This window comes from Bos grunniens, chromosome 11 (assembly GCF_055505025.1).
Source record: "Bos grunniens cultivar Pamir isolate PY7600 chromosome 11, Bosgru_T2T1.0, whole genome shotgun sequence".
In the NCBI taxonomy this organism is placed as follows: Eukaryota; Metazoa; Chordata; class Mammalia; order Artiodactyla; family Bovidae; genus Bos; species Bos grunniens.
The window spans coordinates 42,642,909-42,714,997 of record NC_141175.1 but is presented as its reverse complement, the minus strand read 5'-3'; positions in this window follow the sequence as shown (position 1 = coordinate 42,714,997).

Genomic DNA, 72,089 nt, shown 5'->3' with positions numbered 1-72,089 from the left:
CCTATGCTAACTTTGCGTAGAGTACATTTCTGTGAATCCTTCTGATGTGAAATTAGTTTTCTTGAACTTTTATAAAGAGGCTTGATCTAGACAGCTTTCTAACTTCATAGATCTTCTATCTTCTGTTGTTTTTGTCGGCTGTTAAAGTACTCTGGCTTGTCTTCAGAGATTCCTGACTCTGCCTCCCTTCCCACTTTTATCTGGACCTTCTTTTCTTCATCCCTATCATTCCTGACATGTTCAAATTTGATTCCATTCCTAGTACTTTATCCTCAGTATGGGGCTGTATATGACACTTGTGGGAATGTTTTGTTCTAAATATTGTTCATGTTTCTGATTTTGCTATCTAATCAGTCTGCCAATTTTTAAGTAAGGATTCTAAAAGTTCTAACAATTATTCTTCCACAATTGCCATATTTTCAGACTCACTTGGAATACCTTTTTAATGGCATAAATATGAAAATCTTACAGAGTAGTCATCTGCAAAGCCTTGGTTTGATAAACGCTTTTTGAATCTATCAGGCACATTAATATTGGCTTAGAGCTGTTCTATTTAGTGCTTGAAACAAAAACGTTATTATCTAGCTTGGTTAAAACCTGTAATGTCAATCATTATGGCAATTATGACCTCATAATATTGTAAACAGCTTTACAATTTATAGAACAGGTCATATAACCATTATCTTAGTTAATCCTACTAATAGTACTGTAAAGTGGGTAGAGCAAGTAATTATGCTTATTCTGGAGATGAGGATTCAGAAACTTTGGGAAGTTCACTCCATACTCCAAGGATGCATAGCTGGAAGATGATGAGGTTGAGAGTCCTCACAATCAGTTCATCGCACTGCGATGTCATTAACTAGATTAAGCAAACATGATGAGGTTTGCTTCCTTGGGTATAAACACATCTGTGGAACAGGAAACTTTAATGTTCCCCCTTAGCTCTCAGAGAAAAGGATAGACGTTCTGCTCAAGATAGACGTTTTGCAGAAGATGCTAGGCAAAACTCAGCATGTTGATATTATAGTAGAGTGCACATAGATGGGCTTCACGGGTGGTGCTGGTGGTAAAGAACCTGCCTGCCAGTGCAGATGATATAAGAGACATGAGCTCGATCCTTGGGTCAGGGAGATCCTCTGGCATAGAAAATGACAACCCACTCCAGTATTCTTGCCTGGAGAATCCCTTGAACAGAGGAACCTGGCAGGCTATGGTCCATAGGGTTGCAGAGTCGGACTCGACTGAAACAACTTAGCGTGCACACAAGTGGATATAAAAGAATATGAGAAGCCAGGCAGACTGATGGCCACATCAATGATTCAAGCACTAGTTTGTATTTCTTCTGGAGAGCAGGGATCAGCAAACACTCGCCCGTGGGCAGAATATGTTTCCAGTTTTTATAAATAAAGTTTTATTGAAACAGGACCATGCTTATTTGTGTATTGTTTATGGCTGTTTTCATACTATTACAGGCACACTTAATAGTTGCAACAGAGACTGCATAGCTTAAACAGACAAGCAAATCCACCACTTGGCTCTTTACAAAGTTCGCTGATGCCTGCCCTTGAGCAAGTGCACTTGCTTAGTATTAAAGCTGGACAGAATATTCATTTCTGGAGTTTATTTCTTTTCTCTCCGTGCTGCCTACTTTCAGTGATACTTCATGGGCCCCAGTGCTGTCCCTCCTTTCCTGGAAAATCAAGTATTCTGTTAAAGAAAGAAGGCAGGAGAGGAATCAGAAGCTCTATAGCAGAAGCTTCCCACTCCTTGAGAACTCATGTAGACTACTGTCTCTAATTGCATGGCAACTGGAATGTGAAGGTGATGATAAAATAATATATTAAATATATTTTACTTTTCTGGAGAAACAGGTTTTTAGGTATATCACTGTTCGTACCCATTGTACATATATCTCATTAAATGTTACGCTGCTTTAAAATGAGCTTTGGGTTGAGATAATAGTACTGGATCAAGATTTAGTTTATATTAAAATAGTTTGATTGGAATATCATAGTATGAGGAAGCAAGGAAAAGGCCAAATGTGCTTACATTAGATGTAATTTAGTAAAAATGGAAAGTTCAGACATTTCTGGCATATAGAGAACATTTATAGCATTTTGGCTTTTCACATTCATCTTTTAAAGTTCCCAGTTACAATATTTTCTTTTCTTAGCTCCTTAAAAATAATGAATAATTTTGCTTTGCACCAAAAGCTGGAAATATTTTGGTATATGTTAATTCAGAAGATAAAATTTCCTTTGGAAATGCTCACTTTTGTCTGTGTATGAGAAATGAAAGTCTACTAGCTAGAGTTCTAAAATTATCAGTATCATTGGGTTCATATCATTACATTGTTTTGAAAATTTATTCAGAGATCTGGAAGTAATAACCATCCTTTCACAATGTCAACCCCAGAGTTGGCTTCTGGTTTAATGAGTCTGTTCATCTGTCCCCCACTTTTTTCATCAGAATTAAACGTAGAGTTTAGTAAGCATTAAAAAGTAAACTGTTTCAAGACTCATGCCCACCCTCCATCTTGGGAGGATTACATTTCTGGGAACTGTTAAGATATATTTTAGTATCTATTGTTCACTAAACATTTCTCTGTTGCTACTTTAAGATAATTGGTAGAATATTCTTTTGCTTCCTTTATGTTAGATATGGCTTTTGCTCTGATCACTGAATATGAGAGGAAGTCTTGAGGATCACTTCTGGTTATAAGCTTTAAGAGCCCACATGTGAATCACTGCTATCACTTCCTTTTTTCTTCAATCAGCAACATTTCATATAGTGCAAGCTCTGCACATCTGGGGTCCAGAGTGGGGTGAAGTGGAGGTGAGCCCTCAGTCAACCTGAGCACGATACATAGAGCAAGAAGTACCCCTTGTGTCTTAAGCCACTGGGATCTGAGGTGTCTTTTGTTACTCTGTCATAACCTGGCCCTTCCTGATTGATTCAGTATGTCTGGGGTGGCATTAAGAAATGATTTGAATTCTCCACAGTGGGAGAAACAATCAATTATTTTCCAAAGAGACTTATATGAATGTTTGGCCTGGCCTTTTAGTCAATGATTTTATATTAGTATGCCTCTGGGATGCAATACACACTTTATTCTGTCTGCTCACTTTTGCTGTTGTTGTTGTTCCCTATTTATGTTATTCCCCAGAAAGAAGACATTTGAAAGAATACTTTAGAAATTGAATGTGTGACAGTCAGTCCAGCTCTCCATCAGTATCCCTTGGAGAAAGCAACCTTCAGAAAGAATTGAATGGTATTAGACCTGGGGGACATGCTGCTAGAAAGTAACAAGCTATTAGCAAATTGGGTTGCTTTCAGCATAATATAGCATAACAGGATAATATAAATATGGATTAGTGCTCCAGTCCAAGTTTTTATTACAAGAAGTACAGTTGATGTGAATGGAGGAGGAACTAAGACAAAGATTTAGCCAGAAAAACACATTTTTGTATATGCCAGTCCATTTAATCTATTTCTGCACTCGTTTTTAAGCCCAGGCATTATCATTGTTAACAATTTGTCGCCTTTTAAAATTCAGAGTGACTGAGGCTATTACCATACTTGGACAAATCGTGTACTTGGACATGTTTGGCTGTAGTGGGCTTAGGTAGCAATAGCTTTCTTTTCTCTTCTCTTTATGGGCAAGAGTCTCTTCCAAGGTCTCCAGTTAGGCCTAGGCACTTTCAGACCTTTGCAAAGGCAGCTGCCAAAGGAAAGAAGCCACTTAAACTGACTGTTAAGGTTTATGTTTTCATAGAACAAAGCGATACTCTGTCTCTAGCCACATGCACGTATTAGCAGCAATAATAAAATATTGCTGCATTATCCCCAAAGTATAGGTCTCTGATAAGATAAAAGCTTTTTTCCCAGAAGGATTGGTTGGTATCTGGAGAGTGGGAGATTGGTAAGGAAGGAATACATTAACCTTATAGTTCTGATAGAAACGGCCTCTTCCCTTATGAAGAAAATGCACACGTTAAACATATGTGACTCACAAAATCATGAGAGACTGGTTACCATCTCACTGTACTTACCTCAGGTTATAGGGTTAGTAAGTGGTTAAAATACTGCAGACTGTTCAAGGGGAAGTGGTCCATGAAAGGTATACAAAGAGTTAGAGCTAAACTATACCCTTCCCCCTAAAAATGAAAAAGAAAGCTCAGAGCAAGAGAGATTATTGAGTTATTAGTAAGTGGAAACTCAGATTTTGTCCAAGACATCTACAGTGTTACTTGTGAAATTTGTACATCAGTCTCTTTTCCTGTCCTTGGATGAAGCTGTTACTTCCTATTGGCTTATTTTTATTTATTCTTCAACGTGCGTTTGTATGTAACATACATGTAAGTGATGAAGCAGAATAATAAAATGAACAGTTGTGAACTTGTCACTCAATTTAAGATCACAAACATCATTGTAATTTTTTATACAATTCTCCCATGTCACAAACCTCTGCCTCCTCCCAACCTGATATTAAACTTTGTGCTGTGCATTGCTTGCTTTACTAAAAATTATTTTCATACATGTACATACACACATACATACACATATATCCATATAGCACGTTGCTTGGTTTTGATGGGTTTTTGAGCTTTATGAAAATTATATACATTATGTAGTTTACTGAGAATTTCTATTTTTGCTCAATATTCTAAGATACATCTATGTTGTTTGTGAAATTTAGTCTATTTGTTTTTCCTGCTCTATAATTTTTGATTATCTGATTAAACTACAGTTTGTTCATCTACTTCTCTTGTTGGGCATTTGAGCTGTTTCTCAGGGTTTTTTTGTTTTTTTTTTTTTTGCTTGATTTTTGGTAATTTATTTTGCTGCTGTGAACAGAAGTTCAATGAATATTTTTGTTCATATTTCCTGGGACACAAGGGCAGAAGTTTCACTGTGTATTACCCTGAATTGTGTTCTAGGTAAAATATTCAACTTTATATTCTTTAGAGCAAACTGCCACATTTTTTTCAAAGTAGTTGTGCAAATTTACTTTCCTTTCAACAATGTACATGAATAAAAGTTCCTATAGATTCACCTCTTTCAATTTTTGATATTAGAAAATGCCTTAATTTATGCAAATCAAGTGTATAAACGGTATTTCATTGTGGTCTGATTTGCAACTCCATGATTGCTAATGAATTTGAGCATCTTTGCAAATACTTATTAGCAATTTGTGTCACCCTTGGCTTTTTTTTTCAACTAGCAAGGTAACTATCTATTCAGTGCTCATTAGGAGGGAAAGAGAAACCAGTTGATTAAAGCCTTTAGTAATTAAGTCCACAATTGGTAGATGACAGATGACTAGAACTAGGATGAGTGCAATACTTCTCTGTGAAAGCAGAGCAGTGTGCAAGAGTATCCTTAGGGATTGCTTAAATCTGATACTTTTAAAAGAATTTGTACCCAATGATCTATACCTATAAACAATGGTGCATGATAATTGAGAACTTTCTGTATTCCTACATAGATCAGTTAGTATTTGGTAGTTGTAAGTAACAAAAATTCACTTTGACTAACTTAAGCTCAAATAAATTATTCATGGCTGTTCTGTTCACAATAGAAAAAGAATGGAAAACCTCAAAATCCATCCATAGGAGAATAGATGAGTCAATTGTTGGCATCATGGCATCTTGTATGATGGCCCCACTGAGACTGCATATGGTCCCCAAAAGAAATCTGGCTACTTTTACCAAAAGATAAGGGACATAGATCTGGGAGGAAACAACAGACTCCAAAATCTGACTCACTGGATTCTTTCTTAGGTAGAAAGACTAAAAGAAGTTGCTGGTTTCCAAAGAAGACAAGTGGAATTTGAGTGAAAAAAGTGTATTTTTAACATCATGAGAAAATATTACTGAATTATTTTTCTAACTACCCTGACCCTTTTTTTTTGACTGAGGTTTTCTAGGTTAAGCTAATAGCCTATAAAATAAGTGAATTTGTACTAAGATGTGAGGATGGTGATGAATTGGCTCAGAGAAGGAGTGTGCCCAACTCCAGTGCCAGATTGAACCTGTTGGTAGGGTTGGCTTCGGTGTTTATGAGCTCATGCATGTCCCCTTCTAGTAACTGTGAACCTTTGGGAGAGGAACTCACTCTCCACTCACTAAGGGAGAAGCTGGCTGCCAGGATTTCTTTGGGTCCTGTCACTGGCTGCAGATGTCTCCAAATCCTATCTCTGCCTCAGAATTTGATACTATTTAAGTAGGTAGTAAATTCATCATTTGAGCAAGTCAAATACAGGGTGCTTTGGTTCCAGAAAGGCTCCAAGAAAGCTGTGTGGAATAAGACTAAGGTTGTGAACTCCAGGTATTTATTCACATAACAATGGTGTGAAGGGTGGAGCAGTTTTGAAATTCAAAGGAGGGGTGATCCACAGCAAGGTGATATGTGGTTAAATCATTTTGCTTTAACTTTTTTGTTCAGAAGGAAACTTATCAAAGCATATGACAAAAATAAAGATGTATAAGCAATAACAGAATTTCAAGTATGAGCAGTTTCAATGATAATAGTAACTACCATTTATCAATTTTTCTCCCCTGTGTCTCATAAACTACCTTATGTGTCTTAATTTTGACTCTTATAACAACACTTTCAATAGTTTTCTTATTCCTACTTTATAGGTAAGAAAGCTTAAAATTCAGGTCAGTTAAGTAACTTATATAAAATAGCAAGTGATACTGCTGGCATGATGTCACATTTGGAATTAGAATTATGACCAGTTCTAATGAGTGCACACTTGACTTTTTCCTGCAAAGAGGTATATGGTGTTTGACAACTGTGCCTGATATTTCTGTATGGGATTATATAGATGGGGCCGTTAGTACTGGAACAGTGTGTTTTGAATTGGTTAAGAAAAATTACGGAACACTGGTAGGTTTCTCTCCATGGTAAATACCTTTTGACATCAACATTCTACTTGTGAAATGCCTTTAACAAATGCCCTCTTTCCTTTTCTTTAACCTGTATGGATAATTAGAAGGTGGCTCTGATGAGGCTCCCCCTTTAGACTGGATGAAAAAAAAATGGGAAATGTCAAATTCTTTGGTGGATGAGTCTTATGTTAGGATCTGTTATGATCTTTTATCTTGGGGCTATAGAAAATTTGACCCATTTAGATAAGAGCATTGTAACATTGTATTGCAACTCTTTTTCTCTTAAACAAAATACCTTGATTGAATAAACTTTCATTCTTTTATAAAGGAGATTATTATAATACTCAAGAGAGCTATGATTCTTCTTTTCTCCTTAATTTATTATTTGTTGGCCAACAACAATCCCATGTGAATCACCAGGTCTGGGCATGCTGCTCCTCTGGCCCGACCATCATGGACCAGAGCTCAGTATTTAGTGCAGCCATTATCTTTCCGCTCTCACTCGAGTCAGCAATCTCGCACAGCTTGATCCCCTCCTTTAATTTAGAGTTTGTCTTCTTGCTTGGCTGCTGGCTGCCTTCAGAAAGGGATGAGCATTCTCAGTGAGTAAATGTAACTAACTCCCCAGCCTTCACCCTCTTCCCACCCCAGCAATCATTAGTCAGAACATCTGTTCTCCCTGCGTTTGGAACATGATAGAGCTCACACTGGGATTTTTGGTTCAGATCTTTTCAACATCAATTATTTACTAGACTGAAAGCTCCTATAAAGAAAGAACTGTGTCCTAAACTCAACTGTAATTCTGAGTGTGAATACAAAGAAATGTTTGTTCAATTGCATTGAATATTGGAGAAGGAAATGGCAGCCCACTCCAGTGTTCTTACCTGGAGAATGCCAGGGACGGGGGAGCCTGGTGGGCTGCCGCCTATGGGGTCGCACAGAGTCGGACACAGCTGAAGTGACTTAGCATTGAATATTTATGTCTGAGACAGTAACTCAAGTTGGTTGATAGAAGAGGTGAACTAGAAAGCCATATTTTGTCACAGAGATTTACTTATTCTGCATTGGAACAGAACAGTGTTAATGATCTTATTCTTATGGCATCATTCTTCTCACACATTTGTCTTTTTAACTCTGAGAAGCATTAGTAAGAGTTAGGCTGTTGAACTAGAAAGATCTGTACAAGATCCCAACATTGCTGTTTCCTACCTTGGTACCCTTGGGCAAGTTATTTAAACATCCCAAGCCTGTGTTTTTATCTCTAAAATGGGAATAAATAATCACAAATACGTAAGTGTAGTATTTTGAGATGATATTTGTAAGGTCTATGTATTAAGTTCTCAGTGAACGGTAGCTATAATGGTTATTTTACAATTAAGAGCAAAACTGTGTACCACAGTGAAACTGCAGATGACTTTTCCATTCAGCTTCAAAGATGTAAAGTTTTGTACCATCTAAAGTTGTTATTCAGAAATTCATTGTTTTCTTTCTGTACATGTACTAACCTTAGATTTTCATTGCAATAGCATGCTCATCTTGTAGCATAAAATGAGTCTTTCATGCTAGCAACCCACTTCAAAAAAATTTTTAATTGGCTATAAGAAGTGACTTTTCAAACCAGTTTTTCTCTATGGGTTCTTTATTATTCAATACCATGCCTTGCAGTGTGTATCAGTCAGGTACTACTGTGTAACAAACCATTCTAAACACGCACTGGCTTAAAATAAAGTCTTTTATTCTCATCCACATAGCTGGTAAAGAATCCACCTGCAATGCGAGAGACCAAACCTAGTTTGATCCCTGGGTTGGGAAGACCCCCTGGAGAAGGGAAAGGCTACCCACTCCAGTGTTCTGGCCTGGAAAATTCCATGGACAGTCTATGGGGTCACAAAGGGTCAGACACGACTGAGCGACTTTCACTTTCTTTCTTTCTTTACACAGTTGTGGGTTGTGTGGGATTTGGGTAAGCGAGGTTGGGCTTGACTGAGTGATTATGTTTCAAGCTGTGGGTCTGGTCAGGCCCGTGCATGTGTGCTAAATCACTTCAATTGTTTCCGACTCCTTGTGACCCTATGGACTGTAACCCGCCAGGCTCTTCTGTCCATGGCGATTTTCCAGGCAAGAATACTGGAGTGGGTTGCCATGCCCTTCTCCAGAGGATCTTCCTGACCCAGGGATTAAACTTGTGTCTCTTATGTCTATCTGTATTGGCAAGCGGGCTCTTCACCACTAGCACCACCTGGAAAGCCTACAATGAGGAACTGGTCTTATAGGCTGGGTTCAGGACTTCTATCTATGTGTTCATTCATTCTAGGCACAAGCTCTTTTCATGTTTAGGAAAGACAGAGGCACAAGAGGAAAGCTCATCTGTATAGGCACATTTTAAGCCTTTGTTTATATCATATCTGCTAATATTCCATAGGCATAGCAAGTCACATGATTGAGATTGAAGTCAGGGAAATATATTCCTTCTATGGATCTAGGCAATTGGGAGTAAATATTTTTGAGCAATAATCAATGTACCATTAAATATAACAATACAATAAATTCTAAATTGAGGCAGGCCCCTTTGTGAATAATTTCTTCTCCAGTGTCTCACATAGCAATAGTGACTGATAAAGGGACCCGTTTTTCTAAGGGTACGTTTTCAACCAACCTTAGACCACTAAGTGTTCAGAATTTAGAATGTTCAGTTCAGCATGTGTAAGAGGCAGGTATGCAACAGAGCTTTAAAAATACAGCACTTAGGAAAATAGACTGAAGTGAGTCCTAGGGGATACAGCTAAAGAGATTGCTATTACTTCTAGCAATACAATTTATGCTTCCTGTAGGAATACTGTTTGGGGTCTTTTTTGGAGAAAGAAAAACTAAGTAGTGCTTGTGCTGTGTTTGATGACTTGGCTTCTGAAACATAAGATAAGGCTTTGTATATTTGGCTGAGGAGAAACTTTAATTTGTTATTTCAGTCTCAAAGTCATAAGGAAAACAAACACATCAACGCATCCTAGATTCTAGATTTCTAAGTGTGTATGGATATGGGGCAATGCTCTTAGTCATACTGAAGTATGATTTTGATGTCTGCTCTTGACCTTAGCATGGTTCAGTTCAGTTCGGTTCAGTTGCTCAGTTTTGTCTGACTCCTTGCAATCCCAAGGACTGCAGCACGCCAGGCCTCCCTGTCTATCACCAACTCCCGGAGTTTACTCAAACTCATGTCCATGGAGTTGGTGATGCCATCCAACCATCTCATCCTCTGTCGTTTCCTTCTCCTCCTGCCTTCAATCTTTCTCAGCATCAGGGTCTTTTCAAATGAGTCATTTCTTCGCATCAGGTGATCAAAGTATTGGAGTTTCAGCTTCAGCATCAGTCCTTCCAATGAATATTCAGGACTGATTTCCTTGAGGATGGACTGGTTGGATCTCCTTGCAGTCCAAGGGACTCTCAAGAATCTTCTCCAACAGCATAGTTCAAAAGTGTCAATTCTTCAGCTCTCAGCTTTCTTTGTAGTCCAAATCTCATATCCTTACATGACTACTGGAAAAACCATAGCCTTGACTAGATGGACCTTTGTTGGCAAAGTAATGTCTCTGCTTTTGAATATGCTATCTAGGTTGGTCATAATTTTTCTTACAAGGAGCAAGCGTCTTTTAATTTCATGGCTGCAGTCACCATCTGCAGTGATTTTGGAGCCCCCCAAAATGAAGTCTGTTACTGTTTCTGTGTTTCCCCATCTATTTGCCATGAAGTGATGGGACCAAATGCAATGATCTAAGTTTTCTGAATGTTGAGCTTTAAGCCAACTTTTTCACTCTCCTCTTTCACTTTCATCAAGAGGCTCTTCAATTTTCTTTGCTTTCTGCCATAAGGGTGTTATCACCTGCATATCTGAGGTTATTGATATTTCTCCCAGCAGTCTTGATTCCACCTTGTGCTTTCTCCAGCCCAGCGTTTCTCATGATATACTCTGCATATAAATTAAATAAGCAGGGTGACAATATACAGCCTTGACGTACTCCTTTTCCTATTTGGAACCAGTCTGTTGTTCCATGTCCAGTTCTAACTGTTGCTTCCTGACCTGCATACAGATTTCTCAGGAGGCAGGTCAGGTGGTCTGGTATTCCCATCTCTTGAAGAATTTTCCACAGTTTATTGTGATCCACACAGTCAAAAGCTTTGGCATAGTCAATAAAGCAGAAATAGATATTTTTCTGGAACTCTCTTGCTTTTTTGATGATCCAACAGATGTTGACATTTTGATCTCCAGCATGGTAGGTTTATTCAAAAAAATATAGTGACCAATGATGGATCTTTTGTGTGTTTACCACCTCCATGGAAAGGAATGTATTTGGATAACTGAGCTGCATTTTTTTTGAGAGTGCAATTGTATTAACCGAACACTTCTGGAGCCTATTTTTCTCTTCAGCCTCCCCACTTGCATCCAAGGTAAGGCAGCTGAGAGTTCCTCACTTTCCATACTTTGACAAAAATAGCTTTGTCTAAAGCAGTGGTTCCCAGCCTTTGTTGTACATTGAGATCTTCTGGGGGAGCTTCAGTGATACTGATGTCTAGGTGTCTTATAGAGGCTAGTTGAACTGATTTGTGCATAAGAATATTTAAAGCTCCTCCTATGGTGAATTAATTGTGCAGCCAGGGTTATGAATCTCTAATCTAGAGCCTTGCTAACTTTGTCCTCATCATTAGAATAGCTCACTGCATGTAGATCTGCATTTAGTACTATGCAAAATGAGAGGTGTACATTAATTAATGGAGGGTTATCAGTATGTCTGGAGCTTGGCATGTCATTGAACTTAATCTTTATGAAAATTACATAGGTGGTTATTACTGTCCTCCTTCTATAGATGAGGAAACAGAACCTCAGAAAAGGACATAGCTTGCCCTCAAACACAGAGTTTTTAATCACAAGGCTAGGATTCCAATGCCAATTATCAATTTCAAAACCCTGGGCCCTTTCTAACTCCAAAATAAAGCTGAGTAGGCACTTTGTTTTCCATCCTGTAATATGTAAAATTTTTAAGTTCGAGAACTGTTTTTCATAATGTAAGCAGCCTGGGTAGGAAATCCCCAGAGAAAGGGTATTAAGCATGGCTTTCTTGACACAAGGGAAGCCATTTTTGGCCTAAGCCACTCTGGGATCTGAGCCTGGTCACAATGCTTACTCTTGAATAGGTTTCAGTGATTTTAAGGAAAATAAAGGAATGCAGGAACAAAGGAAAAACAGTGAAGAAACAATAGTTCAGCAATAAAGCAGAATCTTGTTCCTCCTCAAGGGATATACATCATAATCTAAATGTCCATCATGGATGAATGAAGATGATATGGTGCATATATATAATGGAATATAACACAGCCATTAAAAAGAAAATGACACAATGCCATTTGCAGTAACATGGATGGGCCTAGACATTATCATACTGAGTGAAGTAAGCCAGACAGAGAAAGACAAATATTATATTATATCCTTTATATGAGGAATTTAAATAATAGTGCAAATGGTCTTGTTTACAAAATAGAAATAGAGTTACAGGTGTAGAAAAAAACTTACCGTTATAAAGGGGGAAAGTGGTGGCAGGTAGAGATTAATTGGGAGACTGGGATTAATTTATACACACTACTATATATAAAATAGGTAACTATTAAGAACCTACTGTGTAGCACAGGGAACTCTACTCAATACTCTGTAATGACCTATATGGGAAAAGACTCTAAAAAAGAGTGGATATACATGTATGTATAACTGATTTACTTTGCTCTATAGCAGAAACAAGCATAAAATTATAAATCAATTATGTTCCAATAAATTTTTTAAAAAATTAAGCATGTACCTCAAAAAATCAAAATCTGATACAGTCTTTGAGTTCTCCAGGAACTAAGGCTTCCACTCAGGTGGAGAATGGAATGAGGTTGTTGACTTTTTTGAAATTCCGTCAACTGAAGCTTAGACTCTGTCTACCTTTGCCCCAATTCTATTGAATTCAGCTCTGCTCAAGCCCCTTCTTAAATATTCATGTGCTTTTTGCTTAAAACTTTCCTCAATCTGGGGGGAGTTACTCTTTTGGGAAATGTTCCCAGTGTTCTTATTTGCTGCAAGTAATAAATCCTTTCTTCTCCCTGTCTTTGGCTGGGTTGTGTCTTTTGGTTTGACATCCATCCTTTTAAGTATTACCAAATCCTCCTGAAATAGAACAAATTATTTCCCCCTATTTTACAGATAGAGAAAATGAGGAGGTTTGGAGTGGTTGTGTGAATCATGCTCTTAAAACCTGTTCCCACTTGGAACCACATTTGGCTCACCCGAACCCAGAGTCAGGTGAGGCAGGTATTACTGCCAATTCCTGTATGAGGAAGCTGAGACCTGAGAAGAGAGTTCATTTTCTCTGTGTCTTTGGGCTACCCACAGCCAAGGTCACCAAGGCCTTTCAATATAACATTTGGATCCCTATATTTCATGATGATTAAACAATATTGGTGAAAAATCACTTCTTAAAATAAGAAGACAGAAGAAATAGGACTTATGACTCTGGGAATGAGATTTTCATATTCAGACTTCCATGATGCTAATAGAATGGGCAGAATGTATTAATTCTGATTTTTTTAGAATAAAATTCCCACTTCCCATTTAATAGAGGGTTAATATTATTATGTATTTATTTTTTAAATTGATGTATATTTTATTTATAATGCTATGTTAGTATCCAGTGTACAGCAGTGATTCAAATATACATATATATATGTATTCATCTTTCATGTTCTTTTCCATTATTGTTTATTTATTACAGGATATTGAATATAGTTCCCTGTGCTGTAGGGACAGGGACCCTGTTGTTTATCTATTTTACATATAGGAGTTTGTATCTGCTAATCCTAAACTCCTAATTTATCCCTCCCCTCTCCTTCCCCTTTTGTGTAAATAGGTTTTTTTTCTATGTCTCTGAGTGAGTATGTTTCTGTTTTGTAAATAAGTTCATTTTTATAATGCTTTAGATTCCACATATAAGTGATGTGATATTTGTCTTTCTTTTTCTGACTTCACTTAGTATGATAATCTTTAGGTCCATCTATTTTGTTTCAAATGGCATTATTTCATTCTTTTTTATGCTGAGTAATATTCCACTGTGCTACATCTTCATATTCATCTTCATATTCATTCATCTGTCAGAGAACACTTAGGTTACTTCCACGTCCAGGCTATTAATAATGCTGCTATGAACACTGTGGTACATGTATCTTTTTGCATTGGTTTTCTCCAGATATATGCCCAGCAGTAGTGGTAGGCTACTTTAAAGATGATGAAATTAAACTGTGCATTTAACCACAAAATCTTCAATTTTGTTTCAGTCCAGACCTTTCAAATTTGGTCACCCATTTTCTATTTCTTTAATGATTTATTTTCCTTTTTACTGCTTCATAGAGTTAATTTCACTTTCCCTTCCTTTTGAAAGTGATTTTCAGGAAAAGGGAAAACAAAGTGATCCACAGTGAGTGAGGAGGTTTGTACTATCACTTCTAATCACTTTTTTCCTCATAAGTTAAAAAAATTCTATTTTTGTGTTTGTTGTATAATATATATGACATATTAATAGGCCAGTCTATTACTTATGTATCCAAAAATATGGATATTTATGTATGTAACTATCACACAAACACATGCAGACCTATTGAAGTATGTGCACAAGATGTTTTCATTTCTAGGGACATAGGCCCATAACTTTGGAGACCCTCTATGTTATGGGTTGAATTGTGTGTGGGTTGATTTGTGTCTACCTCCCCACAAAAATGGCTTCCCTGGTGGTTCAGATGACAAAGAATCTGCCTATGATGCAGGAGATTCAGGTTCAATCCCTGGGTCATGAAGATCCCCTGGTGGAGGGAATGGCTACCCACTCCAATATTCTTGCCTGGAGAATTCCATGAACAGAGGAGACTGGCAGGCTATAGTCCATGGGTCGCAAAGAGTCAGACATGAATGAGCAACTAACACTTTCACTTTCCCCTCCCAAAAGATGTTGACCCTAGCCCCTAAAACCACAAATGTGATCTGATTTCAAAATAAGGCCATTGTAGGTATATTACGTTATAGATGAGGTCATACTGGGGTAGGAGGGGCCCCTAATCCAATCTGACAGGTGTCCCTATAAGACAGCCACATGAAGACAGATATATAGGAAAACTCCATGTGAAGATGGAGGAAGAGGTTGCAGCAATGCATCTATGGACCAAGAATTGCCAGTGTCACAAGAAGCTAGGAGAGAGGCACGGGACACAGGTTCTCTCAGTGCCCTTAGAAAGAACCAGTTCTGCTGATACCTTCTTTCAGACTAGTCTCCACAACTATTAGACAATACATTTCTTCCGTTTAAGCCACCCAGTTTGTGATACTTTGTAATGTCAACCCTCAGAAAGTAATTCACTTAGTATGTATTGACAAAAAAATTGTCTGAAATATTTTAAGAAAACTTAACAAATTTACACTATTTTCAAGTAGTACAATCTACCAGCATGATGCTTTTGTTAGGAAATCTAAGCAGACATTTGAAGTCTGAAGAGGGTGCTGAGAATCAGAGAGAGAAAAAACACCCAGTGCTTTTGGAAGACCGCTTGTCACCAGGTGGAAACCATGAATGTGTCTGCAGAAATAATAGGTCCAAGAATATGCTTGGGAGACTGGGAAAGGCCACCGGGCTTTTCAAGCCACAAGCTGAGTGGTTGAAGAAAGACACTGGCAGTTTAAGAGAAATCAGGGAGGCCTGGGGCTAATTTTTGCTGGTTTATTTTCTTTTTCCATTTGTTTATTCGCTACAAGTCAGATTTTGGAGCAATTAGCAAAATATCATGCAAATATTCCCAGTGTGACTACACACGAAGAACTTTAATTCTGCTGAACATTTGTCTTGTTGCTACAAAATACATCTGCTATTTGCATTAACTTAATCTGTTAAGATATTGTGAACTAAACCACAGACTTCCAGAGACATTTAGGAAGCAGCTTCCCATTTTTATTGGACACTTTTGACTAGCAAAATCTGCTTTTGTGATCACATGATCCCACCCCAGGAGCACCTTTTTTCCCAGGGCTGTTTCAGACAATAGAAAAAGATGCACACTGGAGCACTAGAGAAGGCAAGTGCTGGAGGAGCAGGAGGGATGTTTATCAGTAACAGAAGCAAGCAGTGAAATAAATAATGGAAGGAAATGTAACACATGGATATGCATTCTGTGTATTTGATAAATGGACAGAAATGCATTGAACTCTTGACATGTGCAAATTACTGTGTTATGTACTTCACATAGTTCGTATCATAGAAATCTCATGACCCCCCTAGAGGGTAGATTTTAGGGAGGCAAATCCTTTGTCCCACATTATACAAAGAATAGGAGCAGATGACTATTCCATTCATTCACCAATTGTTTATTGAGCACCTGCTTTGCGCCAGACACTGTTCTAGTCACTAGATGCATGTGTGCGTGCTAAGTCACTTCAGTCATATTTGATTCTTTGTGATCCCATGGACTTATTGCCTGCCAGACTCCTCTGTCCATGGGATTCTCCAGGCAAAAGTACTGAAGTGTGTTGCCATCCCCTCCTCCAGGGGATCTTCTCCACCCAGGATCGAACCTGTATCTCTTATGTCTCCTGCATTGACAGGATTATTCTTTACCATTAGTGCCATCTGGGAAGCCCAGTTATTCGATATAAAGAGATAAAACTACTAGAGAGTTTAGTTTCAGATGAAAGACTCAGACACTTGAAAATAAGCCAGTAAAGAAGACACATTCAGGTGGAGTTGAAAGTTATGCAGAAAGTAAGACTCTGTGATGTGATAGCAAGTATTTGGCAGGTGACTTCAGACAAAGTGGTCAAGGAAGGTTTCTCTAGGATGTGATGGTTGCTGAGACTTGACTGATGAGAAATTATTTGTGAAAAGAAGAACATTCCAGAGAGTGAGAAGACCAAATGCCCACTGGTCAGGACCAAGAGACATAAAAGATGCCACTGGATGCTTTTAAGCAAGGAATGATGGGGGTTATGACAATTTTTAGATTACTTTGGGTGCTGTGTCAAGAATAGATTGTACAGGGCAAGAAATGGGAATATATATTTGTAGATGATTGATGCTGTTCAGGTGAAAGCTGATGGTGCCTTAGTCCAGGGCAGAAACAAAGGAAATGGAGAGGAGTCAGTAGATAGAGATATATTTGGAGGCAGGGCTTGCTGGTGGTTGGGATGGGAGAGGGGTGGAGTTAAAAAAAATGAATGATGACTGTAATTACCCCAATGGAGGTCATTACCACACACTTTCTCCATGCTCAGACTTGTGCAGGTGACCCCACCAATAGAACCATGGGGAGGAGCCCTGTTTCTCAGCTTTGGGTTGAACCTTGAACTTCAGTGGGTACCTAGTCCATGAGCAGATGATCCACAGACCCATCCATAGTGCACAGGTTGGCCTCCCAAGGTGTTAAGAATTCAGTCATGGCCAAAAGGATACATTCATCTACTTCCTGTGTCCCCTTTCCTCACCCCAGATTCTGTCTCTACTGATCTAAGAAAGTAATAAACTTGACTTTGTCATCCAAAACAAAACAAAATAAAAACTTCTCATATCCTTATCAGTTCAGTTCAGTCACTCAGTTGTGTCTGACTCTCTGCGACCCCATGAATCGCAGCACGCCAGGACTCCCTGTCCATCACCAACTCCCAGAGTTCACTCAGACTCACATCCATCGAGTCAGTGATGCCATCCAGCTATCTCATCCTCTGTCGTCCCCTTTTCCACCTGCCCCCAATCCCTCCCAGCATCAGAGTCTTTTCCAATGAGTCAACTCTTCACATGAGGTGGCCAAAGTACTGGAGTTTCAGCTTTAGCATCATTCCTTGCAAAGAACACCCAGGGCTGATCTCCTTCAGAATGGACTGGTTGGATCTCCTTGCAGTCCAAGGGACTCTCAAGAGTCTTCTCCAACACCACAGTTCAAAAGCGTCAGTTCTTCGGTGCTCAGCTTTCTTCACAGTCCAACTCTCACATCCATACATGACTACTGGAAATTATAGTCATTATTTAATTCATTTATCTTATAGATGCCTGTTTGGTGCTAACATTGTGCTAAAAGTTGAGGCGATTAAATCCGATTAATCTCTCTATTGGTTCTGCTCTTGAGATGTTCTCAATTTAATGTCAAAGACATAGGTAAACAACACTATGTAATCCAACAGATTGTCACAGAAATATTGCAGATACAAGATGAGAAGTGCTCACAGGAGGAAGGGGCATAGGGTAAAGAAAATGGAGAGCCCACTTGCAGGATGAAAGCTGGAGTGGGATGAAGAAAGAACAAGGGTTTTCCAGCAGAGAAATCAGCCTTCACAGTGTAAGGGAGCCATGATGGTTATGGTGCATTTAGAATGGATTCATTCTCCTGTCTTCATATGAATCTCTCACCTAGTCATGTGACTTTTTCTTCCCTTACTGCCACTCCTCCAACCCCCCTGCAACACAAAGTCTCCTGGGTTCACAGAGGGGTAATGATTGGAAGCATGTACTTTGGAGCTGGGTTAAAATGTGATCTGATCATGGCCCCACACAATTAATATTTGCTTGACTTTGTGTGAGTTTCTTTATCCTCTCCAAGACTTTGTTTCCTCATCTGTAAAATGGGAATGATGAAAGAACTTACTTTATAGGGGTTTTTGAAGAAGTGAAAGAGGAGTGCATGTCTGTCATTTAGTACAGTGCTTTCTTGGTATAACTGCTCCTTTACAAATTTTATTTCCCACACTATAAGCTTGGCACCTCCCTAGGTGCAGCATGCGCCATGATATAGTTGTTCAGTAAACATGTGCACACTAACTTGTTTCAGTCATGTCCATCTCTTTGTGACACTATGGACACAGTAGTCCGCCAGGCTCCTCTGTCCATGGATTCTCCAGGCAAGAATACTAGAGTGAGTTGCCATGCCCTCCTCCAGGAGATCTTCCTGACCTAGGGACTGAACCCACGTCTCTTATGTCTCGTGCGTTGGCAGGCAGATTCTTTACCACTAGTGCCACCTGGGAAGTCCCATTCAGAATAGATGAATGCATATGTCTGACATTCTTAGTCTCCTGACTTCCTAGTCTCTATTGATGACTGAGGTTTTGTTAATAATTCCATTTTAGTAAATGGTAAACTGTAGAAATATAGTTTTCTGCTTGGAAACATTTTAATTAAGTTATTTTTATTTTTTAACCTTTAAACTCTTATTCCTGGGAATGTCCACTCTGAAGTTCATTTCTTTTCCCAGAAGACAGCGATTTATCAGCTTTGAGAAGATTATGATTCAACAGAGAGCCTGTTCAAGTCCATTTTGAGACATAGTTTCCTTTGAGGCTTCAATATGAGGAAGGCACATCGAAGGCCTTGTTAACACAAGTATTAATATTCATAACATACTTCCAGTCTCTTTTGTATCTCAGACTCATTCCTCTTCCATAATGCCATGATCTTTATCCCTTTATCAGCTGCCCCCTAAGGAAATGTGCTGATAATTCACAAAACAAATAGATCTGCTCCTTGGCCCCTCTCCTCCTCTCAGTCTCTCAGTGTATCCAGCTCTGATTTCTCAATCCAGCAGTATATGATGAAACCAGCAGGCCTGGTCATCCAGAGCCATACCAGTGATATAAACTTCCTGAGAGCTGGTTCCACTTAAGGCTGGCCCTGAGCAAAGGCATTCGGGGGAGCATGTCACTTTCTGCCTTCTGGACAGTGGGTGATGCCTTGTGGAGTGTCATTTAATAACAGAATCATTTGAGTTTATTTCTTATGCTATTATGTCACAGATGTCAGTTCATTGTAGTGAACTGAAGTGGCTGGGGATTCCTGGCACCAAACACCAAACAAATGTATAAAAGTAGAACAGAGGTCTTGACTGCATACATAACTGGAAACACAAATTGACATTTTAGAAACAATATTTGATTTTACTAGTTGATTTTTCCTTTTATTGAGGTGGGGATGGAAGTAGGGGAGGGGTCATAGAAAATGAATTAAAAAATAAAGGTAAATATTTATATATATAAAAAAATATATTTTATATGTGAAATATACATATAAAGTCAGTACTTTGTAGGTTGCCTTTGTGATATTTTTAACCACATATTTACTTTTCCCCTTAAATTATCTGTTAATGAGTACAGAAGTAGCCTATTATATATTTCTTCAATCGAATCAGTTGCAGGAGTGAACTTTCTTTATATTTGGCAATTTGAGACACCCACTGTCCCCTTTCATCCCCCAAACATCTGAAAAACATTGAGATAGCTAAACTAGATTGCTTTCTCACAATCTGCATCATATTTGCATAAAGTCTCTGGTCCTCACTTTGACCTCTCTTTTAATCTCCTTCCTCTGAAATTCATGTTTCCACCCCTTATCAGAGCTGAGGAACTGAGAAAAGGTGTCAGCTTGAGAAATAAGATGGTTCCACACATGGTGTTCTAGAGATCATGCTGCATACTTTCAAGAAGACCTGAGTGTGTGTGTGTGTGTGTGTGTGTGTGTGTGTGTGTGCATACATGTGTCTCTGTCTATGTTTGTGTAGTAGCTGAAATCTGCTCTGCTTCTGTCTTCCCTGTGGAGACAAGAAATACCACATCTTGGTTTTTCATGAAACTGACAAGACTGATAGTAATCCATGACTTTGAACTTAAAAATCAGCAAGCAGCCTCCTAAAAGAGCTCACAGCCACATGAAGAGACAAATGTGTTGGACAGGATCTATTACAAGAATGAACAGGGATGATGGTGCAGAATTCTAAAGGCAACTTTGTTTTTGCCCTGACGTTCCCCTTTAAACCTACTCAATGAGGAAAGGTTTTCCCCTACTACTGTACAAAATTTCAGAGTCCCATGGCCTTCTGCTTCCTTTCAGATGATACATGTCTAATGTCCACCTAAAGAGAAAAGAAGCACAGTCTTGAACAAGATGTCAGGATGGCCAGTCCACTGCAACTGTTCAGTGTTCATGCAGGCTTTAGAGAGGAGATGGCTGTGTTAGGGTAAAGAATAGAAAAATTTTGGAGCAAAATTCAGGACAGGAAAAGATTCAAAGTTATGAGGGTGTTATATAAGTAAAGCTACAAGAGAAGCTAAAGCTGATATGTGGACATAGAGTTGCCTCCTATGGTAGGCAGGATTCCAAAAGGACCCCCCCAAACACTCACTTTTACATAATCCTCTCCCCTTTAGTGTGGCCAGGAGCTGTGATATGATGGAATGTCACTTCTGCAATTATATTATTTGTAAAGTTGAAGGGAATTTTGCAGATGCAGTTAAGATCCCTCATCAGCTGACTGTGAGTTAAGCAAAAGAAAGATTATTCTGGGTGGTCCTGACCTCATTAAGTGGGCCTTTAGAGGAGATAGACTTTCCTACTTGCCTGGAAGAAATCACACAGTGTGAACTGTCCAAGGCAGAGTGTGACCTTCACTGAGGGTCTCAGTCTCATAGTCACAAAAAATGGAATTCTGTCAACACCACAGATGAACTTGGATGAGGACCCAAATCTTCATATAAGACTACAGCCTTGACCAATGCCAGTACCATTATTGTCTCAAGTAGTTAAATATGTGGTAAATTAGAAACACAGCAAATAGAAAATGAATGTACCGCTCTTCATTAGATTGTTTCATGTTGGAGTGTGTTGGGAGATAAGGACACAAATTTAGTGAGAGACTTAATTGGGTCGGATCTAAGATGCTGGATTTATGAAAGTGTAGTGTTCAGTGGCGGAGAAGGCGATGGCACCCCACTCCAGTACTCTTGCCTGGAAAATCCCATGGATGGAGGAGCCTGGCAGGCTGCAGTCCATGGGTTGTGAAGAGTCGGACACGACTGAGCGACTTCACTTTCACTTTTCACTTTCATGCACTGGAGAAGGAAATGGCAACCCACTCCAGTGTTCTTGCCTGGAGAATCCCAGGGACGGGGGAGCCTGGTGGGCTGCCGTCTATGGGGTCGCACAGGGTCGGACACGACTGAAGCGACTTAGCAGCAGCAGCAGCAGCAGCAGTGTTCAGTAGAGATCCAGATACACTTTGTAAAAAAATAAGTCTGGATGGCTTGTGTTCCATATTCTTTAGAGATGGGGTGTAAAAACTGTAGGGTGCTTCTCTGCATTATCCTGACCTCAGGATCCAGGCTAATGAACACCTTTTCTGCAACATTGCCAGTGGCAATGGCAGAAAACCACGAATTGCATGAAGGTGTTTACAACTTCAGTTCAAAAGGTGTCACTTTTCATTTTTACTCATATTTCATTGACCAAAGCAAGTCACCTGGACACACCTAACTTCAAGGGTAGAAAGAATGAATCAGAATTGATGAATTTCATCAGTCAGTTTTCAATAGTAATTTTAAAATAAGGAGGTGACAATGACTGCCAGCCTCTTAATTTATATGCAAACATCTTCGTCCCAAAGAATTCAAACATTCTCATCCCAGATTCTGAGAAGTTGTGCATGTGTTCACTGCAAGCACACAATTTATTTTGTATTGAATATTAGACACTACACAGAACTATAAACAACATTAAGACATAGGGGCCTTCTCTTGTATGGATGTTTTCTACCCTAATAATCCTGATGGGATACAAAATAAAATTTTAAGCCTTTTTAATGTAGGAATTTCCATGTTCCTGCCTCTTCTATGTTTTCATAGTCTCTTTCACATCTCTCCTGAGACTCAGTTTGCTAGTGAGTTCAGGGTCAGGAAGGGAAGACTCACAAGCTTTTCAAAGACGGATGCTGGGACAAACGTTGAGTGGTATTCTAATCAAAATTGTGTTAAGCCTCAGAAAAGAGTAGGAATGTGAGAGATATAAAGCTTCTCCCAAATAAAAACCAGTTGTATTCATGCCAGTTAGTAATAATATTTCAGTTTTAAAATTTTCACAGCACTTTCAACTCTTATTATGACTGCTGTAGGAAGGGCAATTATTTTTATCCCCCTGTGATAAGTGAAAAATCGAGTGATATGAATATTTGAGTTGCCTCTCCTTTTCTCCCATCAAAATGCTCACTTAGAAAGGAACTTGCAGGTATTTCACTTCTCCAAGGATTACCAATATTTCAAACTTCAAAGTTAAATGGAATCTATGTCTCTTGGGAAAATTTTTTTCAGGCATCCACAAAGATGTGGTAGAGACTGGTGGGGAATGGTAAAGTTATAGATGGTAAATGCCATCCTGTCGATCATTGTGGAAGCCAGACACAGAGGAGGGAGCCAGGAAGGAAGGAGAAGATGAATGAACCTGCAAGGTATTACATGCCCATGAACGTGCTGCGCAGAAGAGGCAGATACAGGAGCTGGGCACGAGCAGCCAGAGAAATAGAAGGAGAAGTAGGAGAGAAGGTCTGGACTAAGAGGAGAGCATTTCCAAAAGGAAGGAAGGGGACAGTGTCAAAGTTCACAGAGGAGGCAGCTAAAAGGATGAAGAAAGACTTCTATGAATGCTGTAAATCAGGCTATTACTGACCTGGGTGAGGACCTCTGTGATAGAGAGGAAATGGAAGCTAGATTGTTGTGGGGCAGACTCTTTCCCAAGAAGCTGCAGAAGTACTGGTGAGCAGGATGATAGCTTCTTATAGGGATACAACCTCAGGGAATTAAAAAAAAAGTGTTACAAAGGCAGAAATTTGTATTATAAGTGGATTTATATTATATTTAGAAGGAAAGTGCTCACAAAGACAGAAAAGTTCATGATGCAGGTGAGAGAGGTACTGTTGCTGGAGCAAGGTGCCTTCTGTGGCTAAATCTCCTGTGTAAGCATCAGTCTCTGATACGAGGAGGCTCTCCTCCTGGTAGTAAGTGGAAGAAAGGGAGAATGGGACCTTATAGAGATGGATGAGATGGGGCTAGAGGGTGAGGTCCACTCTGGAGGCCTCACATTGCTAACCATACAAGAAACTTATTTGTAGGAGGAAGGAAAGATGGAGAAGACCCAGGTCACAAGGAACTTTGCCAAAATTGCCATTGTACCCATTTGGGATCAATCAGATAACATCTGCTCTGAACTTCCCTGGTGGCTTAGATGGTAAAGAATCTGTCTGCAATACAGAAGACCTGGGTTCAATTCCTGGGTCGGGAAGATCCCCTGGAGAAGGGAATGGCTATCCACTCTAATATTCTTGACTAGAGAATTCCATGGACAGAGGAGCCTAGCAGGCTACAGCCCACATGGTCACAACAGGACCGAGCAACTGACTGATACTTTCACGTCATGGGACTTCCCTGGTGGTCCTGTGGCTAAGACACTGTGCTCCCAATGCAGGGGGCCTGGGTTTGATCCCTAATTTCCTACTATCCTGGCTTCCCTAGTGGCTCAGTGGTCAAGAATCCACCTGCCAATGTAGGAGCCGCAGGAGACATGAGTTTAATCCCTGGATTGGGAAGATGCCCTGGAGGCAGAAATAGCTATCCATACCAGTATTCTTGCCTGGGGTAATCCCATAGGCAGTAGAGCCTGGCAGGCTACAAAGAGTCAGACATGTCTAAGCATGCATGTGTTTCATTCATTCATGTAGCATCTAGGGAGAGCTTTGCAGAGCATCGTCCTGCTTTTGGACAAGGCAGGAGGGAAATGAAATCCAGGAAGTCCCTTTGAGCCAGATCTCCTTTCACACATCTTGACACACCCCCAAGCCAGTCTCGAAAGACCATGCCCAAGGTCAGGGAGAGGCTAAGAGATGAGTCTCTTTGATTGGTTCTGAATGGAGCTTGACTTTGAAGCCAGGGCCTGGACCTGGAAACTTTGTGAGTGGTGTCGGGGCACAAATACAAAATTTGTGAGTTGACCTGTTTAATCTTAGGACATCCAAATTGTGAGGAATACAATTTTGAGATCTCTTTTCCTATTCACATCTGTGAGAAAGATATTTTCAGCCCTGTGAGGGTTTTATGGCTCAAATTGAGTACTTCTTCCTCTGTGAGAAATGTGTTTTATGTTTGGAGGGATTTTTCATTTGTTCCATTGAAGGGCATCTCAGAAAAGACACTTGTTTGAGGCGCAGCTGCTCTTAGTAGAACTGGAGGAGGGGTTTCTGCGTGCAGGATTAGGTTGATGGGCCAGTATCTTTATTCTCTAGGGACTTTTGGGAATCTTCCATGATTGGCTGAGCAGGAGGAATCTTCCAATGACAGCTCTATAAAGAAAGAAAGACAATAAAGACAATCTAATAGGCAGCCAGTCAATGAAGATTTTTGTCTGGAATAAATTTAGCACATCTCATAAAGTTTTTATAGATGCTACCTTTCAGATGCTTAGAATATTATTATCCAGCCCAACATTTCTCTGTTCCTAATTTTTCTTCTTTTAGCCTGAAAAAAAAAACAACAACTTTTCAGATGTCTTTTGGTGTCTATTTTAAGCTCTTAGCAGAGTTATTTAAATGACTGATTTCTCTATTTCCACCTTGGAGTTCTTTTCCTACGGGATTTAATTAGAGTCTTCAACAAAAGTCTGACAATTAGTGGGCTTTGTGATGGAATTCATAGTTTCTATCTTTCCTTGGCTTCAACAAAGAAGCCTCAACAGGTTCTTCCTAAACATAACATTTTGGTGCTTTGGGGCCAAAATAGAAAAAAAAAATACAGAATTCACATAGAGATAAAATAACTGATCATTCTCCAATAATAGAAGAGAAAGTGATTCCAAATCTAGCCTGCAGCAACAAAATTCAAGTTATTTAAAAATTCACTTAACAAGTGAAAATGAAACAAGACATAACAAAACAAAAAATAGGAGCTACATTACTAAGAATTCTGCATGCTGTTTCATGCTGGGCTCTCTGCAGATATTACAAATCTTTCGTTTCCTCTGATCTTCCATGCAATTCTCAACCTCTCTCTCTCTTTCCCCTCTCCCTCCCTCTTGTGTGTTTTGGGAAGGAGTGCATGTGAGTAAGAGTGCTGGGGCAACTACAAAGGAACTCTGTCTGTGCCGGGTAAAAATATATTCATACCTTTCCACATGGATGGTGCTTGATGAGCCTGCTTTAATGTCCCTTGGGTCTGTGGAGTTGTGCAACTCTACAGTATATTTTATTACTTAATGGAAAAGGAGGTGTATTTCTTTACGTTCTGAAAAAAGCATGAAACAAAACTGTGTGTGTGTGGCGGGGATGGGGCAGGGGGTGATGCAGAAAAAGAATCACCCCCTGAAATTTCTCCTCTGCCCTTGATCTTCATAAGTTGGATGGTCTGATTCTGCTGGTAAAGCTCCCCTTTTGCATAAGGAAAGGACAGTGAAAAGATAATGTGTTTTAACTGTTTTTTCCCCTTCCACAGAGAAAAGCTTCTATGGGGCCATGAAACCCATTTGTTTTTGTGGTATTGCCATTGATTCTATATCTCAATAAGGAGAAATCAAGCATTCTAGGATTTGGGTTTGTTTTCCTTATAACATAAGTAAAATATAATCTTTATATATGTTTCAGAAAGTACTATACAAATCCTAAATTTGTGGTTGTGACTTCCTTTGCCTCCTGGACTATATGGCAGAACACTTTGGTGGAGGAAGGCAGGGTCCATGGAGAAGCAGGACGGACATCCCAAAGGTGTGGTCCTGAGATGCCCTGGGCAGCCACACAGGGGCCAGGTCCTGGAGATTAATCTCGGGTCCTCCTGGTGCACCTTGGTCTCCAGATGGGTGTGAAACACCAGATGAGAACTTTAGACTTGGCATTTACTTTGGGAACAGAGAAGGGTAACAGAAAAAAAAGGACCAGTCTTGCTCTGGGAGTTAGAAACTTTGAGCTCTCCTCCCAAGAATATCACTTGCTCATGGCATGTCCTTGGGCAGGTGAAGATATTTCGTCTGGTTATACCTGTGTTTTGTGGAAAGCAGGGGTAGTAATCTCTGCCTTGCTTACCTCAGGAGTGTGACAGGTGTCAGGTAGCACAAGGAACATGGCTGCTTTATATTTGGATGTAACCATGCTTCGCCAACTGCGAATGCCTATGATAGTGTGCTTCCTGTGTGCCTGGACTTGCACTAGGCTCATGCAGGAATGGTCAAGGACTCTGGACCCTAGTCCTCAGCTCTCAGTGGGATGAGAGGCTAATTCAAGCAGGAAGAAGCAATGGTGAGGTCAGGTGCCTTGGTGGGGCTACCCTAGTCAGAAATAAGCAGATGTTTGATTTACCATAGCAGCCGTCAAGCTTCCTGGGGGCTATGTGGACAAAGAATTGCCATATTCCATTGTCTCTGAGGCCTACCCTCCCATGTTTTAGCAACTCTAGGACCAGATATCTCCTACAAAGAGCAGTTGGCTATTGTTGAAATAGTAGCTCTTGTTATAGGTACACAAATAATGGCATATATTATAATCTATGAAGACTTACATTGAATAAAATATGAGAAGAAAAAGATGATATCCTGAATATTCGACACTGCTAAGTCCAACGTTGAGAAGAACTTTAAGTTAGTGAGTCTCTTGTCATCAAAGTAATTCAGTCTTTCATGGCAATCATTACAAAGTGGGGCACTGGAAATGTTTCACCTGGACATTTCCTTGCAGAGCATTAGATTTTGACTTTCAGAACATTGACACGCTTTATTCTTCTTAGAAATTAGTTGATTTCTATAATTTTTTAAATCTTAGAAATAGGATCTTATCAAGGCTGGGGCAGGGAAACTGACACCAGAGATTCAGTTAGACATGAAGCGAAGCCATTGGGTTTGTAGCCATGAACTTTATTGTTAAAGTTGCTTTCAACTCCAGGCTGTTCTCAGTCAACCATTAGCTGCTTCCAGTTTTTTGGACTGACTTCCTTCTTGACACCCTTTCCACTGGGTTGTATTAAAGACACTATCTCTTGGGAACCAAAAAGAGGTGGAGGTAGGCAGTGGAGGGAAATGAGAGAAAGAGGTTGTTCAAACCCTTATACTTTCTTTAAAAAAAGAAATTGAATCTCCTTACCATTTAAAAATGCTCTTTTGATTTTGACTTGAACTATTGTCCTAGAGCCCTGACTTACAACAGCTATTTAGCTGTAGTCTAGTGCCTGGTTTGATTCCCCTTATTTCTGGCTTTGGGGTTCCAGTCCTCTTCCTGGCAATTTTTCTTCTTTGGTGACCCAACCTATTTGGCTGTGGTTATCAACCAATCCTGCCTGCATCTTGATGTTCCTCCTCCTCCTGCTTGGTCCAGCAGGTGAGTGGAGGCCCTCCATCTGACAGCTTCCTAACTCTAGTCCCCATGGCCTTTGTCACAGCAAAATGGATTTCATTTTCTCCTGGCATTTTTGAGTCAGATAGGCTCTAGGTTCAAATTTGATTTTGCCAGTTATTCCCTCTAACCAGCGACTCCTCAGTTGTCAAATGGGTAATAGTAATAATACCCACATCATATCCATCTTGTTTTGTTTAAATTAGCAGATGAGTTTTAAGGATTTAGTATAGAGACTGGTCGGCATATGGAAACTATTCTTATCTTCTTACAAGTAGTAAGACTTGTTGTTACAGCAGTAGTGTGTTAGGAGTATCTGGGGAATAGAGAAACTGGCAGCATTACGCAAATTAGTTTGTGATCACATTTCTATGCTTTTTAAAAGAACCAAGGAAATGGCAACCAGCTCCAGTGTTCTTGCCTGGAGAATCCCAGGGACAGAGGAGCCTAGTGGGCTGCCATCTATGGGGTCGCAGAGAGTTGGACACGACTGAAGCGATTAGCAGCTGCAGCAGCAGCCTCAGCAGCAAAACTTTTCTAAGATTTGCTAGAAAATTAAGTCCTAAGACATCTATTGTATGTTAACGAGTGAACTTATTTCCTCTTCATTCTAGAGTAGTATTAGCTAAGTATCTTCTTTGGGAAAATTGAGAGAACAATCCGTGGAATCATTTTCTATGGGGCTAAATTCTCTTAAAGAACCTCAGTCGGGAAAAGCTGATGAAGAGTAGATTTCCATAGTTTATGCGGTAGAGTTTGTATTTGAAAGCCATTTGATTTAGAAGAATGTGTGTGAGTCAAAGGGGGAATGGAGTTAATACATAAATTCCAAATATAGCATGCTTATAAGGGATTCTAAAGACTCTGTCTCCAAGAGGGATTTTTCTGTTGTTTAAAGTTATCCTCTGTAGACCTGATCCTGAAACCTATTTCCCAGCTAATAATTTTCATTTTTATATTATTGAGCCTGAACGCTGACCATAGACTTTTCTTGCAGGTGGTGCTAAATAAAAATGTTGATGCATTTATTTTGGAAGCCATTGGAGAATGTTGTCTAGAATTTTAGCCCATCTCATTTTTGCTGCAGTATTCTTATTATAAAACAAAAATGTGCTTTCAGATGGCATTCTAAAAGAAGACAAGGGAGGGGCAGATGTCTGGAATAATACAGATGTGTCAAATCTTTCATTGCATTTGGTTGGTGGGGACATCTGGCTCAGAATTACCAGTTAGACTGGAGAGAAAATGTGGTCAAGACACTTTCTCTTTGACATCTAGTTCTAGATCAAATCTAGGTAGGAACAGAGTGATGAAATCAGAAGGAAAAGTGGATAGATTTATTTTCCCCAAACAACTCATGTAATCAAGAGAAAGAGAACTCCCTAGAACTTTGAAGGGGCTACTTGGCTACAATACATTAGTGTTAGGAGATAGAAAGATGTTTCCAGTCGTCTTTGGAAGTATGAAATATCAGTAGTTTTTCTGTCTTTTTATAATGGCCTTTCATTCTGAAATTCTTCTTTTTAAAACAAGCTTTATTGGAGTGTAATTGAAACAATGTTGTCTTAGTTTCTGCTGCTGCTAAGTCCCTTCAGTCATGTCCGACTCTGCGTGACCCCATAGACGGCAGCCCACCAGGCTTCCCCATCACTGGGATTCTCCAGGAAAGAACACTGGAGTGGGTTGCCATTTCCTTCTCCAATGCATGAAAGTGAAAAGTGAAAGTGAAGTCGCTCAGTCGTGTTGGACTCTTAGCTACCCCGTGTTCTGAAGCCTGCCAGGCTCCTCTGTCCATGGGGTTTTCCAGGCAAAAGAGTACTGGAGTGGGGTGCCATCGCCTTCTCCGTGTCTCAGTTTCTATTGTACTGCAAAGTGAATCAGTGTCTTTTCTCTAACTGTGTTATGAGGACCTCATTTTGATTCTGGGTGGTTATAGGAACAGTGAACATAAATGGGACCTGTTGCCAGCAAAACAGCCCCCTTACATTCTCAATACACCTCACACTCTGAACACATACCCCCAGCTCACTGCATTAGAGTAGACTAATTCAATAACGTGGTGACCCTGGGAGAGTGAAACCTGTCTTAGAGCTAGAGGTTGGCACAGTTATTCTACATTTTGCAATCTTGCATTTAGCCTCTTTCAATGGGCATTCATATTTAAGCTATTGAACAAAATGAAAAGTCTTTTTAGGGAAAGGTTAAGCTATGTAGACACTGGTATTAAAGGGATATTTTGCTTTTCCTGTAGAGATTTATCTTCACTTTAAAGATTAAACATGAAATGAGCCATGGAAAGAAAAAAAGAAAAAGAAAAAGCCGAATGGTAGATCAGAAGAATTCCACTTTCAACATCTCCTTCTAATGAGCCTACAATTAGATAAGGATTGTCAACAGAGCGTTTGCCAAAACCCAGACATGTGTGTGTGTGTGTGTGTGTGTGTGTGTGTGTGTTTTCAGGTGGAGGTAGGGATGTTAGGGAAAGAGAAAGTTAGAAAAGAAATTCTGTGCTAAGAAATCTCACTGTTTCTCTGTTTGTGAACAAACTAAAGTAAACTGATAGTTCTCTGACCGTCTAGGCAGGCTTATCTGTGGAAAATAGCCGTGTCCCCTTCTGCTGCATTTTAAATAGCTCAACTCATGGAAACACGACTGATGAGGTGATTTTTTTCATTCCTAGTAAACTTGTAATACAGGCCACAAAAGAAAGCACCTTCCAACTCTTTTCAACTGTTTATTGCTGGATAGTTCAGTTCAGTTCAGTCACTCAGTCGTGTCTGACTCTTTGCGACACCATGAACTGCAGCACGCCAGGCCTCCCTGTCCATCACCAACTCCTGGAGTTTACCCAAACTCATGTCCATTGAGTCGGTGATGCCATCCAGCCATCTCATCCTCTGTTGTCCCCTTCTCCGCCTGCCCTCAATCTTTCCCAGCATCAGGGTCTTTCCCAACTGCTCCCTCATCTTCCCTCAGTCTCTTCTACATAGTAGCAAACACATAGGCTGGGAAAAACTTTATAATGAATAGCACACCAGTATTATGGCATCTTCTGTGACCCACTAGCTTTGAAACAGCTTCTTGAAGTCATTTTAAAATGGGGACACTGGGACTCCCCTGGTGGTCCAGTGTTTAAGACTCAGCACTTCCATTACAGAGGGTGTGGGTTCCATCCCTGGTCAGGGAACTAAGATCCCACATGCTGTGTTGTGCAGCAAAAAGAAAAAGTATCAGTTGTTTAAAAATAAAATAAAATGGGGAAACTTAATGCCTGCAATAAATGAAGTTGTGCCTGTGTCACCTAAGGAGGGAGGTAAGCATGTACGGGGGGAAGTGTGCCATCATAGGAGGTAAAAACTGAAGGAAAGAAATATTCTTGATGATTTCAATCCAAAACAAGAGCAGTGGGCTCTGTGCTTCAGAAAACTTGACCCTAACCTGTACATGTTATAATGAGATGTTCTGAGCATCCTATTCTGAACCTCTGATCAAAAGGCAGGTCCTGATGGCTGGTTTGGCTTAAAAGTTCTCTAATAGGGATCTTCCTTCTACACGCATGTAAACTTTGGGTGGGAGAGGTGTAATATATGTAACCTTATATTAATACCATCAGCCTTATCCTGAGGGTGTGACTAGAAATTCAGCCTCATAGTGAACCCTGAAAACCATGCCAGGAGAATTTTGGGGGCTGCTAATGAGAACCATAAAATAACACTAAAGAAAGATCTGAATGAACACGCCAGATGACTGCGTTTGTACTCCCTGAATTGGGTGGAAGATTTATGAATCAAGTTTGGGGCTGCCTTAGCATCTAGCCTCTCATAAAATTTGGCCGCTGCCCTGTTTAAATAAAATGGAAGATAAAAGTGGTTTCAAGAGTGTGATGAAACGATTGTGTTATTGAAATGCTAATTTAGATGTGGTAACTGCCTAAGAAATTTCCCATTTATGAAACATGCCCAGTGAAAGCTCCTTTTCTACAAAGTTGTGTGTGTGTGTGTGTGTGTGTGTGCATGCACATGTTCTACTGTTTGACAAGCACTTCAATGGTGTCAGTCTTGGTTTGTTTCTACCTAGGGGCTTTCTCTGTGGCTACTTTAACACACATTTTAAATTATCATTTGTTGAACACATGAGCTCACTTTTTCAAATACCACTGCATGCTTGACAAGATTTGGAACCTTCTGGAAAGAGGTCCCTGGCTCAGTGGCTTTGATCATGGACTATCTAATTTGCTTGACTAGAGGATTCACCTCAGGCCAGGGGAAGAAAGTGGACTGTCATCAACTCGGGACCAGTGTAGTGAACAGGCCGTTCCTGGAGGCCTTTGACCTAGAACCCCTCGGGTAAAATAGCTTCATCCAATCTCCTCAGCCTCAGCTGAATGATAGGTTTTTGGAAACTGAGCTGTACCCCAGGCACTGTTGTCACTGTAGATAAACAAATGGACAAATATCTGAACCATGGGCTCTCCCTGCAGCAATGCAAATCGAAAAGTAAATGCATTTTGAATAAACAAAGCCATAGGATTGTAAAAGTCAGCCTGGTGATACAAATGTCCAGCAAATCTGTCATCTGTGTGTGACATTCGAGGGAGAATTCATCAGGGCTTAAGTTTACTTGTAAAGAGGGCAACTATGAAAAATTGTCAATAGAGCACTTATTGTGGGGAGTATTTATTCTATCCAAGTTGCTTTCTCCATTAGTACAATCACTAAAATGCACCATCCAGCCTCTGGAGTATTTACACTTTCCTTTCCATAATTATAAATGTGGAGGCAGCTGATGAATAATACCTGGGAAGTAGAAAGGATCTAGAGAGAAATGGAAAAAACCCATGACAGAGATGAAAAATACCATGTTGGAGCTCGCAACCCTTGGCCCAGCGAGGGTTTCAGGTCATCCATCTTGCCTTTGATTTGTCTGCCTTTTCACTTCAAATAGGTTTACAGGTTTTTAGCTGAAACCAATTAAAGAGAGCCAATTGGCAGGGTTAGCACTTGTGGTGTTTATGGTGTGCATTGTATTGATTTATGCCGCTCAGCAGCTACAGTGAAAAGCAAACTACATGGAGAGGAAGGGAAACCTCATCCCAGGGAGGCATTGCAGTGCTCAGGATTAATGCGAGGATGGTAATGAATGACGCTATAAAGAAAACTGCTGGCTAGGCAAGATCCAGCAAAAAGAGCTTTCTTTTTTCTTTTTAGAAAGGCATACCAACAGTAACAGTTCAATGATAAGTAGTTATGCAAGATGCTTAGTATCCATTGGCAATGCAGAGCTCTTCCACTTGAAATAGCAGAAAAGGATGCAGGTAAAGGGACCACCTTTGCTGGTTGTGTTGTTGGCCTTTTGATTTAACATGCTGAACAAAGACCTAATTTGACAGCTGTAAGGGCATGAGTTCCAGGAGAATACTGTAGCTCTTCAAGTAGTGAGAAGTCCTTGTGCAGTGAGACAAAAATAATCTTTTCTTTAGATCTTGTAGTACTGGGAATGGCCAGTCAATTACTTAAGTCTGGTGGGGTGAAAACATTGAGTAGGATATCCTGGAAAATGGGAAGCCTTGGAGGAAATACCCATAAAATGAGGATGGTAGAGAAGGGCTCTGGATGATTTCTGAGGTCTCTTTGGGCCTTTCAGTTGTTCAGGGCTTAGAATATTCAATGATGCCTTTGGTCTTGATGGTTACACATTTAAGTACACCAAAATAGCCTCACTGGCAGGAACTAGAGTGTGGGAAAACTACTGGCTTCTGTGAAGGTAAGCTTCAACAGCTCTTCCTTGGGGTGGGGGAAGGGGGAGAACTGTAGTTTTTGTTTGCAGTCCTCTATTGTACAGTCCTGTGAAATTCAGGAAAGATAACCAGACATTCTTTTCATAAATCTTATAAATTCTTGGAGATGAAGAGCTTTGATTATTGCAGAAAAAAAAAGTTAAAGCAAGTAATGGTTTGGAAAATTACTCAGGCTGGATCGTCATGTAAGACTTTTATGATTTCATATTAAATTTCATAAAGACAGGTGAGTCAGCCACAGCCTTGAATATTTGTAATGATAATAATAATTATTATTATGGTGCTAATATTCTTGCCTTGTCTTTGTTTAATAACTTACCCTCTTTCTTTATAAATATGATGACATACATTGGCTCTTTGATTATCAAAACAGTTCTGTGAGTTGGTAAGCTTAGGCATCGTTATCCCCATCTGAAAGATGAAGAAATAGCCTCAGGGAGATTAAGTGATTTATTATGGCAACCGATAAGAGGAAAAGGGAAAGGAACTAACAATTATTAAAGACTTATGACTCACCAGATCCTGAACTGAAAAAATATACATCTATGTATACATAAAACCTCAAAACAACATATCAGTACCCCTTTTTATATAAGAGAAACCTAGAGTCACACAGGTGGAGTAAATTGCCAACAGTTAACAACAAACAAGAGGGAATGTTATGTTTTGAACTTGGGTCTCAAGCTCTGGTTACTCATACGTACTCTCTCTTTTATGACATTGATGGTAATTTTGCTAAAAAGTTGTCTAGTCTAGTATGTAAGGAGTTTAGAAGTTATTGCTCCATCATGACAACAAATGAAAAATTGAACAAACTGAAAAGTCAACAACCCTTCTTAGATATGTCAGAGAACTGAGGTCACAGGGCCCACTTCTGCCCCTAAAATTGGAGAGACAGATGGTGGATACAGAGAACCTCAACTGAGAGGAGCAGAAACTTCTGTGGGAATCAGTACTGGGATAAGAACTCTAAACTGGGATTGATGAATTGCTGAGGCTCAGTGTGGACAAGCCTGAGAGGTGAAAATTCCAGGCAACTCAGTCATTAGGTGGCCCACACACTTTTGTGAGTTTTATCATCAGGAGCTCAACTGGGTTCTCACAGTGAAGATCAGAGGGGGAAAAAAAAAAATCTCTTTGGGCTTCTGCTAGAGAGAGAGAAAAAAGGAACCATTTTGAAATATATACCAGATCCCTCTGTTTTTCTTAAGAAAGTCTGCCCTCACTGTGTGTATTATCCAAACCTAGTCCCCGTGGGGGAAGGAAAGCCCCACCACCAGCCAGCCCTAGCCACCTTGTACCATGAAGGGGATTGAAAACAAACAACCCCCCCCACCCCCACCCCCCCAAAAAAAACATGAAGTACTTCAAAATTTGAAGTTCACAACCCAGAGAAATAGGCTTGCTAAAAAACTGAGATCGATTCATAGGTCTATAAAATGCTTTCCCTCCTGTCACAATTTACCATTGGATTATCAAGGATCTATTTATTACAGTCTCTTATAACCCATACACCATGTCCACTCTTCAAAAAACTATTACAAGCCACACTAAAAGGCAAAAAAACAAAATAGAAGCAAACAAAAACCAACCAATTTAAAGAAACAGAGCGAAGATCAGAACCAGACCCAGATATGGCTGGGATGTTGGAATCATCAGATCATGTATTTAAAGCAACTGTAATTTACATGCTAGGGATCTAAATGGAAAAGGTAAATAATATACAAGACCAGATATATAGTATAGGCAGAGAGATGGGAATTCTAAAAGAATAAAAAAATATCCTAGAGATCAAAACACTGTAATAGAAATGAAAAATGCTTCTGCTGGGCTCATTAGTAAAATGGACATTGCTGTTGTTAAGTTGCTAAGTTATGTCTTACTCTTTGCAAACCCATGGACTTTAGCCTGCCAGCGTCCTCTGTCCATGGGATTTTCCACGCAAGTATACTGGAGTAGGTTGCCATTTCCTTCTCCAGGGGATCTTCCCAACCCAGGGATTGAACCCAGGTCTCCTGCTTACCAGGCTGATTCTTTACCGTTGAACCAGAATGTATATGGCTGAAGAAAAAAAAAAAATTTGAGCCTCAGGATATGTCAATAAAACTTTTTCAGAATTGAAAAGCAAAGAGAAAAAAAGACTGGAATATATAGAACAAAATATATGTAAAAACTGAGAACTGCAAAGAGAAATAGATGAATCTACTATTACATTTGAAGACTTCAACAGCTCTCCATTAGAAATGGACAGATTCAGCAAGCAGAAAATCAATAAGGACATGGTTGAATACAAGAGTGCCATCAATCAACTGTATATAATTGATGTCTTTAGATTCCTTCATCCAGCTATAGCAGAATACACATTCTTCTCAAGCTTACGTGGAATATTTGCTAAGGCAGACCTCATTCTGGGACATAAAACACACCTTTACAAATTTAAAATAATAAAAATCAGTCAATGACTGTTCAAACCATAGAAGAGTTATAGAAGAAACAGCAGAAAGATAGCTGTAAAATCCTAAAATACATGAAGATTGAATTACACACTTCTAAAAAACACATGGATCAAACAAGAAATCTAAAGAGAAATTAAAAAGTACTTTGAATTAAATTAAAATGAAAATACGTATAAAAATGTGTGGGATATAGCAAAAGCAGTGCTTAGAGGTAAATTGATAGCACTGAATGCAATGTATATACTAGAAAAGAGAAAGATCTAAACTTAATAGTCTAGCTTCCATCTTGTATATGTGTGTGCTAAGTCATTTCAGTCATGTCTGACTCTCTGTGACTCTATGGACTATAGCCTGCTATCCTTGGGATTCTCCAGGCAAGAATACTGGAGTGGGTTGGCATGCCCTCCTCCACGGGATCTTTCTGAGCCAGGGATAAAACCCACATCTCTTATGTCTCCTGCATTGACAGGTGGGTTCTTTACCACTAGCACCACCTGGGAAGCTGGCAATTATAAAAAGAAGAACAAATTAAATCCAGAGTAACTAGAAGAAAGAGATAGTAAGAATTAGAGCAGAAATCAATGAAATTGAAAACAATGTATCATAGATAAAACCAACAAAACCAAAAGCTGATTCCTTGAAAGATCAATAAAACTGATAAACCTCCTTCCAGGCTAACTAAGAAGTAGAGAAGACACAAATTACTAATATCAGAAATAAAAGAAGCAATCCTACTACAGACACCATGGATAATAAAGGAATACTATGAATGACTTTAAACCACAAATTCAATAACCTAGATGAAATGAACCAATTTCTCAAAAAACATAACCTGCCAAGACTCACATAAGAAGAAATAGACAATCTAAAGAGTCTTAAATTTATTACAGAATCCAATCAATAACTAATAAACTTCTGAAACAGAAAACACAAGGCCTACATGGATTCATATGAATTCTACCAAAAATTTAAGAAGAAATGATACCAATTCTTTTTTCATTTTCAAAAGATTGGAATAGAGGAAATACTTCTTAACTCCTTCTATGAGGCCTGCTGCTGAGTCACTTTAGTCGTGTCTGACTCTATGCGACCCCATAGACGGCAGCCCACCAGGATGCCCCGTCCCTGGGATTCTCCAGGCAAGAACACTGGAGTGGGTTGCCATTTCCTTCTCCAATGCACAAAAGTGAAAAGTGAAAGTGAAGTCGCTCAGTCGTGTCCGACCCTCAGCGACCCCATGGACTGCAGCCTTCCAGGCTCCTCCATCCATGGGATTTTCCAGGCTAGAGTACTGGAGTGGGGGTGCCATTGCCTTCTCTGTCTATGAGGCCAGCACTTGATACCAACCAGACAAAGACATTACTAGAAAGGGGTACAAACCAAGACCTCTTATGAGCACATAGTCAAATCTCCTCAACAAACCTAGCTAACCAACCCCAACGGTGCATAAAATAATTATACATCACAACCAAGTAGGATTTATCCCAGGTATGTAAGGCTGGTTCAAAATTTGAAAATCAGTTATTGTAATGCATCGCATCTACAAGCTAAAGAAAAATCAAACAATCACATCAATAAATGTACAAAAAATTGACGATATTTAATACCCACTTATGATAAAAATTCTTGGCAATAAAAAAAAGGGAAATTCCTCAACTCAGTAAAGAACATCTACAAGAAGCCTAGCTTGTAGTTAATAGGGAAGAAACTAGAAACTTACCTCCTAAAATCATGAATAAGGCAAGGATGTTTCTTTTTCCCTCTTCTTTTTTTTAATATTGTGCTGAAAGTCTTAGTTAATATAATAAGGGGGGAAAAGGAAATAAAAGATATACAGATTGAGAAGAAGAAATAAAACCATCTTTGTCCCAAGTGACATGATTGTCTATGTAGAGTATTTGAGAGAATAGGCCAATAAGCAATTATAGCAAGGTTGCAGGATTCAAGGTTAATAGATAAAATTCAGTCACTTTCTTACATATCAGCAGTAATGAGTGGAATTTAAAACAGTACCATTTACATTAGCACCTAAAAATGAATACTTAAGAATAAACATAACAAATTATGTATGATATATATATGAAGAACACTACAGCACTCTAATAAGAGAAATTAAATAAGAACAAAATAGAGAGCTATTCCACGTTCATGAATAAGAAGACTAAACATTGTTTATAATTTGGTCTATTGATTCAAATGATCCTAATCAAAATCTTAGCAACTTATTTAGTGGATACTGACTGATTGATTCTAAAGTTTATATGGAGAAGCAAAAGCCCCAGAACAGCCAATTCAAAATTAAAGGCAAAGAACAATATCAGAGAACTGACAATACCTGACTTAAGCTTAAGACTTATTCTTAAGCTACAATAATTAAGACAGTGTATGACTGGCATAAAAACTGACAAAGAAATCAGTAGAACAGAATAGAGAGCCCAGAAAATAATCCACAAAGTCCACTAATTTTTGACAAAGGAACAAAAGCAGTAAACAGAGAAAACAATCTTGCAACAAATGATGCTGGAAGAACTGAGTATTCACATACAAACCATGAATTTAGACACAGACTTCCAGTATTCTGACCTGGAGGATTCCATGGACTTCACAGTCCGTGGGGTCACAGAGAGTCAGACATGACTGAATGACTTTAACTTTTACTTACATCATTTACCAAAATCAACGCAAAATGAATTATAGAATTAAATGCAAATCTATAAAACTAGAAGACAGCATAGAAAAAAACTTAGGTGACAATAAATATGATGATGAATATTAAATACAAAGGAACTATCCATGAAAGAAATAATTGATAAACTAGATTCATTACAATTAGAATCTTCTGCTCTGCAAAGACACTGTCAAGAGAATGAGAATACAAGCCACAGACTGGGAAAAAATTGTCGCCTTAGACATACTGGATGAAGACCCATTATCCAACATACAGAAAGAACTCTTATAACTCAACAACAGGAAAATGGACAATCTTATTTTAAAAATGAGTAAAAGACTTGACCAGGTATGTCATTAAAGAAGATATAAAGATGACAAGTATGTATATGTGGAAACTGTGGAAAATACCAGACACCTTAGCTGCCTCCTGAGAAATCTATATGCAGGACAAGAAGTAACAGTTAGAACTGGACATGGAACAACAGACTGGTTTCAAATTGGGAAAGGAGTACATCAAGGCTGTATATTGTCACCCTGCTTATTTAACTTATATGCAGAGTACATCATGCGAAGTCCTGGGCTGGATGAAGCACAAGCTGGAATCAAGACTGCCAGGAGAAATATCAATAACCTCAAATACGCAGATGACATCACCCTTATGGCAGAAAGCAAAGAAGAACTAAAGAGTCTCTTGATGAAAGTGAAAGAAGGAGAGTGAAAAAGTTGGCTTAAAATTCAACATTCAGAAAACTAAGATCGTGGCATCCGGTTCCATTGCTGCTACTGCTGCTAAGTTGCTTCAGTCGTGTCTGACTCTGTGTGACCCCATAGATGGCAGCCCACCAGGTTCCCCAGTCCCTGGGATTCTCCAGGCAAGAACACTAGAGTGGGTTGCCATTTCCTTCTCCAATGCAGGAAAGTGACAAATGAAAGTGAAGTCGCTCAGTTGTGTCCGACTCTTAGTGACCCCATGGACTGTAGCCTACCAGGCTCCTCCATCCATGGGATTTTCCAGGCAAGAGTACTGGAGTGGGGTGCCATTGCCTTCTCTGGTCCCATTACCTCATGGCAAATAGGTGGGGAAAGAATGGAAACAATGAGAGACTTTATTTTGGGGGCTCCAAAATCACTGCAGATGAGGACTGCCACCATGAAATTAAAAGACTCTTGCTCCTTGGAAGAAAAGCTATGCCCAACCTAAATAGCATATTAAAAAGCAGAGACATTACTTTGCTGACAAAGGTCCTAGTCAGTTATGGTTTTTCCAGTAGTCATGTATAAATGTGAGAGTTGGACTACAAAGAAAGCTGAGCGCTAAAGAATTGATGCTTTTGAACTGTGGTGTTGGAGAAGATTCTTGAGAGTCCCTTGGACTGCAAGGAGATCCAACCAGTCCATCCTAAAGGAAAACAGTCCTGAATATTCCTTGGAATGACTGATGCTGAAGCTGAAACTCCAATACTTTGGCCACCTGATTCAAAGAACTGACTCATTGGAAAAGAACCTAATGCTTGGAAAGATTGAAGGCAGGAGGAGAAGGGGATGATAGAGAATGAGATGGTTGGATGGCATCACCAACTTGATGGACATGAGTTTGAGCAAGCTCGGGAGTTGGTGATGGACAGGGAAGCCTGGCATGTTGCAGTCCATGGGGTTGCAAAGAGTTGGACATAACAGAATGACTGAGCTGAACTGTTTTTAAGCATATGAAAACATGCTCAACATCATGTGTCACTAGGGAACTGTCGATTAAAAAATCAATGTGATACCACTACACACCTATTAGAATGGCCAAAATCCAAAACACCCCCTAATGGTGGTGAGGATAGGGAACAGCAAGAATTCTCATTCATTGCTGGTAAGAATGAAAATGATACAACCACTTTAGAAGACAGTGTGACAGTTTCTTACAAAACTTAACTTACTCTTACCATATGATCCAGCAATCACGCTCCTGGCTACTTACTAAAATAAGCAATGTCCACACAAATGAGTTTATGCCTACACAAAGCTTGCACTCAGATGTTTATTACCACCTTATATATACTTGCCCAAACTTATGAGCAATCAAGTGTCCTTCAGGAGGTGAATGGATAAATAAACTATGATGCAGACATGTAGACAATGGAATACAACCCAATGCTAAAAAGAAATGAGCTATCAAGCCATGAAAAGACATGGAGGAACATTAAATGTATATCACTAAGTAAAAGAAGTCAATCTGAAAAGGCTACATACTATATGATTCCAATTCTATGACATGCTGCTGCTAAGTCGCTGCAGTCGTGTCCAACTCTGCGACCCCATAGACGGAAGCCCACCAGATTCCTCTGTCCCTGGGATTCTCCAGGCAAGAACACTGGAGTGGGTTGCCATTTCCTTCTCCAATGCATGGAAGTGAAAAGTGAAAGTGAAGTCGCTCAGTCATGTCCGACTCTTTGCGACCCCATGGACTGCAGCCTACGAGGCTCCTCCGCCCATGAATTTTCCAGGCAAGAGGACTGGAGTGGGGTGCCATTGCCTTCTCTGTATGACATGCTAGAAAAGGCAAATATGGAAACAGTAAAAAAAAAAAAAAGTCAATGATTGCTGAGATTAGGTGGAACACCGAGGATTTTAGGCCAGTGAAACTGTTCCGTATGATACTTTAATAGTGGATACATGTCACTGTAAATTTGTTAAAGCCCACAGAATATATAATACCGCAAGTGAACCCTAAGATAAACTAGCGAATGTAAACTCTAATGTAAAATATCATTCATTATTTTTATTAGTTAAGTCTGGTGATTCTACTCAATGTATATTAGGAGGATAAATGTTTGGAACACCTGCCCTGTGCCAGGCAATCCATACCTTCTTATTAAATTATTTGTGCAATTACTTGTTTTAATGGATGCCTCCCACATTAGATCTTAAACTCTTGAAGGGCAAAGACTATGCCTGTCCTTGATTGATAATGATGTGCCAGTGTAGGGTCATCATTTGTAACAAATGTACTGCTCCGGTGGGGGCTGTTGATAGTAGAGAAGATTGGGCTTGTTGGTGGGGCAGGGGTGTGAGTGTAGATTGTATGTGGGATCTCCTTGAACTTTTCTCAATTTTGCTGTGAGTGTAAAACTTCTCACAAATTAAGCCTATTTTTTAAAAAAGTTTCAGTTCAGTTGCTCAGTCATGTCTGACTCTTTGCGACCCCATGAACCACAAGCACTCCAGGCTTCCCTGTCCATCACCAACTCCAGAAGTTTTCCCAAACTCACATCCGTTGAGTCGGTGATGCCATCCAACCATCTCATCCTCTGTTGTCTCCTTCTCCTTCAATCTTTCCCAGCATCAAGGTCTTTTAAAATGAGACAGCTCTTTGCATCAGGTGGCCAAAATACTGGAGTTTCAGCTTCAACATCTGTCCTTCCAATGAATATTCAGGACTGATTTCCTTGAGGATAGACTGGTTGGATCTCCTTGCGGTCCAAGGGATTCTGAAGAGTCTTCTCCAACACCACAGTTCAAAAGCATTAGTTTTTCAGTGCTCAGCTTTCTCTATAGTCCAACTCTCACATCCTTACATGACTACTGGAAAAACCATAGCCTTGACTAGATGGACCTTTGTTAACAAAGTAATGTCTCTGCTTTTGAATATGCTGTCTAGGTTGGTCATAACTTTCCTTCCAAGGAGTAAGTGTCTTTTAATTTCATGGCTGCAGTCACCATCTGCAGTGATTTTGGAGCCCCCAAAATAAAGTCTGTCACTGTTTCCACTGTTTCCCCATCTATTTGCCATGAAGTGATGGGACCAGATGCCATGATCTTAGTTTCCTGAATGTTGAGCTTTAGGCCAACTTTTTCATTCTCCTCTTTCACTTTCATTAAGAGGCTCTCTAGTTCTTCTTCACTTTCTGCCATAAGGGTGGTGTCATCTGTATATCTGAGGTTATTGATATTTCTCCGAGCAATCTTGATTCAATTTTTTTAAAAAGGAAGTCTATAAAAGTCTCAGTAAAAAACAGGTCAAACAGGAGAAGTCCTGAGGTCTGTGTATAGTCCTCGTTTTCACCCAGTTTAGATGAGCTCTTTTTCAGCTCACAGGTCTGTTTCTATGAATAACATTTCCCCAACTTCTGTATGCATAGAATTCAAAGACTTTCTTGGCTTCAAAGATGTATGTCAGTTTCCTTTGTCAAAGAACATGGAATTAATATTGCCACATAATTTATCATCCAAAGCCCAACAATTTTGCAGTGAAAGGAGGCATCACTAACAGTTATAACAAGCCAAGAGGCATATACTTAGACTCTCCAGGGTAAAACAGAAAGAATTTTCACCTTACCCATTGTGCCAAGTTTTCCAAGGAGAGCTGAGCCAGGTGGTCATGCATGTGTATGTGAGTAGTGTATTAACTTCATTTTAGTAGCAACTCTATTTACTTTCCCCTTTAAATAGTGAAATCCTCATGAGTGGGAACCTGCTCCAGTCTTCTTGCCTGGAAAATTCCATGAACAGAGGAGCCTGGTAAGCTACAGTCCATGGGGTTGCAAAGAGCTGGCCACAACTGAGTGACTGAGCACATGGGTGGGCTATGATTTATTTTTCTATGTACTTCCTTTACTTTTCCTGGGCCTGACATGTTTCATTACTTGGCAAGTGTGAATGAATGAATGGGCTAAAGCCTTAGATACATTTCTTTGTTTCTTCTGTGTCAACTTTTTCAATTAGAATTTCTCATTTCATTTATAGGTTTGCTCTTTCCTCACTAATAGCTCAGTTTTTAAAGAATCTGCCTGCAATGCAGGAGACCCAGTTTGATTCCTAGGTCAAGAAGATCTGCTGGAGAAGGGATAGGCTACCCACTCCAGTATTCTTGGGCTTCCATTGTGGCTCAGCTGGTAAAGAATCCTCCTGCAATATGGGAGACCTGGGTTTAATCCCTGGGTTGGGAAGATCACTTTGCCAACAAAGGTCCACATAGTCAAAGCTATGGTTTTGCCAGTAGTCATGTATGAATGTGTGAGCTGGACCATAAAGAAGGCTGGGTACTAAAGAATTGATGCTTTTGAACTGTGGTGTTGGAGAAGACTCTTGAGAGTCCCTTGGACTGCAAGGAGATCAAACTAGTCTAAAGGAAATCAGCTCTGAATATTCATTGGAAGGATTGATGCTGAAGCAGAAGCTCCAATACTTTGGCCATCTGATGTGAAGAACTGACTCACTGAAAAAGACCCTGATGCTGGGAAAGATTGAAGGCAGGAGGTGAAGCGGACGGCAGAGGATGAGATAGTTGGATGGCATCATCGACTCAATGGACATGAGTTTGAGCAAGTTGCAGGAGATGGGGAAGGACAGGGAAGCCTGGTCTGCTGCAGTCCATGAGGTTGCTAAGAGCTGGACATCACTGAGTGACTAAAGAAAAACAAATTCACTCTGTCTCCTTTCCTGGTTTTATTTTTACTTTCATAGCAGTTTTTTTTTTTCCAGTGGACATCATATTATATATTTACTTGTTATTGTCTCTATGAGTCACTAAAATATAAGCTCAAAAAGGGCAGGAGCTTGGTCTGTCTTGTTCATGATGGTGTTCCCAGCACCTTGAACATATAGGACCTGAATTAGATTTAGGTGCTCAATAAACTTATGTTGAAGGAATGACTTGCTGATTTCATATAGAAAGAAAGTTGCTCTATGCACATGACTCAAACATTGGTCATTGGTTATGACTTACTGCGTTATCATAACCTTGTACTAACCAGTTAGCATTTGCTGCTTAAATAACCACCCAAAAATATAACGGTTCCAAACAATTGTCTACTTAGCTTATGATTTGTGGGACTGGGACTTGGGCTGAACATTCAGCTGGGTGGCTTTCTTGGTCTTAGCCAGGCTTGCTTATGCACCTGGGGTCAGCTTTGAGTCAGCTATGTGGCTCTGCTTCTGGGGGTTTGCTGACTGTTACCTGTAATGATAGGAGTGACAAGGCATGTGTCTTCATCTAGCAGGACAAACCAGGCTATTTGGATGACAGATGTTCAGAGTTTCAAGAGTAAGAGCAGAAGGTGGAAAGCCTTTTGAGGCAAATGTTCAAGACCAGTACAAAGAGGCTCTGCTACAGTCCATTTGTCAAAGCATGTCATCATGGCAGCCCAGATTCAACTGATAGAGGGGAAAAGTCCACCTATACAAGGATGGCACTGCAAAGCCTGCATTCAAGAAAGTGGATTTAGGCAAAGGAAGATTTTGTGGTCACTTGTGAAATCTACTACCAAGCCATCAGGGCCTTCTGAGCCCTGATCTAGACAAGTGTCGCTTCTACTAAAGCATCATCACATCAAAGCAACCTTATCTAGAAAGTTCAAATGCACATGTAGGGCTAACATCCTCATCTGCATATTCAAGAAGCCTTTCCCGTGAGGGAGGGCTGATTGTCTGCCATCTAACAGCCATCTCCTCTCTTTTCTCCCCCACGAAATTAATTATGTTCCATGCTGCATGCATCTTTGCTCAGCTATCTACCTTACCTCTCAATAAAAAGAGATGCTGTTTCAAAATAAATAGCCTGATACACTGTAAAGAAGCCGCAGATACTTAGAAACAATATTTTCTAAATATTTATAAGCTATATTTCCAGTCTGTTACATTCACTGAATTACGTAAATAAATATCAGACCTGCAAGTCACCATCCCACAGCGCCAGTGCAGCTTGGCCGATTACTCATGTATAAACAGACAAGTCATCATTTCAAACTCTGTCCTCTGTCTTACAGCTCTGTCTTTGGATTCTATCCAGTAAACAAACCCAAAGTGTGAAATTTGTTTTTTTTTCCCTTACTGAAGGGAAAAATAAACGTACCTTCATCATGAGGAGGGATGACAGTGTTGGTGTTATTTATGTTTTTAATTGCTATAGGACATAAGGGAAGCCATCAAGTTAACTGATCCAAGTCTAAATTGGAACCGTGTAGAGGGACATGGAGGAGGCAATAGGAGGTGGGAAGAGGACAGAAGAAGCAGAGAGTCTTTTTGCTTAATTTCCTTGAAGAGCTCCAGGCTTACAGCACTGCAGTCTGGAAGGAAGGTCAGCCAGATGTGAACACTTAGGTCACTCTTCTGGAACAGTGTTCCAGTTCTCTTGGCTGCAGGATGAGGATAAAAGGGAGGCAGGAAGACCCACAAGTAATTCATATAATGTGGCTGTGCAGAGCATTCTACACTGTGTTTTCTCTCTGTCTTAGGGATGCTCATTCCAAGAGCAAGATCCAGATCCAGACATAGAGGTGAGAAGTGTGTTATCAAAGTTTGGATATAGGGAAACTAATAAATGGAGTTTAAACACTAGTCTGCAAGGGTTTGAAGGAGGGGTTGTTTAGTGTGGTGTGGAATTGTGGGGTGATCTTCAGTGTAATATGGAACGGTAGGTTACAGAGGAATCTAGAAAAGGTATCTCTGGCAAGATTGGCAACATTGGAAAGATAGGAGTAAGTTAGGTATTTATGGATGATGAGAAGGTGGTATTTAATTCAGAGACATTTGATCTGAATGCAGAAGGGTTTGTTTTGGGGAGTGGTGAGAGTTGCAAAGGCAGGGAGTACCAGGTAAGGAGCCTGGGACTTCTTTCAGTGACCACTGGAAGCCACCGAAGACTTAAATTGCTATCTAAAAGTGAATGTGTGAGAAGATGGGGATAGGAATGATGGGTTACACCTCTTAGCAAAATTTAGAGTCCAGGAACCAGTGATGTGTGTTAGCAAGGGTAGATGGGAACAAACAAGTCTATTGACCAACTATGGGCTTCCCACGTGGCGCTAGTACTAACGAACCCGCCTGCTGATGCAGGCAACATGAGATGCAGATTTGATCCCTGGATGGGGAAGACCCCTTGAAAGAGGGCATGACAACCCACTCCAGTATTTTTGCCTGGAGAAAACTATGGACGGAGGAGCCTGATTGGCTACAGTGCATAGCATTGCAAAGAGTCGGACATGACTAAAGTGACTTAACATGCACGTTGATAACTCACCAGATTGATCAGAAGCTTCTGTGTCAATGGCAGACGCTCACTAACAAGGCAAAGAGGATGAGTCAGTCTCTCTGCTCTTATTCATTTTCCTTTTCTTTCTTTCTCTCTCTCTCTCTCTCTGTCTCCTGAGAGGTTATATTTTAAGGCAGAGTCAGATGTACTGCATTCCTGAGGAGTAACACTTAATTTTAAGGCTTTTCTCCATTATTGCAGAGAATGACCCTTCTGGAAACTTGCAGTACTTGGAAACTTAAAATAATCTCTGTCTTTAATCTCTCCACTTCCCTCAGTGTTTGATGCTGGTACTGTACTAAAATCATCTATATGCATGTTCCTCAAAAAATTAATGAGCAAACAAGCAAACCTCAACAAATGAAAGATCCTTGCCATCATTCCTCATGCTAGCCCCCTTTTTTGGCAAGATGTTGAGATCAATTTTTTCTAATTATTTATATTGGTTTTCTCTTTTCCAACTTTTCAAAAGCAGTTACCTCCTGATATAGTTCCATACTGATCTTTTATCTTCACTGTTTTTTACTCTGACCAGATCACCCTGTTCTCACTGTCTTCAACGCAGACACAATTTCTAGAAGAAAGGTAATGCTTTCTGTTTTGCAAAGAGATGAGAAAGCCCCCAACTCTTTTCAAATTTTATGAGAAACTTAGGAACAATATTTTAAGACATTAATAGCTTTATTTATTATAAAATGACAACCATTTATTAAAAATATTTAAATTTCAAGAAGTAAGAAATAATCAAATTACTGAGAATTCTAATTTATAGAGATTTTGTTATTAATATATGGATTATGACATCTCCTCTCTTGTTCTATATATTTACTTGCACAGGCATGCCCATATATACACAAATTGTCATCTAGGAATTAAGGAGGAAAAAAACACTATAGTTGGTTTTTTTTTCCCTTGAAACCTTGAGTTACAATCATTGTTACTCAAGATGAGGGGAAAATAGATGGCATGAATATTTATATAGAGTCCATCATGAGTAACTTAAAATGTCAGTATTTTCTGGGTTTATTTAAGCTTGGCAAAACTTAGAACTTCTCTACTAAATTCAATAATAATACATTTTAGAAAATGAATTGTAATTGTAATAGAAAATGGTTGTAATAGGTGCTACTGCAGAGAGAAAAGCAAACAGCTGGTTTGGTAATTATAGTGCAGCCAGCTACCAGAAAGGGTTAGGGGTCTCAAAAATCTGTTAGCTTTTGCAGCACTGTACACCCTCTTTCTACTTTGAGATTTTACACATAAATATTTTTAAAGATCCAAATTGGTTCTTCAGGTTGTGAATAGCAGAGGTAGTTTCCTTTATTAAAGAGAGCAGCCCCATTGTTTAGAAGCAGCTAAATGCTTAGCCTTAGTTTATGCAAAAAATAGAAACTTTGATCAATATAGCGACATTTTATTGATAACATTCTACTCTAAAACATTTAGGAATTAGTGAAACAACTATCCAAAAAAATAAACTACTTAAAATGCCATAAATCTATAGTTTTATTTCCCAAAAGGTTTATTCTGAGTAAGAGATGCTTTTGCAGTGTAAAGGGAAAATACTTTGGAAATTAATATAAACCAGGAAAAAAACTGATAATGGTAATTAGTCTCAATTCTCAACACACAACAAAATATCAATATGGAGTGGGCTATATTTTTGTCTGAGTTTAGTTCTGATTAAATAAAAGTGATTAAATAAAAGAGTTTTGTTTTGGGGTTTTGGACTTTCTTTTTTTTTTTTGCAACAAGTCACAATAACTTAACTTAAAAAGTTTCTGGAAATATTTATTGTATACAGCCTAGAAGATGAAAAGAATGTAACTACTACTCTTGGTTTGTTTTGAGGTTATTTACTTAGGGCTAAGCACCTCATTTTTCTTGTATACAAAAAGTAATTATGCAGTCAAAAGAAATATAGCTCATATACTTCAGAATATATGAAAAATGTAAAACTTTATTACACACATTAATTTCTAACAAAGGACATCTCTAACATCAGTGTAACTGGAACAAGCTGAATAACTGATGTATATATATGGATGCTTCTCCCAAATGAGTTTTATAAAGGCAAACAAATGAATAAACAATTTCTTCTTTTATGTCTGCCTCTCTTTTATAAATTTTTACTTCCCAATATAGGCAATAGTTTTAAGGAGATTTTGTGTGTGTGTGTATGTGTGTGCATGTGTGTTAGTATATTCTGTTCAAGCTAGTCTCTTTAGCTCCCTACTCCACCCCCTTCCCATTTAAAATGTTATTGTTTCAAGATACTCAAGTTGACTACATTTCTGCATCTGGTAAAGCAAAGACATGAAACCCTATGAATTATAAACTAAATAGATTGATGGCTTTTCCAACTTGGATCTTCTTACCCATTCCAACCATCTAGAAATGTCAGCGTATTCTTGGAAAGCCACGTTTTCTGTGAGCCAGGCCTTTTCTGGAGTGTTAGGTCCATGAATCAAAGCAAATTGGAAGTGGTCAAACAGGAGATGGCAAGAATGAACATCAACATTTTAGGAATCAGCAAACTAAAATGGACTGGAATGGATGAATTTAACTCAGATGACCATTATATCTACTACTGTAGGCAAGAATCCCTTAGAAGAAATGGAGTAGCCATCATAGTCAACAAGAGAGTAAATAGGCAGAACTTGGATGCAGTCTCAAAAACGACGGAGTGATATCTATTTGTTTCCAAGGCAAGCCATTCAATATCACAATAATCTAAGTCTATGCCCCGACCAGTAATGATGAAGAAGCTGAAGTTGAATGGTTCAATGAAGACCTACAAGACCTTATAGAACTAACATTCAAAAAAGATATCCTTTTCATTACAGGGGACTGGAATGCAAAAGAAGGAAGTCAAGAGATACCTGGAATAACAGGAAAATTTGGCCTTGGAGTACAGATTGAAGCAGGTCAAAGGCTAAAAGAGTTTTGCCAAGAGAACACACTGGTCATAGCAAACACCCTCTTCCAACAACACAAGAGAAGACCCTACACATGGACTTCACCAGACGGTCAACACCGAAATCAGATTGATTATATTCTTTGCAGCCAAAGATGGAGAAGCTCTATACAGTCAGCAAAAACAAGACTGGGAGCTGATGGTGGCTCAGATTATGAACTCTGTATTGCCAAATTCAGACTTTAAAAGAAGAAAATAAGGAAAACCACTAGACCATAGAGGTATGACCTAAATCAAATCCCTTACGATTATACAGTGGAAGTGACAAATAAATTCAAGGGATTAGATCTGATAGACAGAGTGCCTGAAGAACTATAGACCGAGGTTTGTGACATTGTACAGGAGGCAGTGATCAAGACCATCCGCAAGAAAAAGAAATGCGAAAAGGCAAAACGGTTGTCTGAGGAGTCCTTACAAATAGCTGAGAAAATAAAAGACGTGAAAGGCAAAGGAGAAAAGGAAAGATATACCCATTTGAATGCAGAGTTCCAAATAGCAAGAAGAGAAAAGAAAGCAATAAAAATAAGAATGCCTTCCTCAGTGATCAATTCAAAGAAATAGAGGAAAACAATATGGAAGACTAGAGATCTCTTCAAGAAAATTAGAGATACTAAGGGAAAATGTCATGCAAAGATGGGCACAATAAAGGACAGAAATGGTACGGACCTAGCAGAAGCAGAAGATACTAAGAAAAGGTGGCAAGAATACACAGAACAACTATACAAAAAAGATCTTCATGACCTAGATAAGCACGATGGTGTGATTACTCACGTAGAGCCAGACATTCTGAAATGCGAAGTAAAGTGTGCCTTAAGAAGTATCACTAGGAACAAAGCTAGTGGAGGTAATGGAATTCCAGTTGAGCCTTTTCAAATCCTGAAAGACGATGCTTTGAAAGTGCTGCAGTCAATATGCCAGCAAATTTGGAAAACTCAGCAGTGGCCACAGGACTGGAAAAGGTCAGTTTTCATTCCAATCCCAAAGAAAGGCAATGCCAAAGAATGTTCAAACTGCCACACATTTACACTCATTTCACATGCTAGCGAGTTCAGTTCAGTTCAGTCACTCAGTCATGTCCGACTCTTTGTGACCCCATGAACTGCAGCACACCAGGCCTCCCTGTCCATCACCAACTCCCAGAGTTTACTCAAACTCATGTCCATTGAGTTTGTGATGCTCTCCAACCATCTCATCCTCTGTCGTCCCCTTCTCCTCCTGCCTTCAATCTTTCCCAACATCAGGGTCTTTTCCAATGAGTCAGTTCTTCAAATCAGGTGGCCAAAATATTGGAGTTTCAGCTTCAGCATCAGTCCTTCCAATGAACATTCAGGACGGATTTCCTTTAGGATGGACTAGTTGGATCTCCTTGTAGTCCAAGGGACCCTCAAGAGTCTTCTCCAATATCATGGTTCAAAAGCATCAATTCTTCAGCACTCAGCTTTCTTTATAGTTCAGCTTTCACATCCATACATGACTACTGTAAAAACCATAGCTTTGACTAGATGGATCTTTGTTGGCAAAGTAATGTCACTGCTTTTTAATATGCTGTCTAGGTTGGTCATAACTTTTCTTCCAAGGAGCAAGTGTCTTTTAAATTCATGGCCGCAGTCACCATCTGCAGTGGTTTTGGAGCCCCCCAAAATAAAATCTGCCACTGTTTCCATTGTTTCCCCATCTATTTGCCATGAAGTGATGGGACCAGATGGCATGATCTTAATTTTCTAAATGTTGAGGGTTTTTTTTAAGTTATTTATTATTTTATTTTATTTTTTAACTTTACAATATTGTATTGGTTTTGCCATATATCAACATGAATCCGCCACAGGTATACACGTGTTCCCCATCCTGAACCCTCCTCTCTCCTCCCTCCCCGTACCATCCCTCTGGGTCATCCCAGTGCACCAGCCCCAAGTATCCAGTATCGTGCATCGAACCTGGACTTTTTCACTCTCCTCTTTCACTTTCATTTCCAAGTAATGCTCAAAATTCTTCAGGTCAAGCTTCAACAGTACGAATACCAGACACCTTAGCTGACTCCTGAGAAATCTGTATGCAGGTCAAGAAGCAACAGTTAGAACTGGACATAGAACAACAGGCTGGTTCCAAATTGGGAAAGGAGTACCTCAAGGCTGTATATTGTCACCCTGCTTATTTAACTTATATGCAGAGTATATAATGAGAAATGCTAGAGTGGATGAAGCACAAGCTGGAATCAAGATTGCCGGGAGAATTATCAATAGCCTCAGATAAGCAAATGACACCAACTTTACGGCAGAAAGTGAAGAAGAATTAAAGAGCCTCTTGATGAAAGGGAAAGAGGAGAATGAAAAAGTTGGCTTAAAAGTCAACATTCGGAAAACTAAAATAATGGCATCTGGTCCCATCACCTCATGGCAAACAGATGGGGAAAGAATGGAAACAGTGACAGACTTATTTTTTTTGGCTCCAAAATCACTGCAGATGGTGACTGCAGCCATGAAATTAAAAGACGCTTGCTCCTTGGAAGAAAAACTATGACCTAGACAGCATATTAAAAAGCAGAGACATTACTTTTCCAGCAAAGGTCCTTCTGGTCAAAGCTATGGTTTTTCCAGTAGTCGTGTTTGGATGTGCATATTGGAGTATAAAGAAAGCTGAGTGCCAAAGAATTGATGCTTTTGAACTGTGTGTTGGAGAAGATTCTTGAGAGTCTCTTGACTGCAAGGAGATCCAACCAGTCCATCCTAAAGGAAATCAGTCCTGAATATTCATTGAAAGGACTGGTACTGAAGCTGAAAGACCAAAACTTTGGCCACCTGATGGGAAGAACTGACTTATTTGAAAAGACTTTGATTCTGAAAAAGATTGACGGTGAGGGGAGAAGGGGATGACAGAGAATGATATTTGGCAAAACTAATACAATTTGTAAAGTTTAAAAAAAAAAAAAGAATGAGATGGTTGGATGGCATCACCAACGCGATGGACATGAGTTTGAGTAAGCTCCGGAAGTTGGTGATGGACATGGAAGCCTGGTGTGCTACTGTCCACAGGGTCTCAAAGATTTGGACACAACTGAGTGATTGAACTGAGGCCCATTTTGTTGCCCCTCAAATCTTTCATTCCCTGACAAGTAGATCCTGAAGGAATCGATCTGGAGTATTGCCATCCTAGGCAGGAAGATTTGTAGGTTGATCATAATTGTTCTGAAGCCCCAGACAACTTAGATGTCTGATGTGCTGAGGGTGACATGTCGACAACATGGCTAATGTAAAGAGTGGAGGGACAGGAATGGTTCTTACCTTATATGCACTAACTAATAACTGGAAAAAATTATTCCATCAATGAAAAGAAAATAACTGTAAGAAAAACAAACCTTATCTCACATAGGGTAGCAGAACTTGACATTTTAAAATGTCAAGCCACAGGATCAATGGAATCTTCTCTTTCTGGTAAAATATGCAAACATTGTCTTAGGTTGAAGCCATTTTCAAAAAATAATTGAAAAAGGAATTTGTGAGAGGTCTGTGTGTTTATATATGGAGGCTGGTGAAGGATAAGAGAGTGGTTTACAGTCAATGAGAAGTATCACAAGGAAAAGGAATGAATAGTTCCCTCAGGATATAATAGTCTGATTCTAAAGAATTTTTCAGAAGTAAAAAGGACAGCACTCATTGAGTTCAGTTAAGCAACATGACTTAACTAAACAAAACCTAAAGTTCAGCTTCATGAGTAACTAATATGATGATGCAACGATTATCATTAGCGAACCAGATTTTTTGAAGAAAGTAACAGAGAAGTCACACATTACTAAACTAAAATAAATATCCCTCATCTTTATTATTCCTTTACTCTTATCTTTACAGTAGAACTTAGAAGGGAAAATCTTCAAAGAATAATTGGCTATGAATGGTGTTCAGGAATTTTTCAAATGAGATTTTTAAAATTTCAACCAAAGTCTAATTTGTGTCAACACCCCAACATTAAGTTGCCAGAGAATAATCATCAAGATTTAATGTTCCTGTTTCTAGTCTTTTAAGTTCCCTGCATGTGATGTCCATTGTGTAATCTGGAAGGTTGAAAAGGGGGTTACAAAGAGATTGCTGAAGAAATTGCCATTTTAATGCAAGAATAATGTCATCTTGACATCTCACATTTTAACATAAAACTGTAAACTATCAAATGAGAATGATTACTCTGCAGTCAAGGAAATTATATTTAGAAACCTTCTAAGGGAATTTTTGACATCAGAAAGGCATATATCTCTTTAGGCGACAAAGAATGAGAGCATTAAATGGTAGATCTTTAAAACGCATTGCTGCCTCAAAAAGGGAACCCTCATACACTGTTGGTGGGAATGTAAATTGATGTAGCCACTATGCCAAACAATATGGAGGTTTCTCAAAAAACTAAAAATAGAACTACAATATAATCCACAATTCCACTCCTGGGTATATACATGCAAAAAACAAAACCACTAATTTGAAAAGATACATGAACACCAATGTTTCTTGTGGATGTGTATATAGTTGTATGTATAATACATACATGCATACATACACACACAATGGAATACTATTCAGCCATGAAAAAGAATACAATTTTGTCAATTGCAGCAACATAATAGACTTAAAGGGTATTATGCTAAAGTGAAATAAGTCAGACAGAGATAAGTACTGTATGACACACGTGTATGTGGGATCTAAAAAAATAAACTAATGAATATAACAAAAGAGAAACAGATTCATAGATATGAAGTACAGACTAGTGGGGAGAGGGAAGGGGGAAGGGGCAATATAGAGGAAGAGGAATAAGAGGTACAACTATCATGTAAAAAATAAACTACAAGAATGTATTGCACAACACAGGGAATATAGCCAATGTATTATATTAACTATAAAGAGAGTATAATATTTAAAAAATTGTAAAACAGTATGTTACTGTACAACTGTCACATATAATACTGTATATCAACTATACATGAATTAAAAATTTTAAAAATTAAAAACAGAGCTCTTCAAGTTTACCTAAGTTTTTAATTGTCATATTATGAGCCATTCACAGGGATGACTCTGGAAAATGTAAGTATTTCCCATTGAAAGAGTCCTGAAATCCTCACCCTCCATTCAAAGCCACCTTACGTATACACACGGTGCCAAGTGCCACAATACTTTTAGGGGCCCACAGAAAATGTCTTAATTTTTTTAAAAACTAAAATAAAAAGTGAACTTCTAAGCCAAAGAAAAATGTCTTAATATGTCATATTAGTACATACTTTGTACCACCACAGTCATAAAACATAATTTAGTATTTTTCTTCAGAGGAAGTGGCCCTGCTTCCATTTACTGTCTTTCACCTGAAAACCTGTCTCTCTATTTGAATATTTTAAATTCATGAGCTTTAATTTCCTTATCTGTCAAATGGAAGTATTATCTCAAAGAGCTGTTCTGAGGATTAAATAAAATAGCAAACTCAAGAGCAGTTTGCAAACTGTTAAGAGCTTTCTTCAGGGAGATCACATTATTATTTTCTTGGTCATGGCCACTATCGACTAACTAGTCACTGAAACTAGAAATCTGGGATTAAATTTAAATTCTGTTTCTCCATCTCTTCTTCCAAATAACTACCAGTATCTTTGATTTCTACCTCTGCCATGGCTCTGATATCCATGTCTTCTTTTAGGGTCCCATTGCTAAAGCATTCTTCCTATTTTTTAAAAAAGTTTTTATTATGGAGAATTTAGGCATACACACAAGTACACAGGAGAGTATAACAAATGACATGCCCCCATTTTCCAGACCCCTCAATCAATCCTGCTCCATATCCCAAATCACCTTTGAAACAAATCTCAGGCATTATGTAATTTTACCAATAAATAAGTCAATATATTTCTCTATGAGATAGGGCCTCTTTAAAAAAGAAAACCATAATACTATCCTCACTTCTAAAAATAATAATAACTTCTTAATTCATAGAATTTCTAGTCACTACCCATCTTTACAATTGTCTTACAAATGTCATAAATGTTTTTTAAAAGATTTTTTCCAGCTAGCCTCCAAATAAGATCTTAACATGTTTTATTGATCTGTAGGTTCCATGCCAAGCGCTTTATGCTCCTGTTTGCTTATCAACTAATCTTTTAACCACACTACTGCTGTGGCTCGACTTTCTGCTTCCATACTTTTTCTGTCTGATTTACTTTCCATGCTGCTACCAATGTTATCTAAAATAATTCCATCACAGGACTCTTCTCATTAAAAAAGAAACTTCAAAATGTTTACAGGGATGAAGTTCATTTATTTGTTTAACTATTTATGCAGACCCCTGAAGGCCTTCAATAATAAGATCTAAATACACTTTTCCTGACTAATTTTCCAATTCCTCTCCTAAGCCTTCACCTATGGCCCTCCAATTGTGCACGCGTGCTAAGTTGCTTCAGTCGTGTCCAACTCTGTGTGACCCCATGGACTGCAGCCCACCAGGCTCCTCTGTCCATGGGATTCTCCAGGCAGGAATGCTGGAGTGGATTGCCATTTTCTTCTCCAGAAAATCTTCCCAACGCAGGGATCAAACCCATGTCTCTTTATGTCTCCTGCATTGGAGGGCAGATTCTTTACCACTAGTGCCACCTGGGAAACCCATCTACCCAAAACGCCTTATCCTCTCTCAGGAACTTTGCTCAGACTGTTTTCATTTGTCTTTACCAGAAAAGTCCTCCTCTTTTTTTTTGCATAGCAAAATCCTACTCATCCTTTGGAGAACTTTGGATTTCTCTTCCTACCTTTGCCAACACTCTCCATCTAATAAATTAACCCTCAACCTCCTTATAGTACTTTGATAATGCATCTCTAATGCTGATTATAATAATGACAGCATCAAAAAGCTTCAAATTCCTGAAGCCATCTAACGCTCCCAATCATCTTATAGAAAAATTACTATGATTATTTCTGTCCACAGATGTGGAAACAATATTAGCTAATGTTAACTCAATGTCTATTAGGTCACAACCATTGTTCTCGCTGAATATAGTTGACAAGGTTCTATTATCATGTCCACTATACAGCTGAGAAAAACAAACAAGGTCTCACAGCTAGTTGGTGACAGACCAAGGCCTGGAGCACAGATAGTTTGGTTTTGGAACCCTAACCTTAACAATCAGCTAGACTGCTTTTATGAAGAAACAGAGTTTTTATTAAAAATCCGTGTGTGCGTGTGTGATTTTATAGCTCTCCCTCAAAAGCATGACTTCCCCAAGGCCAGCTCTTGTCTGATTCTCAGCACAGTACTGTATACATACTGGAGAATATTCAGTGAATTAAATATCTTGAAATAATCCTGAAGAATTTATTAACTGTGAAAAAGGAAGATTTTTCAGACTAAAGAACTACAATTTCTCAAATTCAATAAATTAAATGTAAAATCAAGACCAAGTTTACCAAAAACTAAAAAGAGGGAGAGGATTTACATATACATTTTAGCAGCATATCTATTGTCACACACCACCATAGAACTGGGGCTTCCCTACTGGCTCAGTGGTAAAGAGGAGCCAGTGCAGGAGATGTGGGCTTGAACCTTGGGTTGGGAAGATCCCCTGGAGAAGAATATTGGCGACCCACTCCAGTATTCTTCATCTGGAAAATCCCATGGACAGAAAGACCTGGAGGGCTACAGTCCATGGAGTTGCAAAGAGTTGGACATGACTTAGCAACTAAGAAACAGGAACAAACCATTGACCTAGAATAGTCTAATAACTAAATTGCATGATTTTCCTCAACCATTCTTATTAAAAATATGCAGAGGAAAAGATGGAATATGAAGCTATAAGATGATGCATATTCCCAAGTTCTCCTGATAGGTGATATTTCACAACAGGTCCATTGTCATTATGCAGGTGTCCTGACTGAAATATATGGACTATTTCTTCAGAGGTAGAGAAACTATTTCATTTTCTTATGCAGTAGTTAGGGCTGAAACCTGAATAGATTTGGGGAGAGGTTGGGATAAAGTGTGAAATTGTTTCAATATTGCTGTAACTATTCCAATTTAGGAAAGATGAAAAGCAACGAATGTTTCCTCCTAGGCTCTGAGATTGTCATTCATTTGAAATTAAGGTAGACAATGAAAGTACAGATTCCCTGATTTTAGGATGATTGAGAAGCAAGAAAAATGCTATTTAATTCAATTTTGGAGCCATGTTAGAAATGGCTGGTATGATGGCCAGTATGATTCTTGCAGCTTACCAAATTCTTTAGGAATATTGCTTTTCTAAAGAACAATAATTCAGGATTTTAATTTTAAAAAAAGAGTTGGGGAACTTCACAGTCTAGAAATAGAGGTCCAAAGTGATAAACTGTGTTTTAGCTCTGAAATATCAGATTATGCAATGACATTTAGCTGAATTACATTTGTAATTCCATCCTCTGAACTCTAAAGACAAGGACTATGGCACAGAAAGGCCCTTAAGCTCCAAACACTTTGGATAGGATCTGCAGACCCAATTCTTAAAGTCTTGACTTCACTTTGCAGGAAAAAATTTCTACTTCTTCAAAGTAGCTGTAGAAAGAGAAGAGAGGGCTCTGGTGCTTGTAAACCCTCCTCTCCCTAAAAAAACAAACAAACAAACAAAAGACAAAACAACAACAACAACAGCTCAGTCCAGGAATAAGACTTCAAATCAGAATAATTTTGGAATTCCTGATGACTAATTTAACTGATATCAGAGCTAAACTCTGCTTTGATCCCTGTCTTCTGACAGCCCCCCTTGATAATTACCATTAGATGATTTGCACCTGCTGTCAAAGACCCTCCTATACCCTCTTATCCAGAATGTTGCTAACTCCCCAAAGTTCTAGGTATGCCACTTCCATTAAAGCACAACCCACCTTTCCCATCAGTCTTGGGTTTGAGTCTCACAAATATACGAAAAAATTTTTTAAAAAGCAATTGACCATTTGCTAGGGTTTGAATCATGACCTGATCCCTGTGTATCTATTAATACATGTGTGTGGTCAGGAAAACAAGGATAACATTTTCAGCTCATATTATCTTAAAAAATAAATACAAACCATTGTTTAGTGGCCAAGGATAGTCTCTTGTGGACATTTCACATAATTTCCCTACTGACAATTGTTGTTTTCCTTGACAGAAATTTTTAACATTTTTGTAAGTACTACTAGGTTCAATATTATAGATAACATAAGAAAGATTTTGTTTTCTAGATTGTTAGTGCCAATTTCACTTTTTATCCAGTTTTCCTCTAATGTACTTTGCTTTTCTAGGTCCCCTCTAGGATACCATGTTACATTTGTTTGTTGTGTCATTTTTTTTTCTATTTGAATAAATTCATCCATCTTAAAGGTATCCTTTGTAAGACCATGTGGTCTGCCCTTTGATTTTGTAAGAATTGCCATTGAATTTGAGAAGCTTGTCTTCAAGAAATTTATAATCTAATTATTACAGTTAACAATTCTTTTTGAGGCTTAGCAATTTTCTCCTATGTTGTGCAGACAACTATGGAAATCATGAGTGACCCAGGAGGTGGTGGTGTTGCTGCAAAGTAAGATAGAGTGGAAGTGATATATCCAAATAGAAAAGATGGTGAAACAGGGCATTCCTATGCACCAGAATGAGTTGTTTGCATTTGTGAGAGGGCAGCCAAAAGATGACAGAAACCCAAGATTAATATGACTGAAGGCAGATGCGAAGAGGAAGGTAAAGTTCAGGAAAGTCCTTAGAAGTACAAGCCCCTCATGGAACTTCTTCCCCAGAAACATTCTTCTCAGAAAAGGGGGTGGGGGGAAGATGAATGTTCACAGTTTCTGGCCTATAGCCTAGAGATTCATCCTAGAATTTACACTCCCTTTTCTCTCTTTTGGCTAATCTTCAAACGCTACAAAAGAATGGAGGGGTTGAGTCCTTTCTTAAATACAGCCTCTCAAAAGTTGATTTTTGCATTTGTTTTTCCTATAGGACTTTGGATGTTGATGCAACACTCCAAAACTGTATTTTCAAGACCATCTGTGCTTTCTACCAATTCCAATTTAGGACATTCTTAACTTTCTTGAGTGTCTAGCTGTTCAAACTGATGAAAAAAGTATTGCTTAGCTTTTTTGAAGACTACGAAGAGGCGGTTCAGTTTTCCCTTGGTTTCAGAAATACTTCAGGTTAAGGAAAATGAAGTGGATGAGCAAAAGTGAAATTTTTTAATTGAAGCATAGTTGAAATACACTATTGTATAAGTTATGGGTGTATAATATAGAGGCTCACAGTCTAAAAGTTATACCTCATTTATAGTTATTATAAAATATTGGCTAATTTCCCTGTCTTGTACAATATATCCTTATAGTTTATTTTATGCATGATAGTTTTTACCTTTTAAAGTAAGATACTTTTAAAACAATCGATAGAAACTAAGTAAACCTAAATAAAGTGAGAAACTGGCACTAACAAATTTGAAAACACACAATCCCTACTACATGATCTGTAATGTTGAACTTAGAAAGACTTAAACATGCTTAAACATTTCTGTCAAAGGAAACAGCAGTTATCAATGGGAAATCATGTGAGATGTCTTTAGAAGACCATTCCTGTCCACTAACCAGTGTTTTTAAAATCTACTTCTTAGGACAATATGAACGGAAAATTTTACCGTTGTTTACCTGACCACCCAGATGTAAATATACAGCTTGGGATCAGGTCAGGTTCCAAACCCCTAGCAAATTGTGAAACAAGTTTGTTTTTTAAAAAATTTACTTCTGTTTGTCAGACAAAAGCAAGTTGGTATTGAAGAGAGCCAAAGAGATTTAAAAAAATGATTTTCTTCCTCTTTCTTGATGAACTCCATGATCCAGTCTTTCCTGTAGCAAATTATCCTCTCTATATTCATTTTGCAATGACCAAAAAAGGGAAAACACCATGAAGGAGTCTCAGCCTTAACTTTTAATTTCCTGGTTTTTGTCTGTTTATGTCACAACATTAATTTTATTTCCACAAAAGAGGAGGGTTGCAGGTAATTAATATCTCTTCAGTATTCCTCCCAGAGGAAAAATGCCCCATCATTAACACTGGGTTGTTAAAGAACAGGACAAAAGAACAGTGACTCTGAGATGTAGGAAGAACTTTCCCCATGTGTCACTATACACACAGGAGGGGCCTTACTGGACTTGGTTGGACGTCAGGCATTCTTACTTGCTAATTAGATAACATCCCAGCCAGTGCTGTGAAGCTGAGTATGTAACCCTTTTAGAGACGATGTTACAGTTTTGTGATACTTCTACAAGTAGGAATTTCTTGCTTTCTATTCCTCATTTCCCCCATTCTTTACGTTTAAATGTTGTACATCTGAAAATTGAATTTGATGGCACTTAACCAAATTCTTAGAGGCATTTTCCTCCTCCTCTTTCTGAATTCAAAAAGGCTGAGCAAAGTCACGTGTAGAAGAAGTGCAGGGTCCTCAAACATTTAAAAAATGCTTTCAAATGAAAGGGGAGTGTGTTGGTATCTGCCCTGTCTGTAATCTGCAGCCTTACAAGGAGACAAAGAAACTCTGGCGTGTCCCTACTATAGTTTCAATGAAGATAGGATGATAGTCCTTGAAGTAAGTATAAAATGATTGTATGTAGGGGCTTATGTAAAAAGGCTTTGTTCCGAAATACTGGAAAGGCAGTCACCCTGAAACAATGGGGCAAATTAGCATGCAGCCAGCCCCAGGCTCTTAGCTACACACACAAGCACACACACATGCACGCACACACACAAGCTCACACTCACAAGCTCACAGTGACTGATGCTTGGTGCTTGCTGGGAGGTCAACAGGAAGAATCTTTCTTGGGAAGGCAGCATGTCAGATTTCAGACACTTTCTCTACAAATGGGCTTTCACTGCTCAAAGGAGGGGGGGTGTTCTGATCCAGATAATAAAGTCCATTTACATGAAAAGATGCCGCTTGTAGTGACATGATTAATTTCGGAAATACCTGGCATCTGAATGAAGCTGAGACTTCAAGAAATGACCGATGATGAGAAAAGATAATTAGGCAAATGTCAAGAGTTTTGCTTGGTGACTTAGGGGCTGGCCCATCTAGGTTATCCTATATTCACTCCAGATGGGAATGAAAGGCCTTTGTGGGAAGTTGGGGATGATCAACCTACGGTCACAGAGAAACTCGTTTTAGCTCATGTTTCTCTGGGTTTGGCTCCACCACGACCAGTGGGCAGTTGATGCTTACCTTCAATGACTTGTCAGAGAATCCCAGACAAAGCTGGCCTTGTTTTTCCATGAGGTCCGAAAAATGTAAATTTATCTTGCCTTACATGTCATTTGTTCAAAAATGACCTCTCTATTCTGAGCCTTTTCAAAAATCTCATTGACTTCTCCCCTCTAAAAGGAGAAAAACAGAAATGGGGAAAAGCCAAACACCATTTAATACTCTGCAGAAAGGACTTTGAAGACAAAAGCTGAAGTGGGAAGTAATGCAAATCTACCCCCACACCCAACACATTGTTTTCGAACCCTTTCTTCACGGTGTTTTTTTTTTCTTTCCCTACTTTTTTTTTTTTTTTTTTTACTCTGTTGCTGAATTGGAGAATGTTAATGACTGGAGATAAGTGACCTCCACAGGGTAGAGTTGACAGAAAGCAAGCCACCCCTAGTGGACTGATGGAATAGTTCTCCAAAGCAATTTTTAATTTTTATTTAACATATTTATTTATTTGACTGCATCAGATCGTAGTTGGGACATGTGGATTCTTTAGTTAAGGCATGCAAACTCTTAGTTGTGGCATGCAGGATCTAGTTCCCCATCCAGAGATGGAACCCCAGACCCCTGTATTGGGCACATGGAGTTTCAGCCCGTGGACCATCAGGGAAGTCCCTCCAAAAGAACTTTTTAGAACATAACCTTACACCACAAGAGAGAGAGTGGTTCTTTCCTTACTTTTTCTGTCTGGCAGTACAACTTAATTCCTCCAGAATGATAGTCGTTACAGACGAAAGGTTTGTCGATACACTGGGAACCATGAGTGATTCTTAACCACGCTAACCTCTCTGTTCTATTCTTTCTTCTTTCACCTAATAGATATTTCAAGGAGGAAAGTGCCTCCCTCTGTGATGTGAAAAGTGCCTTCCATCTCTAGGCAATGGAACTCTTCCAGGAAAAGAGGAGATGATCCAGAGAATAATTCTAGCTAGCAATTGAGGCCTGAGTCTCCCTATTTAGGTTTCATTTGATATTAACTATGGTTGTGGTGACGACAGAGGATGAGATGGTTGGATGGCATCACCCACCCAATGGACATGAATTTGAGTGAACTCCGGGAGTTGGTGATAGACAGGGAGGCCTGGCGTGCTGTAGTCTATGGGGTTGCAAAGAATCAGACATGACTGCGAGACTGAACTGAACTGAACCATGGTGCTGTGGCTTGAATTGTTTCCCCATGGAAGATACGTGTTAGTCGCTCTGCTGCTGCTGCTGCTAAGTCGCTTCAGTCGTGTCCGACTCTGTGTGACCCCATAGACAGCAGCCCACCAGGATGCCCCGTCCCTGGGAGTCTCCAGGCAAGAACACTGGAGTGGGTTGCCATTTCCTTCTCCAATGCATGAAAGCGAAAAGTGAAAGGGAAGTCGCTCAGTGTCTGACTCCTAGCGAGCCCATAGACTGCAGCCTACCAGGCTCCTCAATCCATGGGATTTTCCAGGCAAGAGTACTGGAGTGGGGTGCCATTGCCTTTGTCCAATTCTTTGTGATCCCGTGGTCTGTAGCCCACTAGGTTCCTCTGTCCATGGGATTTCCCAGGCAAGAATACTGGAGTGGGTTGCCATTCCCTTCTCCAGGGGATCTTCTCAACCCAGGGATTGAACCTGGGTCTCCCACATTGCAGGCTAAATTCTTTAGCCACCATGAAAGAAGCTAAAATCCTAACACCCAGTTCCTTAGAATGTGACTTTCTTTGGAAGTAGGATTGTTGCAGATGTAATTAATGAAGATAAGGTCATGCTGGGGTTGAGTGGGCTCTTAATTCAATATGCCCAGTGGCCTTATAGGAAAATGATGTGAAGACACAGAGGGGAAATTACTATGTGATTCCAGAAAGAGAGAGATTAGTTACATTGTTACAAACTAAAGAAGACCAAGGATCAGTGGCCACCACCAGAAGCTACAAGGACACCAGGAGGGATTCTACCCTCTAGATTGCAGAGGGAGCAAGGCTCCACTGACACTCCAGTTTGGACTTATGATCTCCAGAACAATGAGATGGTAAATTTCTCTGTGTTACTTGGTTATTGCAGTCCTAGGAAATGAACATAATAGTGCTATAATTCAACATCACAGGCTTATAAAGAACTGCAAACCTTCTCTTTTGTTTTTGACTTAAACTCTTGCAGTCTTACTCCAATTCTATCATGATAGGCAGAAAGTGTTTACTAAGAGACAGTGTCACCTGTCAACAGATCGTGAAAGAAGTATAGCTCCATATTCCCCAGAAACAGAGAACCTGTCTCCTAAAAGTCTTCACTATCTTTAAATATACTCCTAGTCTGTGTAAAATTGCTCATCAGTGTCATGGAAGCCCCCCTCCCCCTGCCCAAACCAGTGCTCAATATTTTTAGTGAAACATCGTAGGTGAAGTACATTGTGTGTGCATGATAAGATGCCTCAGTTGCGTCTGACTCTTTGCAACCCTATGCGCCGTAGCCTGCCAGGCTCCTCTGTCCATGGGATTCTCCAGGCAAGAATACTGGGTGGGTTGGCATATCCTCCTCCAGGGATCTTCCCGACCCAGGGATCGAACCTGCATCTCTTATGTTTCCTGCACAGGCAGGTGGGTTCTTTACCACTAGCACCACCTGGGAAGCCCACAAAGTACACTGAATGCACATTATGTACTTCATAAAATATTCACTACTCTACATTATAAAACATTAAGGAATGAGGGGAGAAATAAACTTAGGTGTCAGCCAGTTTTATTCCTTTGGAGAAAATACATTAAAATATATTCATAGCAAATATGTGAGGTCTTTGACTACATCTGTTTCTACTAGTGGGATAAAGCTGGAACGAATTGAAATTACCCATTATGTGGAAATTTCTACCTCAAAAGGGGCAATTTCATCATCTCAGTATAATTTTAAAAAGCTATTTACCTAAAATAGTAAAGTACTATTAGTACTATACTAGTAAATAATACATATAACTTGGTATGAGTTAATTTCCTTCAAGTTTTCAAAACTACCTTTAGAAATCACATCGCTTAGTGGCAGTTTTGTGCAAATGACAAATGAAAACAAAATGCTTTCATATTAGCAAATGAAAACAAAAAAGATTATTCTACTTTTATAATTCGTTTATATTACACAGCATAAACATATTTACTGAAGTATGTCATTTCCTTGATTTTGAGTGTTTGCTACTGTTTAAGCCAACTATTCTGATAGTTAAACAATTTTAAAATATAAAGATGCTTTTTGCTTCGGGGTCTAGAAGTTTGCAGAAATGGGAGAGGGTCCCACAATCCAAATACAATATGATCGTGTTGTCCTATTTGCTTTTAATCATCCATAATTCCTGAGATACTTAACATTTTTTGTTTAAATGTTATCACGGTACAAAGCTTTTCCCCTGCTTGTGCATAATTTCATCTAGAAATTAATATCTCCCACTCATAATGCATCAAAAACTAGAAACATTTTCCTTCCTTAATGGTGTAGGAATTAGTGTAATTTTAAAGCACTCAAGGATATAATTATTTACATGTACTAGAAATATTAACTAGAACTATCTGATCAAGGTATGTGGAAGTTGGAGAGAAGCAAAATATTCCTTGAAATTATAGATGGATAAGCTATTATAATGTTGCTTAAAAAGAAATAATTAGGCTATGTCAGCATTCTAGATAAATAGAAAAATGTGTTCCTGGAATCCACTGAATATTAAATATTTCTTTATTTGTAAAATACTTGAAGATTATTTATTTTCTGTTAAAGTTAATATATAAGTAGATATGGATTTGGTATTGTTGGAAGTGATAGGAAAAAATAGATGAAGTGTTAATTTAATAAATGTGTTGCCAGTTATGCTACAATTGAATGCGATGCATGTATGTCATTTATATGTATATACAGTTGTAATATTTTTTATCGTTATTATGAAGTGTGCTTAGTTTTATAAATGCATCTGCTCATTGTGATGATTCCTGTGCTCAACTTAAATGGAGTTATCATTTTTCTTCTTTTATTTATAAATGTACAGTTTATATTTCTTGTGTGATTGATTATATTCCTGGAAGGTCTATGATTAACAATATAGTATATTTTTTTATTGAGTTATTTCACACACAAATGGCAAGGCCCAAAGGGTATTCTAGATTTGCAAGATTTTTATAATATATGTGTTCTATATTAAAGCTGCTAATTAGTGCTTTTAAACAGCTCAACGCTGAATTGTTGGAAGGCACCATATCAGGGGCTAATATAAAACTGTTTATGTGAAAGGATATATAAAATAAGAAGGTGTTAAACCCAATACAAATTGAGTGGCAGAGGGTTCCCACCAGTGTTAATTTTCTGTTTGTTTTGTCTCATTTAAAGTTAAGATGCCCGTGTTAGCATTGTGATGTGGGAAACACTGTACATATAGATGGACTGAAATGTGTCAATTTCTGAGTTGCATTTGTCTGGCAAAGCAGTCAATGGGTAGTTTTATCAGGAAATAGTTTTTCTTTAATGACACTAGTTTTTATTTTTAATGGAAGGGCATATGGATATATATATGGATAGATATACATATACACACACGTATATATATTGATTATACAAGATAGGTTAAAAGTTCCTATTCCTGCTATGCATGTTTATGAGCTTTTTAATAGTATTTTGGTATGTTTGCCTAACAGGCAATAATTCATTAATAGAGTTTTTAATTTCTCAAGGCAATTTCACAACTGAAGTTCAATGTACTTGAGTTGAAATCAATCCAAAAGTCTCAATATCTTAAGTTGAATTTTATTCTCAGTATTATGAATGAATCAAACTAGAGGAAACCTTAAGTCGTCTATTTCAATCCAGTACTCCCAGCTTCTACACAGATACAGCAGTGAGAAAATGTTCTGCTCTTAAATGCTTCCAGGGAAATTTACAGATTTCCCTCATCATCCTCACCAAAGTTTACTTTTTAACAATTAAATTTATTATTAGTTGAAGTATAATTGTTTTACAATATTGTGTTTGTTTAGGCCAAATGTCACCATGAATCAGCCACAGGTATACCTATGTCTTCTCCCTCTTGAACTTCCCTCCCACCTCCCTCCCCATCCCACGCCCTCTAGGTTGTTAGAGCAATTTCCCTGAGTCACACAGCAAATTCCCATTAGCTATGGTAATATATATGTTTCCCTGTTACTCTCTTCATACATCCCACTCTTTCCTTCCTCCCTGCACCCCATGTCCATAAGTCTGTTCTCTCTGTGTCTCCATTGCTGCCCTGCAGATAGGTTCATCTACCATCTTTCTATATTCCATATATGTTAGTATATGATATTTGTTTTTCTCTTTCTGACTTACTTCACTCTGTATAATAGGCTCTGGTCTCATCCACCTCATTAGAATTGATTCAAATACAGTCCTTTTTATGGCTAAGTAATACTCCATTGTATATGTGTACCACAGCTTCTTTAGCCATTCATCTGTCAATGGGCATCTAGATTGCTTCTCTGTACTAGCTATTATAAATAGTGCTGCAGTGAACATTGGGGATATGTGTGTATTTTTCAATTTCCTCACCAAAGTTTAGTGATTGGTTTCAAGAGATGACTACTTCATCATTTTTATACTTCTCTGGCCAGTCTACTTCATCTCAGATGAAGCACAGAGGGACAACTGGACAACTTGCAAGAAAGAATTTTTATTAGTTATCATCCCTTATTGCATGAAAACACATTAATTTCAAATAAGTATTCTGTATAGCTTTTTCCCTTACCATAATGCCTTATACTATTCTCTAAGTGCTCAGTGTTAAAAAAGGGATTTTGATTTGTTTCATTTTTAGTGTTTTTTTTTAAACTCTGTTATTCTTATAAATATGAATACTTGGGGATTTCATAATTCTGGGTATGAAGACATATATTTCTTATACACATTCAACTAGATTTTGGAAATATCATATGAGCACATGCTGTATCTTTAAAATGAAAAAAGAAATTGTTGATAAACTCTCGGCAAGTTTGATTAATAAGAAGGAGAGCAGTCATAAATAAATGTCAGGAATTAAAATAAGACATCATTACAGGCTGCTTGGCTTTGCAAAACAGAAGACATAGAGCTATTTTATGGCAATAAGATTGAGGATCTGAATTACATTAATCAGAAAAATTTCAAGACATATTCAACCTGGCAAAAGATGAAATAGAACATATATGTTGTCCTAGATATGGCTCAGTGGTAAAGAATCTGCCTGCAATGCAGGAGACCTGGGTTCAGTCCCTGGGTTGGGAAGATCCCCTGGAGTAGGAAGTGGCAGTCCACTCCAGTACTCTTGCCTGGAGAATTCTATGGACGAAGGAGCCTGGTGGGCTACAGTCCATGGAACTGCACAGAGTTAGACATCACTGAAGCAAATAAGCAGCAGCAGCAGATATAGTAATACTATTGAATCTGCAATTTAAATCTTACCACAGGCAAATCTTTTGACCTAGATGTCTTCACTGATCAATTCTTCCATAAATTTAAAGAAGAAATAACACCAATTGTGATGGCTCTAAGAATATTATAAAGCAGAGACATTACTTTGCCAACAAATGTCCGTCTAGTCAAAGCTGTGGTTTTTCCAGTGGTCATGTATGGATGTGAGAGTTGGACTATAAAGAAAGCTGAGCACCAAAGAATTGATGCTTTTGAAGTGTGGTATTGGAGAAGACTCTTGAGAGTCCCTTGGACTGCAAGGAGATCAAATCATTCCATCCATCCTAAAGGAAATCAGTCCTTAATATTCACTGGAAGGACTGATGCTGAAGCTGAAACTGCAATACTTTGGCCACCTGATTTGAAGAACTGACTCATTGGATAAGACCTTGATGCTGGGAAAGATTGAAGGCAGGAGGAGAAGGGGAATACAGAGGATGAGATGGTTGGATGGCATCACTGATTCGATGGAAGTGAATTTGAGCAAGCTCCAAGAGTTGGTGATGGACAGGGCAGCCTGGCATGCTGCAGTCCATGGGGTCGCAAAGAGTCAGACATGACTTAGTGACTGAACTCAACTTACAGCCCCACCAATAGTGTTGGAGGGTTCCCTTTCCTGCACACCTCCTCCAGAATTTATTGTTTGTACATTTTTTGATGATAGACCTTCTGACTGTTATGTGGTGATACCTCATTGTAGTTTTGATTTGCATTTCTCTAGTAATTAATGGTGCTGTGCATCTTTTCACATGCTTTTTTCACCTTCTCCATGTCTTCTTTGGAGAAAAGATTATATAGATCTTCAGTCCATTTCTTAAATTGGGTTTTTGTTGGTTGTTGTTGTTTTTATATTGAACTGCAAGAGTCATTTGTATATTTGGGTGATTAATCCACTCAAGGAGATCCAACCAGTCCATTCTGAAGGAGATCAGCCCTGGGATTTCTTTGGAAGGAATGATGCTAAAGCTGAAACTCCAGTACTTTGGCCACCTCATGTGAAGAGTTGACTCATTGGAAAAGACTCTGATGCTGGAAGGGATTGGAGGCAAGAGGAGAAGGGGACGACAGAGTATGAGATGGTTGGATGGCATCACTGACTCGATGGACGTGAGTCTCAGTGAACTCCGGGAGTTGGTGATGGACAGGGAGGCCTGGCGTGCTGCGATTCATGGGGTCGCAAAGAGTCGGACACGACTGAGCGGCTGATCTGATCTGATCTGAATCCCTTATCATTTCATAATCATTTCATTGGCAAATATTTTCTCCCATTCTGTAGGCTCATTTTTCATTTTGCTTATTGTTTTCTTTGCTGTGCAAAAGCTCTTAAGCTTAACTCAGCCCCATTTATTTATTTTTATTCTCATTATTCAGCATTCATGACAGTAAGTCCCTGTAACTGGCAGACCTGCCCCGTGACTCACCTTCTCTCTGTCTTGTGTGTAGTGTGTGGGACTGCTGTCTGGAGGAGCAGAAGAGGTGGTAGGAGCGAGCCACCAAGAAGACCAGCATCTTCACAGGCACCTTCCTCATGCACTTTGTGCCCTCTGTGATCACCAGCTTGGTTCCCACTAATGATGCCCAGAATAAAACTGTTTCAGTAAAAATGTGGTCAGTTCGCAACTCAATATGTTCTCTCCAAATGGACATGATGTATTTGAATTTTAAAACACATTAACAAAGTTGTTTGTCTTTTGTGGGGCGAAAAGACAACTTACTAATGAGAAAAAGCTAAGCCTAGGAAACCTGTATGAAACACTCCCCTGCCTACTGCCACCACCCCATCCAGCCACTGCCTTGACTTTCCTTTGTCAAAGAAGGAGCCATCCTAAGCCAAGCTCAGAAAACATGCAAACATACTGTCATTTCACTTCAGCACACATTTCCTCAGCACTTTCTCTGTGTAGAGCATGAAAGAGACCCTGCATAGGAGGCGTGGCCTGGTGAGGTCCTGTAGGAGAGGCCCCTGTGAGGGTGACATGACCCTGTAGATACGACTCTCCCTCTGGGATGGAACACCATGACATGGCATCTGATAGGGAAGCATTCCAGACTTCTGAGGCAGGAGTGAGTGAAGTGGGCATGGCTATGCAGGGGGGCAATTCTAGCAGAAGGGACAGTATGGGCCAGGTCTAGAGCCTTGCATGGGAGCCACCAGTCACTGGTCCCACTGAAGCAAAGCACTTGAACGTGACTTGTCCAAATTGAGATGTACTGTAGGTATGACATGCATGCTGGGTTTCCAAGGCTTAACACAACTACATACACACACACACACATCTAATATATATATATGGAATTCCCTGGTGGCTCAGCAGTAAAGAATCTGCTTGCAGTGCAGGATACAGATTCTATCCCTGGGTCGGGAAGATCCCCTGGAGAAGAAAATGGCAACCCACTCCCCTGGAAAATCCCACGGACAAAAGAGCCTTGCAGGCTACAGTCCATAGGGCAGCAAGAGGAGGACATGACTTCGCTACTAAACCAAAGAGGTGGATCGGAAAATATTTCTGTGTTTTACATTAAAGAGTGTTCAGCATATGTTTTCCTCTAAGAGTTTACAATTGCGCTCATCTCACATGCTAGTAAAGTAATGCTCAAAATTCTCCAAGCCAGGCTTCAGCAATACATGAACCGTGAACTTCCAGATGTTCAAGCTGGTTTTAGAAAAGGCAGAGGAACCAGAGATCAAATTGCCAACATCCATTGGATCATGGAAAAAGCAAGAGAGTTCCAGAAAAACATCTATTTCTGCTTTATTGACTTCAAATGCCAAAGCCTTTGACTGTGTGGATCACAATAAACTGTGGAAAATTCTGAAAGAGATGGGAATACCAGAACACCTGACCTGCCTCTTGAGAAACCTATATGCAGGTCAGGAAGCAACAGTTAGAACTGGACATGGAACAGACTGGTTCCAAATAGGAAAAGGAGTACGTCAAGGCTGTATATTGTCACCCTGCTTTTATAACTTATATGCAGAGTACATCATGAGAAACGGTGGGCTGGAAGAAGCACAAGCTGGAATCAAGATTGCCGGGAGAAATATCAATAACCTCAGATATGCAGATGACACCACCCTTATGGCAGAAAGTGAAGAGGAACTCAAAAGCCTCTTGATGAAAGTGAAAGTGGAGAGTGAAAAAGTTGGCTTAAAACTCAACATTCAGAAAACAAAGATCATGGCAACTGGTCCCATCACTTCATAGGAAATCGATGGGGAAACAGTGGAAACAGTGTCAGACTTTATTTTTTGGGCTCCAAAATCACTGCAGATGGTGACTGCAGCCATGAAATTAAAAGACGCTTACTCCTTAGAAGGAAAGTTATGACCAACCTAGATAGCATATTCAAAAGCAGAGACATTACTTTGCCAATAAAGGTTCGTCTAGTCAAGGCTATGGTT